Source organism: Bactrocera dorsalis, chromosome 6 (assembly GCF_023373825.1).
Source record: "Bactrocera dorsalis isolate Fly_Bdor chromosome 6, ASM2337382v1, whole genome shotgun sequence".
In the NCBI taxonomy this organism is placed as follows: domain Eukaryota; kingdom Metazoa; phylum Arthropoda; class Insecta; order Diptera; family Tephritidae; genus Bactrocera; species Bactrocera dorsalis.
This window is the reverse complement of record NC_064308.1, coordinates 8,286,648-8,358,736: the sequence shown is the minus strand read 5'-3', so window position 1 is coordinate 8,358,736 and position 72,089 is coordinate 8,286,648. Positions and strand designations below refer to the sequence as shown.

General features: G+C 37.0%; 1 protein-coding gene and 1 long non-coding RNA gene across 5 annotated transcripts; both read right to left on the bottom strand.

Annotated features, from left to right (window-relative positions):
* Nucleotides 1-14,499: 14,499 nt before the first annotated feature.
* On the bottom strand, nucleotides 14,500-32,308 carry LOC115065987 (uncharacterized). 4 transcript variants are annotated; one of them, XM_049459772.1, is made up of 6 exons: nucleotides 30,929-32,308; nucleotides 29,515-29,901; nucleotides 26,898-29,434; nucleotides 25,953-26,825; nucleotides 15,306-15,486; nucleotides 14,500-15,257 (listed from the first exon to the last, which is right to left on the bottom strand). In XM_049459772.1, the coding sequence occupies exons 4-6, from the start codon at nucleotides 26,622-26,624 to the stop codon at nucleotides 15,034-15,036; spliced, it is 1,077 nt and encodes a 358-aa protein (XP_049315729.1). In that variant the 5' UTR covers nucleotides 26,625-26,825; nucleotides 26,898-29,434; nucleotides 29,515-29,901; nucleotides 30,929-32,308; the 3' UTR covers nucleotides 14,500-15,033. The 4 variants fall into 4 exon arrangements, with proteins under 4 accessions (XP_049315729.1, XP_049315730.1, XP_049315728.1 ...); XM_049459773.1 differs by having other exon boundaries at nucleotides 30,984-32,308; XM_049459771.1 differs by having other exon boundaries at nucleotides 30,657-32,307.
* A 7,568-nt stretch (nucleotides 32,309-39,876) lies between these two features.
* LOC125779208 (uncharacterized) lies at nucleotides 39,877-41,265 on the bottom strand. The gene is made up of 3 exons (XR_007423175.1): nucleotides 41,160-41,265; nucleotides 40,963-41,097; nucleotides 39,877-40,559 (listed from the first exon to the last, which is right to left on the bottom strand). It is a non-coding gene; the product is annotated as an uncharacterized LOC125779208 (long non-coding RNA).
* Between the last annotated feature and the right edge of the window lie 30,824 nt (nucleotides 41,266-72,089).

The following is a 72,089-nucleotide window of genomic DNA, read 5'->3' as shown; positions in this document are numbered from 1 at the left end:
ATTGCTTGCGTAAGGAGTATAACGTATCCAAATACAAAGCGGATCATTGACAGATCTGCAATCGATCCCTTCACTTGCTTTTGCATCAGTATCCAGTTTCCTTCACCGCTGCACTTCATTCGCAACCATCTACCGCACATGCCATGCATATAGCAAGTATGCTGGATCGGGTAATGTTTGCAACAGCAGTGATTTTAGTGAAGACTAGCTGCGGAGATTGCCTGCCTGCGAGAGCTTTGTAGTACTTAGGCTCCCAGGTCAACTTTATGACGGAGGACTTGGCACAGAAGTTGCGGATTCGACGTCAGCGCAAAACATTAAGTGTAATAGGAATTGGAAATTCCAATATAAAAGTGGAGTCAAAACTAAGCGCGTTTGTTAAGTCGCGGTTACATAATTATGCATTTTCGGCGAAATTCTGGGTAATGCTAGTCAATGCTAGTGGCTGGAAAATCCCGCACAATATTGAATTGGCGGACCCAGAACTCCACAAATCTAAAAAAGTGGATATCCTTTTGGGTGCTGAAACATTTTTCGATCTTTTAGCTGTTGGCCAAATTAAAAATGGTCCTAACCAGTCAACTTTTCAGAAAACCCTTTTGGGATGGATTGTATCTGGCAAATACGCCAGTAATATAAGTTCTCCTCCCAGATTACATAGCACATTATGCCAAGCTGAAGAAGACTTCACGTCAATAGATTCAGTAGTCCAAAAATTTTGGGCTCTAGAAGAATTACCTTCAGATTCTAATGGCATTAAATTCACAAAAGGGCAACAAGAGTGTGAAAAATTTTTCGTAAATACAACTCTAGCATTGTCTTCAGGGCGGCTTCAAGTCAGAATACCTTTTAAAGCTGACCGTAAGTTACTCGGTCACTCATATGAAACCGCAGTTCGGCGGTTTCAGGCCCTGGAGAGAAGGACATTAAAAGAACCAGAGCTTCGCAAAATGTATCTGGACTTTATGAATGACAACCAAATTATGTGTTGTCTTTGATGCTTTGAGTCGATCTTCAACTCAAATAGCGTTGAATGAACTTTTGATGGTAGGTCCAACCACCCAAGAAGAATTATATTCAACTCTTCTTCGTTTGAGCTTACATAGGTATGCACCAGAGAGCTGCAACGATCACAATTTTTTCAATCATACCCGATCATTGACTCAGATTTTTTGTTACGGAAAACTTTGCTTCAACAAAAATGAATGATCGTAAGCGAGCATGTTCAAAGCGAACATTCAGTTCCAATCGCTGTTGCTTGTTTCGTCATGATTTTTCTCGATCGAAAGCCTTGTGTGAGCAGCAAAGAATATTCGAGAATGCTGCTTGCATTCCGATCGATCACAATCATACCGTTTGGTCATACCGGGTGGTTCCTGCCAGCAGCGCAGTCGCTGAGCGTTCTTTTTCTTTAGCTGGAAATATTATAACTGAAAAAAGAAATAGGCTCGGACCATGTTCAGTTCAAAGCTTATTTTTTTTAATTCATTTTATAAAAGTTTTAGCCTTTAAGATTGAAACCAGAAAATAAACCGTTTTTAATTTTAAGTTTTTGTGGATCTCAATGAAGAGTGATTCAAATTAGAAATGTGTGTTTCCTAAGCATTACCTTTGTTTATTAATTTTAAGCATTAATTGAATTTTAGTTTTAGGCGTTAAAAATGAAGAAATATATGCAGTAATGTTTTGGTTAATTTTATGCATCTCAATGAAGAAGTGATTCAAATTAGAAATTTGTGTTTCCTAAGCATTACCTTTGTTTATTAATTTTAAGCATTAATTGAATTTTAGTTTTAGGCCTTAAAAATGAAGAAATATATGCAGTAATGTTTTGGTTAATTTTATGCATCGCAACTTGTTTCCGTTAAAACACACAAATATGTACATACAAATTATGCACATACATGCATACATATTCGCAGGGCAATTCTCGATCTGATTGGTTCAATCACAATCAATTCAAACGCACAGTTGATCGATGTCTGAGTTTTCGTGCATCGTTGGACTAGATCCTCTTTTTCTGAACAATCATTTCCAATCATCATACCGGAACCAACCAATCAATTTCAATCAGTAAGCAGAGCAATCAAATCAACTGATCGAACTCCTTCGTTTTGAGCACGAAACTCGATCGAACAATTTTGTAGCGAACCGCTGTGCTGAGTTTGGCCGTTTTGAGCGTGACTGATCAAACCGAATCGATCATACTCAATGCAGGTCTCTGGTATGCACTAACAGAGGATATTCCAAAAATGTATCGCCTAATAATTATGCATGAAGAAGACAGAAATTGTCAACTTATTGTGTGGAGAAAGCTTTCTTTTGAGCAAATTCAAAATTTTTGTCTTAACACCGTAACTTACGGCACTGCACCTGCTCCATTTCTCGCAACACGGTGTTTGCAAATGCTCAGTGATGCCAATACAATGAAATATCCACTCGGTTCATGGGCCATCAAAACAGACTTTTATGTTGATGACTTAGTAACAGGATCCGAAAATTTCGAGTATCTAGATCTTTCGAGAATTGAGGTACGTCAAGTAATAAACTCGGCCGTATTCACCTTGACGAAATGGTCAATGGCCTAAATTTTTCGACAGTGGTTGCACTGTAAAGATATTATGCTTTAATGACAAAAATTCCACTAAAACTTTAGAAATCCATTGGTTGCCGAAAGAGGACTATTTTCAATTTGTTTTAGACGACAATTTTAATGATCTGCGAGCCACTAAACGAAGCATACTCTTGGATTACTAGCCCCTCTAGTTAACAAAGCAAAAATCCTATTGACGGAGCCATGGATCCAAAAACTAGATTGGGATGAGTCGATTCCATTGCACTTTAACCCCAGCTGGCAGAATTGGAAAGCCAACCTTATGCAGCTCTCATCTATTAGCATTCACGGTTACGTAAACATTGAGTCGAGTGCCATCTGCCAAATACATGGCTTCGCCGACGCCTCAATAAAAGCGTACGGATGCTGCATATATTTAAGAAGCCAATAAGCTAGTGGTATTAAATGTATGCTGCTTACTGCAAAGTCTAGTGTGGCTCCGCTGAAGACCAAATCTCTTCCGCGTCTTGAGCATTCTCTGCATTATGGCCAATTAATAACCACTTCCAGCTCTCACGAGAAGACGAGGCATTAGAGAAGAAGAAAAATACATTTACACTATTTTCGACCACTGAGGAAAATTCAATATTGGACCTTATTGAAAAACTCTCTTCTCATGAAAAATTGCTTCGTGTGGTTGCATATATATTATGATGGATCAGACGACCACCAAAATCCTCCATAGGAGAGGATCTGACATCAGAGGAGTTATATTTGAGTTTTCTAAAAATTGCATCGTGGTCCAACATTCAGAATGTTTGGATGTTATTCAAAAATTGCATAAAGACACCACCCTACCCGCAAACTTGCAAAAAGTCAACCCGTTTTTGCAGGAATACTCGGATATGTCGCTTTCGTTCAAATTAATCCGAGGAGGAGGTCGCCTATTAAATGCACCTCTCTCAAACGACAAATTTCAAATTTCCGCTTTTACTTAACAAAAGTTCGCTCTCCGTTATAACATTTTTACGGTTGATATTTTTTTTTACTTTTTGAGACACTTTTGTTATATTTGATGTTTAAGTGCGTATGCACTAATTTGACGTTTAGTACCGCGCTAGAAACTTGAGATTTTTTAAGCATAATTTTTGGATCATTATTGACGAAAGCCATCCTGCGCGGTCGAAAAATTACGAACATATATTTGTGTTTTTATATGAGTTTATCAGAGTGGATCTGACCTTGTTTTTTCTACCTTTATGTGGGGTATTAGAAAATTGTGGGTCTAGTGGTTGTCGTGCGACATACCGGCCATTATTTGATCGAGTAGTTGTAGCTTTAGAGAAGTGCCTTTGAGCAACATGGTGTCTTTTGGCTATTTTTAGAATTTTGGTTTTCGGGATTTGCTTTTGCAACTAAACCCGTGGTTCTTGATTTATAAGCGCTTTTATAGAGTGAGCTGAGAAATATGTTGTAATGAAGCATTGAATTGTGTCTTTTGTGACAATATAAGCAGTTAAATTTGCTTTTGCAGCTATTAAGATTGTGTGAGGGGGACAAGCAGTTTGTACAGAGTCTTTTTGACCTGATAAAGTTGCTCCTTTCATTGACAATCAATTTTTTAAACATCTCGCTAGTTTTAAGCTTGTGCCCGCTTGTGCATAGTGTTTTCTTTGTTCGGATGTGAATATTTATTGTTTATATTGTTGTTGCTTCTAGCTTGGGGTCTGTTGAAGCTTCTATTTTGGTCATGTTTCATGTTTTTAGTTTTAACTATTTTTTCTTCGACCCTTTCCGCAATTTCATATTGCGTGGTGAGAAAATCTTTCATTTGTTGCCACGTTGGGCACTTTTTTCGTGATGAGAGCGATTGCTCCCATAGAAGTAACGACAAATGTTTACCAGAATTGGGTCCCAGCTGTCTGTAGGAATATTTAGTGTCGATAGAACCGACAAACAATTTGAAACAGTGGATTCTAGTTTGATGAATTCTACACTTGTTTCTTTCTTGATTTTAGGCCAGTTTAATAGTGTCGTTACTTTTTTATCGACCAGTATTCTCTCGTCGTCATTGGGAGCGAACTGTTTGACTATTACGCCTGCTTGACCTTTTGTCTTGTATCTAAGGTGATACAATTTTTGGGGTATTGCCGAACAAATTTGCAAGTCTTGAATTAGTTTTTCTGATTGTTAAATTGTTGCGTTTGGATACACAAAGGTAATCATACAAGGCTATGACTTTTATGTATATATAGTATATTTGGAAATATATATGTTTATTTTATATTAGCATTTTGAACTTTTCTAGAAATCAAAACGTAAATTCTTACCGTTTGGTACCAGTTTCGTTATTTTAATCAAACGGATTTTTTATTACGAGTTTTCCGTATGATTATATAAATCTGTAATTTTAGTCATACATACATACATACGTGCATAATATACAATAATATTAAATGGAATAGATTCAACTCACTTTATCATCCCACAAGGGTTTTTTTTTTGGGGCGGGGGTACAATATATTTGTGTAAATGTACATAAGAGTTTTATCATCAATCGCTGTTTTCCTCTTCTTCTAATCTTCCAACTGGCAGGCTTCTTCGTTTCTCTCTTTTCTTTGTTTTTTTTTTTCTCTTTCGGTGCTCCAGCTCCTCCTCGTACTATTTTGTTTGTTTGTATATTTGTTTTAATTGCTCGCGCCCGTTTGATCCGTTTTTGTGTATGTTTTATTATTTTGGTGCATTTCGCGCCCGAATTATTTTTTGTGATTACATTTCGCGCTCGTATGCATGTATGTTTATTGTTTATATATATCTGTTTAGTTCGAACGTTTCACACCCGGTTTATGTGTTGTTTTTAGATTATTTCCACTGTTTTTATATAGTTTTTTATTTTATATATATAATATGTTAATGTTTTTATTTTTGTTTAATTCGAAATTTTATCCATATTTCATCCACTTGTCAATTTATTTTTGATATATACATATGTATATGTAGCGATTAGCATCTCTCCAAATTGTAATAGATCCAGTTATTAATTATTTTTAATATTGTAACTACTTAACTACTTTCATCTGGTAACACTGTATTCAGCAAACTAAAATATTTAATCCCATTATAATACTGATCACCTCATATTAACTTCTCTAATTCGTCCTATTCCTTTTGATCATCGGACGAGACCACACGCGTTCTATCGCACGCATCATAAAACATTTATATCCATATTAAAAATATATTTGTAAGTCGGATTTACTTGTAAGTGAACAAATATAATAAAATAAAGTGGCTGGTTAAATAGTGTTTTACTTATTATCACCTTAACCGCCACATTGGTGACCCCGACGACTGAAATTCATGCAATATACTGACGTTAAAATCACATTGGCGACGCTCACAACATACCCGACGTCCAACGCCTGGCGTACAAGCCAAAAATCGACGTGATTTATGGACTAACTGCTACCTTGGCAACACGTTATTCTGATGTTTGTATCAGAACCTCTACATATGTGAGCCACAACTGTCGAAGTAAATCTCGATAAAGGAGTTGTACGCGCAAACTCAACCATAATACGCCACGCGGTTTAAGCGATAGAATACTAAACCTGTCACATTACTCCAGTACCAACTCGGTACAAAGATGACCAACATAAAGCAGTCATCATCGGAAGACAATTCCGAAGACAGGAAACCACTACAACCAACATCTAACGTCATTCGACTAATACAACTTAATCCTGACGAAATCAAAGCACAGTTTAAGATTCTGGGAGTGGTAAGAGATATTGACAAATTTTACCACGCGGTTTCCATCCTCGACACGCAACATGCGGCAGAAGTGGAAGACATCATCGTTGATCGTCCAACATCAGCACCTTTCAATGCACTCAAAATGACACTAATTAGTCGTTTTTCTAAATTGAAAGAAGCGAAGCTACAACAACTTCTCGAAGGTGAGGAAATTGGCGGTCGTACGCCATCACAACTCCTGCGCCATCTTAAAGCCCTGGTTCCAGACGTCGACAAAGATGTACTTAAGGCTAAATGGTTGTCCGCTTTACTGAAAGACACTCGAGCCATGTTAGCATTGCAAACAAATACAACACTTTAGGAAAAAATTTAGCGGCTAGTGCAGACAGACTCCACGAAATCATACATGGTATGCACGTTTCATCAAAATACTAGCAACTCTAATGGTGCAGACTTCGCACAACAAATGTCAGACTTAACGAAACAGTTAGTAGCACTTTCAGCCGTTATTAACAAACGGGAATCCAGGTCGAACACACGACAGCACAACAAACCGAGGTCAGGTAGCCAGTCCCTACAACATAGGCTGAGCTTTAACGGGTTTTGTTACCACCACTCAAAATACGGTAAAAACGCTTTTCGGTGCAAACCAGGTTGCACATTTTCGGGAAACGTTGTAGAGAATCTCTAATGGCGGGTAGTGATTCTCTGCAAAATTCTCCCAAAAGAGTGGTCGAAAAATTCAACACCAACAATTGGTCATACGCTACAAGCAGCAAACGCATCCATCATCCAAACATACGGAAAACGGTTATTATCTCTTAATCTAGGTCTTCGCCGTGATTTTTTGTGGCAATTTATCATCGCCGACGCCACGAAACCAATCATCGGGGCTGACTTCTTGAGTCACTTTGACTTATTAGTCGACCTCAAGCGTAGATCTTTACTCGACGGACATACTGGATTAACATCGCCCGCTTTAATTGCTCCAATAACGAATACAATTTCCATCCGATCAATTAAAGAAGATACAATATACCACAAACTACTACGAAATTTTCCACAGATTACAAATCCAGACAGCGTAACAAGAGGGAAGAAACACAACATTTTCCACCACATACGTACTTCAAACGAACGCCCAGTGACCAGTAAAGCACGCCGTTTACCACCGGAGAAACTGCAAGCTGCACGTCACGTGTTTGATAATATGATCAAACTGGGAATCGCTCGACCTTCGAACAGTCTATGGTCATCGCCACTGCACCTAACTGCAAAAAGCACTGGAGGATGGCGACCATGTGGAGACTACCGTAGTCTAAATGCTCGTACAATTCCAGACAAATACCCCGTACGCTGCCTTGAGGACTTTACCGCAACATTACATGGTAAAAACATTTTTTCAACTATAGATTTGGTTAGTGCATTTAACCAAATCTCGGTCGCACCAGAAGACATTTCAAAAACGGCCATTATAACGCCTTTTGGACTATTTGAGTTTCCTTATATGACCTTTGGTCTAAGGAACGCGGCTCAAACGTTTCAAAGGTTCATCGACGAAGTAACACGAGATCTTCGATTCTTATTCGTATATATCAACGATATCGTGATAGCTTCAGCCAACGAGCGTGAACATTTTCAACATCTCGAAATTTTATTTAAACGCTTTCCAGATTATGGATTAGTGATTAATCCGACAAAATCTAATTTTGGTCTAAACGAGGTAAAATTTTTGGGCCACACCGTCAACAAAAATGACATGACGCCATTAAAAGATAAGGTTAACGCTATCCTAAGTATTGAATTTCCTACTACTATCAAAATTTTGAGAAGATTTCTTGGTACAATAAATTTTTACAGAAAATTCATCAAACAAGCGGCCGAAATCCTCGCTCCTCTCAACTCCCTGCTGGAAGGACCAAACGTCAAGAATACGCATAGAATAGAATGCACCAAACAGCTTCATTTATCGTTCAACAAAGCAAAACAGGCACTTGCTCAAACAACATTACTGGTACATCCAAATGCAAACATTCAATGGGCAAATTTTACAGACGCTTCCGAACATGGTATAGGCGCCGTCCTACAGCAACATGTCAACAACACTTGGCAACCATTAGCATTCTTCAGTAAAAAGCTTCCACCGTCAATACAGAAATTATCTACATATGATCGTGAACTACATGCAATATTCAAAGCCGTAAAATATTTTCGGCACATCTTCGAAGGACGTCACGTGATCGTCTTCACAGATCAGAAGCCGCTACAGCACGCTTTCCACCAACGCACAGAAATAGCCTCCCCTTGGCAGTTCCGTCGTTTGGATTTTATTGGTCAATTTACTTCGAAAATCAGTCACATTTCAGGAGACCACAACATCGTTGCAGATACGCTCTCCCGCGTCAACGCGATTTCTGAATCCGTCACTACACAAAGTTTAGCAACGGCACAGCAAAATGATACAGAATTGCAGCAATTACTCAGCAATTCGTCAACATCACTATCACTACAGAAAATATTGGCATCTGCCTGCCAGCTCTGTACTGTGATATAACTACTGGATCTATACGACCATACGTCCCAGTTTCACTCAGAAAACATATATTCGATTCTTTACATTCCTTGGCACATCCCGGATTTGTGTGGCCGTCAATAAATAAAGACTGTCGCACATGGGCAAAAGCTTGCATCGACTGTCAACGTAACAAAATTCAACGACTCGTATCAACACCTATCGGTACTTTTCAGGCACCCTCACAACGATTCGAACACATACATATAGACTTGGTTTCTCTGCCAACTTCTAAAGGGTTTAATCATTGTTTGACTATAATCGATTGTTTTAGGAGTTTTCCAGAAGCCATACCTTTGGAAAACGGTACAGCAGACACTGTAGCACGAGCACTACTCGCCCACCGGATCGCTCGGTACGGTGTACTAAAACGAATAACATCCGATCAAGGACGACAATTTGAGTCAAAACTTTTTAAATCACTGTCGCAGATCCTTGGCATCAAACATCTAAGAACTCCTCCATATCATCCGCAATCAAATGGCTAAGTCGAACGTTTCCATCGCCAACTGAAATCTGCACTCTTTGCCATCGAGAAACTTGGTTAGATGCTCTACCAATTGTACTACTTGGCCTTCGAACAGCATGGAAAGAAGACATGGGCACAACGCCAGCCGAACTCGTTTATGGGGAATCAATACGTTTGCCTGGAGAATTCATTGCTCCTTCAAACAATCAAACAACCACTGCTGAACTATTACAGAATATAAACCAACATTTCAAAACGTCAAGACACGGAAAGAGATCAAATTTTTTATTTTAAAGACCTAAACACCTGTTCTCATGTTTTGGATCATGATCATATAGAAATTTCATTATCATCGCCTTACGAAGGACCGTTCAAAGTTATTGCTCGTCACGACAAATATTTCGTCATAAACTACCGATGCAACCCAACCTCTATTTCAGTGGATTGACTTAAACCAGTATACGTAGCCGACAGCGACGTAAACGAACTAGAACTCTTCACATCAGCTGAGAAAATTCAATGCACTTCTTTTGGAGTTAAATTTAGTGATAAGAACACTATTATTCCAAATTAATGTATACAATTTAAATTACTTCTTAAAAAGCTTAAATTTTTTAAGAAGGGGAGTATTGTAGCGATTAGCATCTCTCCAAATTGTAATAGATCCACTTATTAACTATTTCTAATATTGTAACTACTTAACTACTTTCATCTGGTAACACTGTATTCAGCAAACTAAAATATTGATCACCTCATATTAGCTTCTCTAATTCGTCCTATTCCTTTTGATCATCGGACGAGACTACACGTGTTCTATCGCACGCAACATAAAACATTTATATCCATATTAAAAATATATTTGTAAGTCGGATTTACTTGTAAGTAAATAAATAAAATAAAATTAAGTAGCTGATTAAATAGTGTTTTACTTATTAACACCTTAACCGCCACATATACATACAATGTATATTGATATATGTATTTAGTGTGTCACTGCATTATTTTTCTTCTGTTTTCTTGTTTTTGTCTCCCCACAATGAAGAAGAAAACAGATTTTTGCTTTTACATTAAAATTAGCTTTAAAAACTGAAAATACAAAAAATTTATGTAATTTCATTTAAATTTGTGAAACTTTTTTTTTCGATTTATCAATAAAGTTCAACATTTACGAAGTTCAACATTACGAATTTGTTCATCCTAACGTTTATGTGACTTAATTTTGTGAGCACAAGTTTATGTACATATGTATGTACATACTCGTGTGTGTATCACCGCGTTAAATAATTTATATAGGCATGTCTTTATTTTTTTTTTTGTTAGTGTCACTGCACTGCTCTTTTTTTGGTTTTTGTTCACCACACAATTTTTTTCTTGTTTTAATTTTTCTGTTTTTTTTTATATTTGTGTCAATAATCCAAAGTGCCTCTCACTATGGCTCGAAGGGCCATGAATAAAGTGTTGACCCAATTTATGGGGGAATACAAACCACTGTATCTTGAAGTTTAAATTTTCACTCACACTCGGCCGAGTCTTTAAAAAGGAAAAGATGTATTTGTGAATTTAAAATATATAATTTATTTAAAATAGGGGTATTCTCTTGCTCTTGCAAGATTGCAGATTGCAAAAATACTACACCGAAATATACAAGGGCACGAGAGCACCCATTGCAGAATCTAGTGATATATGAGCGAGTGATTCAGTCAATTTATTGTAAACTAGAGGACCCGTCCACGCTTCACTGTGGCTGATACATAGATAATACTACTACCATCTATATGATTTCTATTAGTTGGATTATAACTATTAGTTAATGAGATATAATATTTTGTGAAGCAACTTGTGTTAGTTTACAAAAAAAAGGATTATAAGTCATTTCGTGTGTTAATAAAGCATTTGGCTTTTTGGGGAAAATACTGTTGAATTTGGGCTCAGGGAAATCCACCGTTGAAAAGATATTTGCTAACCTGGAAACAGGCGAAATGAGCAAAGTAGGTGCCTCGCAAGTTCATAATCCAACAAAAACGACGAATAACTGATTCTGAGAAGTGTTTAAGTGCTCTCTAAAGAATAAAGCCGAAATTTTTCGTCAGTGATAGAAACATAGCTCCATCATTTCCCACTGGAGTCCAATCGACAGTCATTGTAGTGGACTGCACATGATGAACCGGTTCTCAAGCGAGCAAAAACAAAAAAGACGGCGGGAAAGGTTATGACATCAGCCTTTTGGGAAGCACGTGCTATAATACATACTCAACGACTAATTACTGAGCCAGTTATAATCTATAATACTGCGTATTTGGTTGCAGTTCTTTTCTTCTATTCCAAATATTTAGCAATTGTACTATTTTTGAGAAGACTGTTTAAAATTGTACGCATATATTTAAATGATTCCTACAAACATAAATTTTGAACAAATGCTTATGATTTAAAATATAATTTTTGTATTTATGAGTTGTATTAAATTTTGACATAAAGAGATAAAAGGTATCCTATGTCCTTACCCTGATTCTAAGTTACCTCTCCACCAATTTTGAGCCAAATCGGTTCAGCCGTTCTTGAGTTATAAATGGTGTAACTAACATCAACTTTCTTTTATATATATAGATGACTATTATGCATGGCTATTGTGAATTGGCGCACTTTCTGCATACATTTTTAACAAAAAAAACTGTAACAAAACTTTATAATTTAAATAGACATTATAAAATCTAATTAAAATTTACATTTCTTAACAATTTAACGACGTAATATGTCTTTATGTAAAATGGCAACTACAACAGGGTCGCAATTTTATTTTTGCGTGACATTGCACGCTAATATACACGGGTTTTGGTCTGACATATTTCACAGCCCTTGCAAATATTTTTCTGAGTGTGTTTGTTGTTGTGCCGTTGTAAATTTGCAATGCTTGCACCGTGTACCGGGTTTTGCAAGAGCAAGAGAATACCCCTAATGAGCTTCTGTTTACAGAACAATGGTTTAATTAGTTTATCGCGTCGAACTGTGTGGGATCGCTGTAAGTCGGCGCGGTTGGGACGATGTCGATCGTATGTAATCGAATGTCCAAAATGGATGTTTATGTGCGAAATTGAACAAACGAACGTATATATAAATAACGAATGCAGCCCGGTTGCTGCTGATGTATCGAGGACTTGAAATATCGTGGACGACTCGAATTAACATAGCACACAGGATTGGTAAATAATCGAAACGTATGTTGACGCGGCGCAGTGCTGAAACGAATGTGTACGTATATGTATAAACAAATGTTGATATGCGAAAAAGGTTAGCGCGTAGGAACCGTGTGGTCAACGTTTCTATTCGAAAGTATTAAACGAATGTGAGAAAAAAGCGATGATCAAATCCTTTTGTTAGGTATTAGATAGTGGCTATTTGCTGTGGTGAAATCCAATTTGCCCCCAGGTGTGATATATTGGTGCATGTTATTTTCAGCTGTTGAGTTTGGTGTTTCTATTGGGTGAGGTGAGTAGTGCTAGGGTGTGCTAGCATTTCACGGATAGAGTGAGGGAGGCTTAACTCGTTTAAACAGCTAGTTTCACCGAGATATCCCAATTTTTACTCAAGTTACAGCTTGCAAGGACGGACGGACAGACAGTCAATCGAATTTCAACTTTTCTCGTCATGCTGATCATTTGTATACATATATATAACCCTATATCTATCTCGCTTAGTTTCAAGTGATAAGTGAAAAATATTGTTTTTAAACAAAATTGTCGCACAAATTGGAAATTATACCGAAAAAAAGTAAAGAAAAATTAACTGACGCTTTAATTGATGAAGCTGCTGAAGAAATTATGGACATTGAAGGTAAGAAATATTTTTATGCAGAATTTCAGTTAATAACAATTTTCTTCTAGAAATCGAAAGTGATGATGACGCAGTGGATGCAGTGTTAGATGAATTGGCTGACAATATATCTGTTATTATGGAATGTCGGCGAGGAGTTTATAGCACAATACCTTAGTCAGACATTTGGCGCAATAATATTTTGACAACACTGGACGAAGACCGATTCCGCCAAATGTTAAGAGTAGATAGATACCAATATAATATGCTGGTTGATTTAATAAAAAACGATGAGGAATTCAACAAAGCGCATTCATGTAAGTAATTTTCCGTCGAATTGCAATTAGCAATCACACTGTTTCGATTGGGTTCGTCGGGAGAAAGCGCAGCATATAGAAAAATAGCGACAATTTTTGGAGTGGGAGATGGCGAAACTATACCGATAATAACAAAAAGAATCTTTAGAGTGTTCTTGCGTCACCAATCTAAGTATATATATTGGCCCGATGAGGTTGAACGATCGAAAATAGTATCGGATACCTTTGATGAGTTACCGTTTAGTATTGGATATATTGATGGAACTGAGATTAAATTGGCAGAATCGCCAATTGAAGACCATACATCATACTTCTCCAGAAATGACATATATTCAATAAAAGCGCAAATAGTTTGTGACTATAAACGAGTAATTCGACATGTTGTGGTTGATCACCCTGGCAGCTGGCATGATGCCCGTATACATATATCGAAATAGCTCACTCTTTCAACAAAATGATCAGTATTTTTCTTCGCAGCAATGGATTGCTGGGGACTCGGTATACCCTTTATCTGCAACGTTAATATCCCCTTACAAAAGCAACGCAAGACAGTTGGATAGAAATGCCCGAATTGCATTTAATTTACGACACAGTAAATACCGTGTTAGAGTAGAGCATTGTTTTGGGCTTTTAAAAGAAAGATTTGGAAGCCTTAAGCAGCTAAGGATGCGTTTATCTAACAAAAAAAAACCATAGATTATGCTGCGAATGGTTTCTTGTCTGCTGTATTCTCCACAACATTTTAATTAATAATGGTTCCACTTCGTTCGACGATGGTTCAGATCCATCAACTACTACCGAAGATTCTATTGAGCCTGATGAGCATATACCCAACAATGTTGGAGAAACTAAAAGACAAGCCACATACGCATTAATGTTTTCTTAAATGTATTTTAATTCATTTTTCAGTTTTTAATTATATATATAATAATTATAATTACATATATTTATACATTTAGTATAAGACAAACATGAAAAAGATTTATACATTAAACTATTGTATACAAAATAAATGGTTATTTTAATTTAAGTATTTAGTACAAGACAAACACGAAAAAGATAACGCTTTGAATTATAGAAGATAGTAAAACATCAAAAACCGTATTAAATAAGTATTCATCTCAACAGTAATTGGAACTACATATTTTAAAATACAAAGATAAATAAAGTACAGAAATAAATAAATAGAGATAAATAAAGTACAGAAAAATTACTGGTGAGGGGAATACTTATATTTCATTTCAATTTCGAACCTTTGCGAGCGTTCCTCCTTTTCAATTTGAAGTTTTTTCAATCGTTCATTCCTTTCCAATTTTTAAGTCCAATCCACGGTTCTTGAATATTTTTTCAGCTTTACCTCTTTCAATTTTTGCTTGCAATCTTCTTTCATTCAAAGCGTGATATTTTTCATGTTTCTTTTTTCCCATTCCATTTTCATTTTAAACATTTGCCTATGCTCGACTTGAAAAGCAACAAGATTTGCAGCAGATGATTTTGGGACATGTTTTTTCATTTTTTTCCGCGAAATCTTTTGCTTTTTCAGAAACAGTCACTTCACTTACATTGCCTGGTGGTAGATTTTCAATATTGGCAATGTCAATTGGAGACGCAATTTCTTCGCCGACATCAGGAAAAGTGATTTCAGTGTTTGGCTGGCCGCGCTTTCATTCATTATGGACGTACTGCCACTATCAACCACTTCAAATGGTAATTCACTTGTGGCTTTTTTCCCAAAAATATGTTTAAGCTGATTAAAGTGTGGGCACATCTGCAACACTTTGCCTGAAATATAAACATTAGACAAAATTTTGTCGCATTCATTACGCTTACCTTCAACACTCGACGTCCCGTCATCAGACTCAAGAGGGCCTGCTCCTGTTGACATTCGCCAATCGCTTGGTTTTTTGTATGAAGCCTTCAGGTGCCGCACTTTCCACCGTATTAAATCCCACGTTGCGTCTATTTTTGTGCTTTCAATGAGCTTTTTATAAAAGATTTGAGCTGTGGGTGCCTATTAAAATTAAAATTATTGTTACATAAATTGTTGAAATTAATCACTTCTGGAGCTTCCTACAAGAAATCCAGTATACTCTGGATTTCTTTTTCACTCCACTTTTTGTTTGGTTTTTCACGTTTAATTCTTTTTTTGTTTAAACCTGTTTGCTCCATCTCTTTTCTGTGTTTGATTTTATTTTCGACAACAGCTGATAATTTGCAAACCAGTGTTTCAAATAATACAATGGCGTTTTAGTGTTGCTCTTTGCAAGGGTGTAGCAGGTGCATCGCTGTACATTTTGTTAGTGTAAAAGCAAAAACATGCTCGCTCGTTTGCAATTTCAAATATGCGAGACCATTTGCACCAGATTCTGAATAGCCCTATTATATACATATGTATGTATGCAACAAGTGGATCCGACCACGCGTTGCTGTGGTACACACTATTATTCATATGGTCAACTATTCAATACAGTGCAAATTTCATTTACGAATAAAGGCGAACACGTTTTTTTTAGGATAAGAATCCAGGGAATAGTACTTGAGGTTTAATTTTGAATATGTTCATACAAATAAATTTCATTGGAAAAAATAAAATATTTCAGGCTGCCTTCTCACGCTTGCAATACTTTACTTTTACACATTCATACAAACTAAATACTCATATACTCGACCATATGTGGACTAAACTAAAAGTGTGAGGCGAAACCGACGACGGCGAGGTGTATCGCAGTGCAGCAAATAAATGGCGAGGGAGACAGTCACTCGGTGCAGAGACCGACTGTCGTCAGGTGATATGGAAAGGCAGAGCGCCAAAACGCCAGTTTTTCAGTCCAGATTTGAGAAATAAATTCACAAAGAAAGTCTTTTTTTACCTTGAAAACCCTACCCCCCCTTAAATAAAGAATATATGATTGCTTTTTTGCAAAATTAAAGAAATTCTAGTTTAGCAACCTTAAGTGTTACACAATTTGATATTGTTACTTTTTGATAATATAATTTTTTTTAATCACTACTTATACATAGGCTGCTATATATATTTCTGGACTAGGCAATACTAAGTGTTGCCAGGTGCAATCTGACATTTCCATTGGAAAATTTAACATTTTTAGCATAACATCACTCAGAACGTTATGTCATTTAATCGTGAATTGTTTTATTTACAGGGAATTAAAAAATTCATCTCGGCCAAAAAATGGAATTAACTCGTGAATATTTTCGTGCGATCATTTTTCACAACTTTCGACGTGGATTATCGCGACAAGAGTGCATCGATGAACTAAAATCTTTGTATGGCTATGAAGCACCATCCTATAGCACTGTGAAAAACTGATACAACGAATTCAATCGTGGCCGACGCTAGCTCAAAGATGAATTCCGTGAAGGTCGTCCAAAAACAGCCGTTGTGCCAGAAAACATCGATGCCGTACGTGAACTGATAATGCAAGAACGTCATGTAACAGTCGGTTATAAGATCGTCACAGGTGACGAATCATGGATCTATGCGTATGAGCCCGAAACAAAACAGCAATCATTGACCGTGTGGGCCTTCCAAGACGAGCCAAATCCAACGAAAAAAAAACATTTTCGTTGATAAATATGCCTATTTTCATTATAAGCCAGAAATATATATAGCAGCCCTCGTAGCTAATTTGCGTTTACAAATCCTACTAATCGGCGTGTCCTCTTATAGTTGTCTGTACAAGGTGCTAACAATTTTCCGAATTATGGCAAGCAAAAAAGTACCAAATAATGGCTAAAATCCAACTTTTTGCTTTTGTATTTTTTTATTGTTGGTCATCTTGGGGGACAATACATGCAAAGGAGAGCTGCATTTAGGTTTAATCCATGCAGAAGGTTTGACTCACAGAAATAGTGGAGGACTTTTTTCTGGCACCATCAGATTTAGCGTGTAACTGAAAAAATATTTATTTTATTTTTCCTCAAAGACTTTTTCCTGTGTGTGCATTTCAGAGGATGAAGTCATGTGTACACAAGTGAGGAAGGTTCTCTGATCGCCATTCACTTGGGAGTGGCCAGAAACGATTCTTTTACATATGGCTCAAGTGGGTCACAACTTCCGGTCTTTGACCAAGTATCCTCTGGGTAGCATGAGAACATCCGTTTGAAGGCGAGCTAAAGTAAGGAGGCGAAGCATCCCCTCCACAGGCATTTTTACTACTGTGGCCATATAAAGGAGCGCAAATTTGGTGGGAAAGAGACTCCGGGCGCGCCTATAAGAGCTGCCCCCGAAAAGATATCAAAATCGTGCTTGACGCCATTAACGCCAGGGTGGGCAAAGAAGGCATCTTTGGCACTACGGTCGGTAAATTCCGCCTCCACGACGAAACATTCCCAAATGGATCGCGGCTGACCGACTCCACCGAGGCCCGAAATATGGATATTATCCATAGTACTAGATTCCATAAGAAAGTTCATCGAGCCACCTGAATGTCCCCGGATCGAAAAACCACCAACCAGATCGATCATGTTGGGATAAACGGAAGCGAAGCGTACAGTACATTTCAAACTCCTTACGTACAGCTGCAACCGAAATCATTGGTTTTCGGAAAATGCAAAAGAACAGCTGATACGACAAGAAGTATCGTAGCGGAGAGAAAGCAGATTGCCCACCTCGCAACATTACAATCGACCACAACACGTGCGGGACGATATAGATACCTAAAGTTGAAGAAGGAAGTGAGAAGCATGTGAAGGCAGAATAAGAGAGAGGCCGAAATGCGTGAGTATGAAGAGCTTGACAACCTTGCCGACAGGGATAATCATAAAATGTGGCGACTAACAGAGTACTAAAATTATGGAGACAACACTTCTCCAGCCCACTGAATGGCAGTGAAAATATAACGCGAGGAGAAAGTGAACCCACTCCCCAATCGATGACAATGGAGCAGACGATCTCTTACCCGCCCATGGCGAAGTTTGAATGGCAATTACCTGCCTGAAGAACAACAAAGCGGTGGGGGCCGATGGATTGCCGGCCGAGCTATTCAAACACGGCGGCGAAGAACTGATAAGGCACTTGCATCAGCTTCTTTGCGGAAGATAGCATGACTATCGATTGGAAATTAAGAATACTCTGCCCAATCCTCAAAAAGGATAACCCCACAATCTGCGCCGTGCAAGTACCGTTTATAAGCCTCCTCAACATCGCGTATAAGATATATCGAGTGTATTATGTGAAAGATTAAAGCCCACGATTAACAAACTGATTGGACTTTATCAGTGTGGCCTTAGACCTGGAAAATCAACAACCGACCAGATTTTCACCACGCGTCAAATCTTGTGTACGACCCGTGAAAAGAGGATCGGCACACTCCTCTTCATCATTGATTTCAAAGCTGCTTTCGACAGCACGAAAAGGAACTGTCTTTATGCAGCAATGTCTGAATCTGGTATCTCCACAAAACTAATACGGATGTGTAAACTGACGTTGAGCAACACCAAAAGCTATATCAGGATCGGGAAGGACCTCTCCCACGAGTACAAGACGAAATATCACCTGTCATCAAACAAACAGTCGTCGTGCTCGCGACTTAGCTGTCACGTCACTGTTTACAGTCATAACTTTGAAGGTGTAGATAATTTCGTCTATTTAGGAACCAGTATAAACACCACCAACTCTTTCCAACAGGTACTACTTCGGACTGAGTAGGCAATTGAGAAGTAAAGTCCTCTCTCGACAAACAAAAACCAAGCTCTATAAGTCACTCATTATACCCGTCCTGCTATCCTGCTATGTATGAGATATACGACGGCATTGACATAGTTCAGCAAATTAGGAGACAGCGGCTACGCTGGCTAGGTCATGTACCCGCCGGGGGAAGCGGAGGCAGAGGAAGACCTGGCTTCACTTGAAATATCCAATTGGCGCCACGTAGCGAAAAAAGAAAACGACTTTCGCGCTGTTGTTAACTCGGCTGTAATCGCGTAAGTGGTGTCTACGCCAGTACAAGTTGCCAAAATATAAATATAACGCTCATATTCCACACCTCTTATTACAACAACAAAACAAAAGTAATAATATTATTAATAAGTATCCAAACCTGTTCGCCGATCCTGACGAAAATCTCACCTACACCATTCTCGCCAAGCCGAAGAACTTCTTGCTAATAAATAATAAGGAAATCGAAATCTCCGTATAACTAAGCAATATATGTATATGGTTAACAAAAAATCAAAAGCCTCTGGTAAGAAAATGGATCGAATTGTCGTAGATTATCGCAAGCTTAAGTCAATTACGATCAACGACAAATATCCTATACCAGAAATTAACGAAGTTCTCTCAAATCTCAGAAATAAAAAATTATTTACTGTCATCGATTTAAAGATGGCTTGCACCTGCATACTGGCGGCCATACCGTCCAACGAGGTGAAACATTCATTTTGGACCGTGCAAAAAAAAATTGATTTTGCCGAAAAAACCATTTGTTATGTTTTTTTTTTTAAGTCCTGTTTACTGTGGAACGCTTCTTGTAGAATTGATATTTCTAACTTTAGGAAATGCAATTTAACTAGACAAATATACATTTGTAAAGGAAGAAGTAGGATTTTTATGATACGTAACCAACTCAAAAGGGATTAAAACCAATCCCGAAAAGCAGAAGTGAAAATCCCAGTCCCACAAACTCTCAAGGAATTAAGATCCTTCCTAAGTATGTCAGGTTACTACCGATGATTTATCAAGGATTATTAGAAAATAGCTAAACCATTAACAGCACTACAGGTAAAACAAATGTAGTTGCAGTCCCGCTTTCCAGAATACTGATACAAATAAATTCACTCACACCTACGACTCAAAGTGATGAAAGCTCAAGTCATAATCTAATTCCTTATACAGTAGACTCCTAATAGAGTTCGAATAGATGTTTACACTACTCCTCCATACAAAAACCAAGCAAACGGACAAGTGGAAAAGATCCACTATGCATTAATTAAAATAATACGTTGCATAAAAGCAAACGGTGAACACAGATTTAAAGAACTTTTATAAATAGCAGTGTCTGAGTATAATCATTCAGTTCATTCGACAACATTTAAATTACCCGTATACCATTTCATAGAAATGTTACATTTACCCCCGAGGACACTGGACAAAGTAACCTAAAAAATTTCTCAGAAACAAATCCTTGCTTTGTTTCGAATACCGTAATAACAATAATCAAGAAATAAAAGCATATCTGCTAGGATAAATAATATTTGTATGAGGTTAGAAACTAAGCTAAGTAAACCCTACAGGAAGGAAATAGTTAAAAAGGCAGAAATAGTACCGTGTTAACTTAAAAAAGACAAATAATTCACGTTCAAACAATGACACCCTTTCCAGAATATTACTACCGCTATAACTATCGGAGGTACAGATACTTGACGAAACGACGACGTAAATTAAGGCTCCAATTTGCAAAAATATATAATATAAAACCTACACCCAAAATGACTGGATACGAGTCATATGGTCCGACGAAAAATAAACAAACCGTCTGGGAAAAGATGGGCGGCAATGGATTTGGAGGAAACCCCGAGAACCTTTGACTAGCCATATTGTTTAACCAATGTTGAAGTTTGCATGCGGTGATGTAGTTATGTGGGGGTGTTTGAGGATGGAAGGGGTGGGAGAGTGCGTAATAGTAGTAATAAATGCCGTTCAATAAGGTTTGTGCAAAAGTCTAGAAGTGTGGGAAAAGAATGTGACGGACGCTATCTTCCAGCAAGATAGTGATCCGAAACACACTTCGCGTGTAGCTAAAACAACGGTTTTGAAGTACTCGACTGGCCCCCTTAATCGCCAAGCCTTCACCCAATCGAACATGCTTGGGTTGAGGTCAAGCGTCCGATTTCTGATGCTCAATGTGAGTTTTAAAAACTTAACGATTTATGACAGAAGGCTAAATATTAGGGAAGATTTCTGTAGGAAGGTGGTCAAGTCCATGCCCAAACGAATTGAGGCAGTAATCAAAGCAAAAGGGAGTCATATTAAATATTGAGTAAAATGTCGTTTAATTCTATCAAATCTAGTAAGTGTTTGAAAAACAAACATGTTAATTTTAATTTATTACCTTTAATTATTTTGTATATAAAATAAAATTGGATTGCCATTACAAATAAAAAAGCAAACACGAATCTCAACTCAAAACTCAGGAGTGATCAAATAGTTGACATACCGTATATATACTTTGAATAAGCGAACATAAAAACGCATACGCATAACCCTTATCTATCTCGATTAGTTTTAGGTGATACGTACAACCGTACAAACAATAACGAGTGCTTCGCAGCCTCACCAGCAAAGCCTTAGGCATTCCTTAAATGCCTATTTCAGTTTTGTCGAGCTAACAAACGCACCTCCTTGCCGAAACAAATGTTTCGCTGATGAGTCATCAATATAAATGAAACAAAAATTCAGTCCTACACTGAAAAAAGTTTTATGGAAATATTTAAATTTTTGTCGAATAAAAACAAGAACTATTATTCTTATCAACTAAAGAATTCTAAGAGCCTACCCTTAATTGTATAGAGTCCATATTATACTCTAGTTAAGTCAAAGAAGCATTGGAAGAATGATGTTTTGGTATTAAAACTTTTGTAAATATGTTTAATAGAAACAATCCACATCCGTTGTTTAAAATAGAATTGTTGCCGGACTCTAATCAATTTAAAAAAAAATGAAACACACCCTATATATATTCTGAATTATTTGCTGCATCGTAGAGTAACTGTTGAAGAACCACATAAAAGAAACGGTCCGGAAAAATGTACTAATGCCAAGAATATGGGCATACAAAATCATATTGCACTCTACACAGTGTTGTCATGTCATAACTAAGCACTAAATTAAGATATAAAACTCTAATTTGTTACAGGGGGTTCGCAGTGGAAAAGGGCATATGTAGGCAAAATTTTTTGAAAAAGAGGCTTGGCCACGCCCTCTAATAAGTTTAGTGTACATAACTCCTAGGCCAATTAAGCAACACCAAGCAAGTATAGTAAGAGCAACTATTATAAGAATTGCTACCAACAGTGTGAAAATGGATGAAATGGATGCTGCTCAAGTCCCTAGGTACCGAATATTTGGACCCCAGTATCTATAGTTAGCTTTTGACCGAAAATATCGGTCAAAGTGTGAGATATACAATTGTAAAGTCAGAGACAAACCTGTCCTGACAATAGTTATTCTGTGTATCAAAAATGGGTTAAATCGGGTCAATACTTCCTTGAGCATGAACATATCTAATAAAAAGATTTTCGAACTTCCAGGTGACTTTATGCTGGATTTATCGGGCAATAATTGAGTTATCTCAATGAAAATTTGGGAACATTCTAAGTCAGAACAGTTTATCCTTATGCCAAAAATAGATACAATTGGCAAAAGCTTGACATATTAGTTGGATTTTCGAACAATCGGCAGGCTTTGCTCCATGCATGTGAGGCATCTTAATGAAACCCAGGGAACATATTTATACTCTTGCAAACAGTTGCAAAGTATTATAGTTTTGCTCACCTAACGGCTATACGTATCACCTAAAACTAAGCGAGATAGATATAGGGTTATACTTGTTCAGGTTGACGAGAAAAGTTGAAATCCGGTTGACTGTTTGTCTGTTCGTCCGTCCGTCAGTGATGTAATTAGAGTAAAAATTAAGATATCTCGATGAAACTTCGTATGTAGGTTCCTTAGTAGAAAAAAAAATTTAGCTCGTAGATGGGCGTAATTGGACCACTGGCACGCCTAGAAATCGCCACTAACCGAAACCATATAAAGTGCCATAACTAAGCATTAAATTAAGACAAAAAGATGTTATTTGATACAGTGGACCGCGGTAGCTAGGGGCACCAGCGTGTAATAACTTTTGAAAATGTGGGCGTGGCCACGCCCTCTAAATAGTTTAATGTACTTTTAAACCACTACAGCCAAAACACCTACATTTGCTGATTATAAATTTTATAAGAACTTCTACCGACAGTGTGAAAATTGATGAAATCGGAGAGTAACCTCGTCCACTCCCCATATAACGGTACTGTTGAAAAATACTAAAAGCGCAATAAATGCTTAACTAATTACGTCAGAGACATTCAATTTTACCTCTAAGATGGTATGAGAAGCCTTTATGAGAGCCGGTGAAAAAATTGGACAATGGGCGTAGCACCGCCCACTTTTTAGTGAAATCCCATATGTTGGGACCCGACCAGCCGATTTCAACAATATTTAGTAAGCGCCATGTGTGATGTATTTAATTGAAATTCAGGGATAATCCTTCCCTGACAATAGTGTGTCCGTATTTAAAAAAATGGTCGAATCCGGCCAATACTTTCCTGAGCCTCCATATAGGGTAGAAGGGGGAGCATTCGCCTCTTTTTTTTTGAGGTGCTCTCATAAAAAAACTGTTAATGGTTTTTCAAAACTTTTTTTTTTGTTTAAGAGCTTACATTTGTTGGCTTTAAATTTTACCCGTTTTATTCTGATTACCTCGCATATTTATATACAAATTTTACGAATTTCCCAAGATGCCCAAAAGGGTGAAACTGCCCCATCCATGGGGTAAATTCGCCAGTGGGATGGGGCGCAATCGTCAAAGGGAAAATGCAATTTTAATTTATGGCACAACTATTTTTTTTTTTATTTATTAAACAATGTTTAGCATAAATTGAACTTAAATTTTATTAATTCATGTAAAAGTAACAAAAAAAGTGTAATATTATATTGGTAGAGATCAACAAGGCAGTTCATTGTAAAAACAACTAAAGGCAGGTACCTGAGTTATTCATTAAAGGTACAAATGACAATTCGAAATACCTATGTACATACTATGTTAGTATTTATATTGTATACCGGTAAGAACTAATTTATGAAAATAAATGCGATATAGTGACGAGTTTTACATTACATTGTACTGCGACATATCTACATCAAATATGTATGTTGCAGCTGATCGGGACGTTCCTGCGGGATGGCTTGGGTTCGGCAACTTAAGGGCAATGTCATCTTTTGGAATATAGTAGGACATGTCGTTAACACATGGTTCATAAAATGTCCATGAACCTGGCTTTTTTCTTAAAAAATCAACAGTTACCGAATTCGGACATTCAGACAATATAGAACTTATCTACCTGGCGACCAAATCGAACAAGTACGAATTTGGTCTCACCAAGGCTCTCTGGTTCTACAAACGAACCAACAGATCTGTCGGATTCAGCGAAGCTTAAGGCATCTGCTAAATCAGATAATGTGTCGACGTAGGTTTTACGTTTTTTCGGAACTCCTTTTCGTACCAATGGTTTCTTTGTTTGTTTTTATACTCTCGCAACAAAGTTGCTAAAGAGAGTATTATAGTTTTGTTCACATAACGGTTGTTTGTAAGTCCTAAAACTAAAAGAGTCAGATATAGGGTTACATATACCAAAGTGATCAGGGTGACGAGTAGAGTTGAAATCCGGATGTCTGTCTGTCCGTCCGTCCGTCCGTCCGTCCGTCCGTCCGTGCAAGCTGTAACTTGAGTAAAAATTGAGATATCATGATGAAACTTGGTGTACGTATTTCTTGGCTTTATAAGAAGGTTAAGTTCGAAGATGGGCAAAATCGGCCCACTGCCACGCCCACAAAATGGCGGAAACCGAAATCCTATAAAGTGCCATAACTAAGCCATAAATAAAGATATTAAAGTGAAATTTGGCACAAAGGATCGCATTAGGGAGTGGCATATTCGGACGTAATTTTTTTGGAAAAGTGGGCGTGGTCCCGCCCCCTACTAAGTTTTTTGTATATATCTCAGAAACTACTATAGCTATGTCAACCAAACTCTATAGAGTCGTTTCCTTCAGGCATTTCCATATACAGTTCAAAAATGGAAGAAATCGGATAATAACCACGCCCACCTCCCATACAAAGGTTATGTTGAAAATCACTAAAAGTGCGTTAACCGACTAATAAAAAACGTCAGAAACACTAAATTTTACGGAAGAAATGGCAGAAGGAAGCTGCACCCAGACTTTTTTTAAAAATTGAAAATGGGCGTGGCGTCGCCCACTTATGGACCAAAAACCATATCTCAGGAAATACTCGACCGATTTCAATAAAATTCGGCATATAATATTTTCTTAACACCCTGATGCCATGTACGAAATATGGGTGAAATCGGTTCACAACGATGCCTTTTTCCAATATAACGCTATTTTGAATTCCATATGATGCCTTCTCTGTATGATATATACATTAGGAACCAATGATGATAGCGGAATGAAACTTTATACCAATACTGCATTTGAGCAGAGGTATCCCTTGTGGAAAAATTGTCGTGATCGGAGTATAACTTTTCAAGGTCCCTGATATCGAACTCGAAGAACTCAGTGCCTAACCTAATTTTTGACCGAAAATATCGGTAAATCTCCCAGATAATGAAATCTCGATTATCACTTTATCATGCGAGAGTATAAAATGTTCGGTGATACCCGAACTTAGCCCTTCCTTACTTGTTTCTTTTGCTGCTGTGTTCGTTCCTTTTCTTCTTTTAATGGAGTAGATGTCAAGATTGTGGATTTTCCCTTTCTTTTGTTAGATTTAGATTGTTGAATTCTAGGGAGTGGACGAACTTGCTCCGGAGTTTTAGGAAGAGGTGGTGGTGTCACTGGAGGCTCAAACAGGACATCAGGTTCATTTGAAATCGCATCTTGTTGAAGTATAGGTTCATTATCATTGTCAGCGGTTGGATGTTCTTCATTTGGTTCGTTTATGAAGTCTGTTTCAGGAAATATTTGTCTGTTAAATGGGCTGATACCTGTCATTTCAAATCCTTTGCAAATGTTTTCAGCAGCAAATGCCTTCCGAAATGGGATATTAGTTAGCGATGGTACATCGTAAATTGTAATTATTCTACCAGGGTTGGAAACAAGGAAATCATTGAACGAAGTCGCTAAGTACTTTTTAAACGGACCAAATACAGATACATCCAATGGTTGGAGCTTATGTGACGTATGTGGCGGAAAAGTAATCATATGAATACCATTTTCTCTGCAAAATATGATTGCTGTTAGACTGCAGTGGGAGACGTGATTGTCTAGGAAAAGGATTATTGGTTTCTCCTTGGAACACCGAGTGTTATTTTTGATGTGCTTTAGGACTTCTATAAAGCCTTGAGCTGTCATCCATCCGCTCTTATCTGTTATCCCCAGACAACCGTTGGGACCCCCATTCACGAAATGTTATTTATACTTTATACGAGGGAACACATAGACAGGTGGCAGAGCGTTACCAGAAGCATTTACAATGTCTACCATTGTCACAAGCGATCCTCTTTCTGCAGACGCCACTTGAGAAACTGTTCGTCTTCCTTTTGTAGAAATAACCTATGAAATACAAAATAGGTACATATTATTATATGTAATGTAGGTATTTCGGTTAGAATGCTATTAAATTACCTTGGGTGATTGCAACACAGTAGTAATACCCGTTTCGTCTAAATTATAAATATCACACGGAGAAAATGAATTTTTTTTGAGCAAATGCTGCATATTATCGAAAAACTCCATTACTGCGGTTTTCTTAATTGTATTTTCCGGTTTTCGCAAACTCAAGTCTTGATTTCGTTTCATAAACGCTTGAATCCAGTCAATTCCAGCTTTTTGATTATCCACCCATGATAAAGGAATGGCAATATCATTTATTGTGGCATATTCAAATACAAACTTCCGTGCCATTGTATAGGTGAAGCCGTGCTGTAGGTTAGAGCATGCTTTAAAATACTTGCATATCTCTTTTTCTTGATGTTTTGTGAAAACTTGATTTGAGGTATATTTCGATGAATACATATATTCACCTTCAGATGACTGGCCGGAGTCATCTAATGCCTCCAATTTACTTTTCTTAATTTTTTTATACGATCTCGCAAAGTAGTTCGTTTTAAATCATAAAAGTCAGCAGCTTGACTTGTGTTATATTTTTTTGAGATGACATCTTTTATTGCAAGTTTCATCTTCGTCTCATCTAAGTTACATCGGTTAGTTTTTCTTTTGTAGTTTCGAACCATCGCTAAATGATCTTTGTACGTACAGGTATAAATAAATATTTTCGAAATTTGTCCTGAGTTCATGGTACTAGAAGCACTTCAAGATTAGACATTAAAAGCAAATCCCTAATTACGCTAGTGGCGAATCTATAGCTTGGAGGTCATTGGCCTGTGGTGAATTCACCCCATGGGGTACATTTGGCAGTGGCGAATCATACCCATGGGGCAGAATCGCCGGCGAAACCACCCCACCAACAGCCTGGCGAATGAGCCCCAGGAGGAACCTCTTGAACTAATTTAAACAGTTTTGGCACTTTTATTAAATTAACTAAAACAAGCACTGGCAAGATTTTGTCACTAATTTCAATAGCACACATCTGTGAAATATCTTTTTTAAATCACAAAAACTGAAAAAGTTATTACACAAAATACTTACAACCAAATATTTTCGCGGTAGTCCGTAAAACATAAAACCTCGTCCGTCCTCGAGCACATATATAATGAAACTACCAAAGAGTGAGAGGTGGAAGATCATCGATAAATGCACAAAATATCGTTTTTCGATTATCAATAGCTTATTTAATTTTGAAGATAATTGGTGGTGGCATATGTGCCCCACTGGCGAATGCTCCCCCTTCTACCCTACCCAATATAAAGATTTTCGAACTTCCAGGTGTCTTTATGCTGGATATATCAACCAATATTATCTCGATGAAATTGGTAGAGCGTATTCTAATCATGGCAGTTTATCTTTGTGCCTAAAATGAATAAATTTGATCGAAAACTTGACCCAGCCCCCTTATAACCATTACCAAAATTTTCGAACATCCGGCTGACTTTGCTCCATATGATTGGTGATTGTATGTGAGGTATTTTCGCTTTCTAACAAATTTTATGCCGAATTTGTCGGCCATTGTATGAGTTATATAGAGTACTAGCGGATCCGAAAGATGATGTCCTGGATACGAGTACACGTCTTTAATCCGAAAATTTGTTTCCATAAGCTGCAACAATCTGGACCGTTTTGATGAAAATTATTATTAAAAAATTATTACAATATCATCACAGGTACATTTATCACAATTCAACCAATCCATAGCGTGTGAGTATGTGTATACTGTATGAGTGAAATGAAATTTAGATGCTGTGTTTGGTGAAAATTTTAAGTAGTTTTAATTAAAGGTGAAAAAACTTAGACTCAAACTATTTTATTTTATAGCAAAAAATATTTTTTTGTAATTTACAAAAAAAAAGTTTATCGTAATGACATAAACAAACAAATTCGATAGTTTTCCAACTCTGTAACATGCAGCATATAATTCGTGAGAGAAACACGGATTTTGTAAATCCAAGCCACAAATTGATATGGTTATGGAACACGTTTTGAATATTTTACATTGCCCATACATGTTAACATCATAATGTATTTAGATTACCGCATGGACCATGGATCATATTAGTAGTAACAATGTCAAACAATTCTTAATTAACATTCGGATCTGGAATATTCGCTGAAATTATATTGTCAATTTCTTCTGAGCTTAGTTTATCCACCAACCAAATCAAATTTGCGTTTTTGCCATTCAACAGAGTAAAGCCAACATCGTGTTTCACCAAACACCGAGTGATGTGTAATTAAATTTATCAAAGATTTCAATTTTGATTTGAATGTATTCTTGCATGATGAGAAGATATGTGCAGTACCGATGTTGTTGATGTCATTTGTTGCATCTACGTTACCGATTGTGGCATCTCGTAAATTAATGTACTCCTCAGTATTCGATTAAATTATATATATCGTAATCCCTCACTTTCAACTTTTACGTACATATCCACAATTTACTGATGAAATAGTTGTATGTAGTAGAATGTTGTAGTCTTCATTAGCACGAATCATCAACCGATATGAGTAAAAGTTCATAGCACTAACTGCCTTCATCAGTTCTTCTCCTGCAAATGAATATATTATATTTATAAGATAAAAAAAATTATTGACTTAAAAAAATTTTAAGATAATCTATAAGTTGTACCTGTAGTTAGATTCCTTTCTTTAATATTTAAATGATATCCATCCAATATCAACGGATACTGCAAAGCATCGTAAGAACTATTATTTTCTTGAATTATTTGCATCGTATTATCTCCGTGTTGTATGCGTATGTCTCGACGTTCACATGGGTCATCAGCCATAACAACTGCAACATCATTAACAGTTGTGCCTGCGTGCTCTTCATAGGACACTTTGTCTGCTTTAATGACAATGACGTACAGTAGTTGTCGTTTTGCAGTCTGTTAAAAAGGGTCTTGAACAATTGTACCAATTGGTTATGGTTTTTCAAAAACGTTTCCAAAATGCCCACAATTTCTCGTTCTTCCATCTGCTCTATATGGTTGTAAGCGCAGCGTTTTGGCATTTTCTGTAAGGATAAGAAACTGTTAAATAATACACACCGAATATGAGTCAATTATTGAACATGAAATTTTAATTTAATAAACTAAAAAGATTTATTGTAACAATATTTATGTAAAAAAGTGTTATTTTATTTCTTTACTTTTTTTATTTAATATTTCCAAAAATTAATTATTTTTAATAAAAACAAGAGAAAACGTCAACTTTGGCTGCAGCGAAGCCTATCATTCAGTTTGTATGGCAGCTATATACTTTAGTTAACCGATCTGAAAAATTAGAAAATAATCTGTACCAAATTTCGTCAATATATCTTGTTAAATGCAAAAGTTTTCCATACAAGAACTTGATATCGATTGTTCAGTTTGTATGGCAGCTATATTTTATAATGGTCCGATATCGGCAGTTCCGACAAATGAGCAGCTTCTTGAAGAGAAAATGACGTTTGCATAATTTCAAAACTATATCTTAAAAACTGTGGGACTGGTTTATGTACAATTTCAGGGTATACAAACTCGTTATGAAATCAATGAGCTATACAAATTAATTTGTAGGTTATAAACGAACGTGCAAATTAAAAAAAAAGTTTATAAGAAACTTCACTTAATTTCGATTCCGTGCTGAATTCGCAAAATGTATAGTTTTTTCTGCACACTTCAAAACTTTTCGAACACTATTAATTAGCGTACCCCGTTATTAGACAGATGTGTAGCAACAATAACCAAATAAAACTTCTGCTTTCCAATATTTCAACACTTATCTTACCTATATTTTTTATATATGTACGAATATTTGGTATAAAAGTACACTTGTCACAACACAACTATTTAAAGAAAACAGAACTTATTCGCTCTGCGGCTCACGCTATAATGAAGCTAAATCATTTTTCTACACCAGCGATCGTCATACCGTTGAGTCACTTTGGCTCCCAACAACTCACTTACAGACAATTCTTCAAGGACAATACCAAAAAAAACCGAAACAATAACCGGTTGGCATAATTTTTTCTGCTATGTATCATTTCAAAATAGTGTTACCAATATGGGCTTTAAACATTTATACAGGGTTTGTCCGGAAAGTAATAGGACTGACTTTTTACGCCGCGACTGTACTTTGGAGCGTGCACGCACCGACTGGAGCGGCTGGTCAGTCAGAACGCGCGAGTTAAATAATAATAATAATGTGTTTATTATTTTATTATTTGTTGATTTTAATATCTTCACTTTCACGTTTGATGGCAATACTAAGACTAAAGGGCATTAGGTTTGCTTACAACTATTTTTACTATCGACAGAACATTCATGTTGTTCTGTTGTGTTCTTATTTTAAGCTGATAAATATAAGTTATTTGGATAAGTTCTATTCAGTTACTGATAAATACATTACATTATTATGTGTATATGTCATGATACATATTTTTATGTTTACAGCTGATAAGGATTTGTTGATATATTTGGGCTCGGGAGTATGATAAGGAATGTTATCTTTCTTTACTCTTCCCTCTGTTCAAATGAGATGTCCTCATTTCAAAGACGCTGTGTTTGGAGTCGCTGTACTCATTTCATATACCTGCTCGAAAGCTCGGCGTTATTTGACTTCTTGTTTAATCTGGTAACATTTACATGCCATAAAATAATCCTAATATTTTGAATAAAAGAATAGCATAGCTCAAAAATTGTAAAGGGCGTTCCTGAACAGGATTTAGGTATTTGTACAATTCTTTTATATTTGAAAATATATATTTCTATTTTGATTCTAATATTTTCATAATTTTGATTTGTTCATTTTGATGACCATGTATTATATTTTTTATTTCTTGATCATGGTTAAAATATGTCTTATTATCTCAAATAGTGCTCATACGAGTAATAAACTGAATTAATTTTGTGTCTGTAATATTTTGGCCGTTCCATATATGTACATATGTACACATGGTTTCCGTTATTATATTATAATATTTCCGTGATCTAATATTAATACTGGCAAATATACAATACTCGTATTACAATAAGCTTTGTCCTAAATAAGGATGACACAATTATCTTGTTTACAAATATTTATTCCTACATTATTTTTACACTTAGATACTCTTAAAAATTAATTTTCACATTTTGCTATATTTCTTTCAATTTGTACTTTTCCATGTTTGTAGGATAACGGAATTAAATTACATTTATTATAAATAACAGGGTATTTATATATTGTGATTATCGCATTCCTGTACATACAAACGTGGATATCCGAATATTCTAATATATTTGGAAGTTTAATGCTTTATTTACTGTTTATTTAGAAATACTTAAATATAATTTAGCAAGGTGAAAGGTGGTCCGTCCACACGTACGTTCAGTATGACGCTTTGTAGAAAAAGGGAAGAATGATAGGATTCTGGGAAACGGGTTGCTTACAACTAGAATGAAAAAATGTAGTACAGCGTTGCTAAAGATAGTGTTGTAAACGCCGCAAAGGGTTGCTTATAAGCGGTGAATAAGGCGTTGCCACATTCATATATTTATGATAGAAACATCAAAAATTTCTTTTTAAATCAATTCGTTAATATTGTTCAAGTTTAAAAATCCTGAGTAAAAATTTCAATTTCTAGCAAAATTAATTGTATTTGTACCTCCCTCTATCCTTCTGTAAACTTCTCTGATTAAAAATTCTCCTTCAACAGATTTCGGATCTACTTTTTCTAATAATTTTGAATAAAAGAGTACAAAATTTCTGTAGAGCACACGCTCTTAAATAAAAATGAATTTTATTTGTATTTTAAGAACTTGACGAAATTATAAATTTTAATGTTATAAATTTTGATGTAAATGAATTTTGGAAATCGGGAGGCGAGTATAAAGTGTTTTAGATGAGCCTGCGCTCCGAGGTCCAAACATCGACTAGGACCACTATCTTGTTGCAGCCAAGGTTCGCACCCGCCTCTGTGCAGCAAAAAACGCACGTCAACAAACACAAAGACGGTTCGACGTCGAAAAGCTGCAATCACAACAGACAGCAGAGTACCTGATATTGATATCATCGGCCTCAACACCCGCGCCGTTAGTTCTGCTTTCTCCAGACTGGACAAGAAAGCAAAGCAAATGGGTCTGGCAGTGAACGAGGGCAAGACGAAATATCTCCTGTCTTCAAAGAAACAGTCGTCGCACTGGCGACTTGACTCTCACGACACTGTGGACATTTTTTTTTATAGTAGGGGGAAGCATCGAAAGCCGGAGTGCGGAACTTTAATCCGCTAAATTTAACCTACTCCCAACTCAAGGCTCTATCACGGAACCACCGATTAGGTATTACTTCGTGGGAGGGACAGAACATTTAAGTCTCCTCTATTGTGCAGACTGACGGACGCCTCTCAGTTTTGTTATGGATGCTGACGCTTTGCTGACAGCTTTCCAATCATCAGTCGATTGACACATAAGTGTCGTTAAATTATCTACCACCGAGTGTGGTTTTTAGTTTTTCCCTTGTATATGAAAATTGAGGGCAATAAAATAATACATGCTCAGAGTCTTCAATGTGCTCGGACAGTTCGGACTAATGACATTGTGGAATCTGAAAAGGTAGCTTCTAAAGCACCCATGGGTCAGATAAAAATCTAGGTCCCCATGTCGTCTGTCTATCCACGAGTGGATGTCCGGTATCATTCGGTGGGTCCAACGCCCTTTGGATGAGGATTTCCACCGCTCCTGCCACATTTTAACGCTCTTGTTCCTCTCCTCGATCTTTGTTTTAGGCGCCGCTAGATGATATAAGCGCTCGAGTTCATCACCCTGGATGTCAATGGGCGGTATGCTGGCTAATACTTCAGCAGCGTCGGTTGATGTAGTCCGGAAAGCTCTTATTACTCGAATTGCAGAGAGCCTATGCACTGAAATTATTTGTTAAGCATACTCTTTTATATCCATTGCCATATCCATACTGGTGCTGCGTACAGTATTACGGAACTCATTGCTTTCGCTATTAAGAATCGCCGGCTGGAACGCACACAGCCTGTATTGGTCATCATTCTCGATAAAGCATTGTAGTTTTTGTGTGCTTAACTGGAGGAATACTCCAGGTGTTCTTTAAATTTTAATTTGGAATCTAATATTACTCCCAGGTATTTCAGCTGCGGCTATGAAGTAATATCGCACTCCCCTATGGTGAGCTCTGTTTGTTCTTCTACCTTCCTGGTGCTTATGAGCAAAACTTCAGTTTTTTGCTCCGCCAGTTCCAGACTCACGTCTATTGGTTGCTGTCTTTTTAGCACCCCGTCATACACGAGGTTCCATAACAGTGGGCCTAACACTGACACTTAGGGTACTCCACTCGAGATAGAGTAGCTCTTGGTACCTTCGTCTGTATCAAAAAGCAGCCTTCTGTTTTCAAAATAGCTCAATAAAATGTTTTTGAGGTATTCAGGGGCACGTATTTCATCCAGGGCTTTGATTATGTGTGGCCATTTTGCCGAGTTGAATGCATTTTTGACATCCAGGGTAATCAGCGGGCAGTACTTTTTTGTGCCAACTTTCCATCTTTCCCCACTTACTGCACATTTAACAGTATCAACGACTTCTCGTAGTGCGTCAATAGTAGATCTCTTTTTTAGAAAGCCGTATTGTCTCTCTGATAATCCGCAGACTTTCTGGATTGCGAACTCCAAGCGGTTTCGTATTATATTTTCGTACACTTTACCCATTGTGTCGAGCATACACAGTGGTCGGTGCGATGGGAGTTCTTCAGGTGGTTTCTTTGGTTTTGGCAGCTGAACCAATCGCTGTATTTTCCACGCGTCGGGGAACACCTCTTCCTTTATGCACGCTTTGTACATTTTAGCGAATAGTTGAGGTTTTGAGCTTATAGCTTCCTTCAGGGCCCTGTTTGGTATCCCATCCAACCCAGGCGCTTTGGTGGTTTTGATTTTCTGTGCTATGGCCAATAGCTCTTCTTCCGTGACTAACGGGGGTGAAACTGCATATTCGCTTCGTCGCTTAGCATAGGAAATCCGGTCGTGTCTCGGGAACAATGTTTCGGCGACTTTTCCCATAAAATAGGCATCTTTAGGTTGCTGCTGCTTATTTACACAGGCCGCCGCTTATTGTGATGGGATGTTCTACGCATTGTTGCATCACATGCTGCGACCAGTTCCTTTCGCACTGTCGATACCAAGTGGACGGAGTTGCCACCTGATGCTTTTGATGCACCCTAGACTAGCTCAAACAGGTCTGAGTCGAACTCCTGGTGCTTCCAGCTTCGCTTTCGGAAAGTGTTTCTGCTAAGAAGTTCGGGCTCTCGGGAGTACGAGATTTGTGCTATAATCGCCATATGATCGCTGTTTGTGTATACATATGTTTGACACCGCCCACTTAATGTGCCTACTGAGCGAAACATTTGCAAACATAATGTCAATAATAGATCCTTTATTCTCTGTTTGGTACGTATTTTGTGTTCCGGTGTTCAATATTTTTGGGTGCGTTTGACTCAGGTATTCTTGGATTAGCCGCCCCCGAAGGTTTGTACATCCGCTGCCCCATGCAGTTGACCAAGCATTAAAATCACCCGCTATTATATTCGGTGTTTTGCCTCTGGTTTCTAATGAAAGTCTTAAAAGGCAATCTTCGAATTCGGTGATTGCTGCGCTGGGACGAGCATAGCAACTTACAAAATATATCCCATGTATATTCGCCCATGTGAAGCAGTTATGAACTTCTCTGGAGCAGGTCTTAAAAGGTTGACCTTTGCAGGACCATATTGCTGCTTTGCCAGACTTGTCTGCAATCCATGAGCTTTCCGGTCGCTGGGAGTATTGTTCAGTATGTCGACATCAATGGTCTCTTGTATGACTGTTCTGTTCTTGCAAATCCTGAGCCGCTGCACAATGGTTATGGTTTAGCTGTAGTATCCCCATTTACTTAGAGGCTTCATCATCTCGAAATACTTTGGGCAAGTCGTGCTCAGTACTGAGTGCTCCCCTTTGCAGAGCATGCAGCTCGGAACGTTTGTGCATACCTTTGCTAAATGTCCCGCTGTTCCACAACGTGTACAATGGGAAGATCTGTCTGTCGGGCTGCAGCAATTTCGCGCCATGTGAACCAGATGGAAACACTTATAGCATCTGGGAACAGGCGAATATTCTCGAAGGCGACAGATCGACCACCCTATTTTTATTTTCCCTATTTTAAGTGCGGCCTTGGCATCTTGAGCACGCATGCATACAAGTGCTATTTGCGTGCCACTACGCGTTTTTCGCAGCCTTTTTACATTCGATATCTCTCGATTTTCGATTCCGCACTCTATTTTTAGTGCTGCGCAGATTTCTTCGGGAGTTTTCATCGAGGCCTTTGCACGTAATCGTGACGCTGTGGGTCTTGGGCTGCATCTTAGCCATTTCGCCAAGCACCCCCTCCAGGGCGCTTTGGAAAGATATGGCTTTCATCCCAAACTTTACTACCTAAATTAAATAGAAAAATTTAAAAAACAAAAAGATGGTTGGCAATGCCAAAACCAAAAGAAAGAACAGCTAGATTATTGTATTTTCGGTGGTTGGCAATTTGCAAATCAAAAGAAAAACGAAAACACGAGGAGGAGAACAACTGATCGATCAAAACAAAAAACGACAGAACAAAAAATTATTAAGTGCGCGTTATTAGGAGGCTATATTTGCTAAAATTGCCCAAAAGGTAAGTGCAAATGAAATTTATATTATTAAAAAAAAAAAAACAAAGTGTACTTATCTTTCCCTCTAGATTTGGTATCCACACATGTGGTCACTATTTGGGGTGTTTTACTTGCACAACCACTATTTTTCACAACAAAAAACTGTAAGTATACACAAAGTTTTAGGATCGCAAAAACACGTCTGCCTCACACGGTATATTAAGCTATCAAGTGACAATAATAACTTTGAATTATAATTTCGTCTATCTTGGAACCAGCGTAAACACCACCAACAATGTAGGCCTGGAAATCCAACGCTGGATAACTCTGTGGTGCTAGTTTCGACACTTCTGTATTTTGCCTTTTCATCTCAATTTCTCGGAAAAACGCTCAACACAATATTCTGCTTCTTTTTCTCTTCTTTTCTTTTCTATTCTTTTCTTTTTTATCGTTAAATTAGTTCAGTTCGACAGTGTTACATTTCTTTTTTTATAGGTTCGCAGTGGTGTATTTAGTAACTCGTCACTTCTGGTAAAGAATGCTGGTTTTAATCTCTCCACAGATATGTTGTGTATTGCGTTGTTAATTTTAATTGCATAGAGTCTGTCTGAAATGCGTTCCACAACTTCGAACGGACCCGTGTAAGGAGGCTCTAGTGGTTTTTTCACATGATCGGAGCGGATGAACACATGACTACAATCGTGTAGATTATTTTTTGATGAAAAATCGTGTTGAATTGTGGTGTACCGGTGAACTTGGTTTTAGCTGCTGTATGTACTCACGAAACTTGGATATGAACTCCTACGGATTATATGATCCATCCCCGCTATCAAAGAATTCGCCGGGTAAACGAAGATTGGTGCCATACAGCATTTCTGCTGGGGATGCTCCAATGTCTTCTTTATGGGAACAGCGAAGTCCTAACATCACTGTTGGAAGGAGAAGTGACCATGGAGTTTGTCCATTGCACATGAGTGAAGCGGCAGGGTGCAATAGCGCCTTGTGAAATAAGGCCTTATTTCACTATTGAAAGTGAAAGTCTAATTCTAACTCACAAGTCTAATTCTAACTCACACATAATTCCTCCCACAAGTCTAATTCTAACTCACACATAATTATACTTAATACCTCTTAACTGCAAAAAAGAAAAAACTCGTAATAAACCGTAACCACCTAACTTAAGTATAATCCCAGCTAAAATTATTGACCCTGAAACCGGAGCTTCAACATGAGCCTTAGGAAGTCACAAATGAACTAAAAATATAGGTATTTTAGCTTTTTTAGTTATTTCAAAAAAGGCTTTATTACACTTCGAAAGAGAAATAAAGCCTTAAAGGCCTTATTGCACTTTCATTTTTTTTTTAATGAAACAATAATATTCTAATTCTTTTTGTATTTTATTGAATAGTTACACGCAAATTTCACGTTAACCAAAGTTAATAGAACATAAATAATTCAGAAAAAGAATTTCATATTAACAAAAATTAATAGAACATTAATAATTCAACAAAAAATTTTCGTATTAAGAAAAATTAATGGAATATTAATAATTCAAAAAGAGAACCCCAAATCAAAATAAACGAAAGAAAATTAGACAAAAATGTTTTTGGCTTCTTGAACAATGGTCCGACACACTGGACATAAAGTTGACACAGAATTCCTTTTTTTTCCGCGTCCAATTTTTCATAACAATCACTGCAAATATTAAAATGACTACATGGCAATAACAATACTCGTATATTTCTTTGTTTTTCATAACAAATAATACATGTCAAAGTATTTTCAATGGTGCAAGGCAGAAATTGGTTCATGTATGCTGATGTACGTATCTTGTGTGCGCCAACCATTTTTGTCAACGCTTAGAATATTGCGGACTCAAACAGGGAGCCCTGGGCCCTATTCCACAAAACAACTTATCAACTTTTCACTTTGTACTTTGCAAATTTTTCGTCAATTTGCAAAGCTTTCTGTTCCACAGAACTATCAAATTTGATAAACGATAAGTTGAAATTGATAAGTGTAATTTGCAAAGTCTTTGCAATTTTTATGTTCTCTGTGTAATTTCTGTTCCTCGTACGTTCTCTTGTGCAAAGTGCAAAGCTTATATTGAAAAGTGTAATTCGCAAAGACTTTGCATATAATTATGCTGTTCCGTTCCACAAAAACTGTAAACTCTATTTTTGCAAAGCAAAATTTGATAAGTGTGTCAAAAATTTGCAAGGTAAATGATCGCTTTGCAAATTCGTATTATCATAACTAGTCAAGCTTTCAAAATGTTAAGACATGAGTTTTTGTTCGACAATAGTAAAGACGCGGTTAAAGCTAGAAATTATAGAGACCGAATTAATTTTTCGGGACTACAAAATTTCAATTTTAAAGAGTGCTTCCGTTTAAATCCAATCCAGGTAGATTTTCTTTTAAATAATGTTGGACAAAAATTAGAGCACAATATACAGCGCAGTCATACTTTGTCGGCTGAAAATCAACTGCTACTGTGCCTGCATTGGCTCGGAAATGGTTGCCAGTACCATGGAGTTGCAGCTTTGCATGGTGTTGCAAAATCCACAGTTTGCAGAACCATCCATAGAGTTGTCGACATTATAATAGACGTTTTATTTCAAAAAACAGTGCGATGGCCCGATGATGTCAGTGGTATTGCCGAAAAGTTTTTTCTGATGGGTGGATTCCCTTCTGTGTGTGGTTGCGTTGATGGCACAATCATTAAAATTGATGCGCCTCCATTACACGAGGAAGGATATGTTGACCGGCATGGAAACCACTCATTAACTGTGATGATGATATGTGGGCTAGACTACACATTTTACAGTGTAAATGCAAGTTGGCCGGGCAGCGTTCATGACTCAAGGGTGCTACGGAATTCGGCTGTAAGTCGAAGATTTGACAATGGATGGAGACCATTTCCGGATGCTGTTGTTTTGGGTGATAGTGGTTATGGATTGAAAAACTGGTTGATACCACCATTACGCCGAAATCCCAATAATCCTGCTGAAGAAGTTTTCAATCGTTGCCACAAAAAAACACGCCGCATAATTGAAAATAGTTTTGGCATTCTTAAAGAAAGATTCCAGTGTCTAAATTATTTGCGACTGAGGCCTTAGTTTGCAGGAAAGACAGTCATAGTTTGTGCCATCTTACACAATATTGCCTGTAGCATCGGAAGGAGTAGTGAAAATATGCAACCCACTGAAAACACTGACAATGAAAGCGAGGAATTGGATGAAAATGCTGAAGAATAAAGTGATGCTCTTAATAATATAGATCAAGAGAGTGGAATGGAAAGGGTTACTTCCCTGCTACAATACTTTACCTAATGCCAACTATTACAGTATTGTTTTAAAATACATAAAAGTGGTGTTTTGGCCATGACTTTTTTCCACTGCAAAAGCGTTGTATCTTATTGGGTTTGAGATTAAGGTCTCAGGGAATAAATAAAAAAGGAAGTATTTTTGTATTTATTTACATCATTTTATTAATTTCAGAGCTTTTTTGTTTTTATCACAAATTATTTCAAAATAAAATGTTTAGAAATCAAATATACACAAATGAAAAATTGGCCTTCGGTAATCAAACCTCCTCAAATAACAGACGCGATACATTTTCTGTTTCTGCCGTTGCAATTCCCTGTGTGATAGCAGAGGGTGGAAGTAGGAGCTCCCTCTCCAGTTTTAGGCATTGAAGTTTCCGGTAGTAAACCTCAACCTCAAGGAGCTCCATCCGGCATTTTTTCTCTCTATCCAAAGTTTCACTTGGAAACTTGGTAGAGCGCTTCCTCTTTCTTGGGTTTAGAGGTGGATTGGCAATTGTTTCTTCTGAAATAGATATTCTGGAATCATTCTCAGCTGACGGTAGATTTTCTGAGTTGCCATAACTTTCTGGCAAATTCAAACCATCTACCACAGCTGAGTCTGATTCCAGAATATCGAGTATGGCCAAGTCAGCTTCATCCATTACCTTCTCCTTCCCACCTCCGGATCCAGTATTTCGGGCGTTATCCCTTTTACTCTGCAAATTAATAAAATTAAATTCGCAAAAATACAAAAAGTTTCTCGTCAAAAACCGGAAGCTCGATTTTGATTTTAAAGCCATGGTTTCTTGGGCAAATTTTCTTAGAACTCATCGTAGCTTACGATTTTGATAACCGCTTCGTCGAAAAAAAATAGATCCACTCTAGTACACATAGCAATTAGTAATATTTTGGTTAAACCGGTTGTTATCAGCAAGAGTTGTTGTACAGTGTACTCAACTGTTAACTCACAACAACAATGTCTATGATGACGTTTTGTTTTGTTGTTGTCAACAACATGCTTGTTAGTTATTAGCAATGCACAATAAAATAATTCCAACAACAACAAATGATGCAAATATAATTATTTGATATGTGTAGGCATAAAATTGTTGTACTTACCATTGTCCGGCTCTTCCAGAGCCCAAACAAACTGTCCCTTGCATAGGTCCATGTTTTTTGTGCTGACGCCAGTTGTAGGGATTGGGCTTTTTATAACACATCCTCCCATGCTGCCTGTTTATCTAATTTGTTAACCTTCACAAAGAAATGTATACTTAAATATGCTTGAAATTTACAATTATTTATTTAAAAAATACTTATTCTGTTGTTTTTAAAACTAGCAAATAAAATGCTTTTTTTTTCTTTTATCACATTTAAAACAGCAAGTTTTTTTTTAATTTGCATTTTGCAGCTCATTTTAACAACACATATAAAGCAATGCGAAGTGAAAAGTGATGAGACAGAAATGCAAAGTTGATAAAACGCTTTGTGGAACACTTTGCACACTCACTTTGCAAGAGAGTGCAAAGACTTTGCCAATAAAGCGCAAAGACTTTGCACTGAGCGGAAAGAGCGTAAAGTCTTTGCCAAAATATGCTCAATGCAAAGTGAGATTCGCAAAGAATATTGTGGAACAGAAACGCTTTTCACTTTGCAGTACAATATCAATTGATAAGTGCAAAGTGAAAAGTTGATAAGTTGTTTTGTGGAATAGGGCCCTGATCTGTTGTTATGGTCTTCGGGGAACCGAAACGTGAGATCCATGCCAATTAAAACCTTGTCGTTATCGTGTTGGCGAAATATCTTTTAACGGAACCAGTTCAGGCCAACGTGTGTATATGCCTATCATGGTTAAACAATATCCGTATCTCTCATGTTCTGGAAGAATGATAATATCAAGGTGGACATGGTCGAAACGTTGATCAGTTTGTTTGAACGGCTTAGGCGCTAGATGATTGTGCTTTTGTATTTTTGATCGTTGGTGACTGATACAAGAACGAACCATTTCAATTACGTAATTGTTCATTGACAACCCAATGTATTTGCTTCTAATTTGTTTTAAAGTTGATCTTGTACCAGGGTGTGAGAAATTGTGAATGTGTTGAAATATTTTGTTACGAAGCTTAACTGGAACGTACGGTCGAACCATTGCATTTGATGTATCGCAGTATATTGTATTGCCAGATGGAAGTTTTAGCGTCTGTAAATTTAAACTAGTGTTATTGTTTATGACTATTTGCTGTAACTCTGAATCTCTCTGCTGTTCTTCTTCTATTTCATCCATTGTTACTACTATGGGCATATCAATTTGGCATACTCTGGAGAGTGCGTCTGTTACGAAGAAAGACGATTTCCGCTGAAATAATTAAATAATATAATTTAAATGCCTTACCTGCCGTGGTGACGCTCTGTCTGCTTTTTGACGGAATGCATACGTTAAAGGCTTATGATCGGTGCGAATGACGAATTTGCGACCATCATGTGTTGGACGAAAATGTTTAATGGCTAAGTATGTATATTGCCAAAAGCTCACGGTCATACGGGTTATAATTATATTAATTGATCAAACACGAAATTTATAATATTAATTTATTTATAATATAGAATTTACAAAATTTGGTTGATGCCGTTTACAATATAAGTCCACTTGCTTTCAAGAACGAAATAAGAATAACAATGTGTGAGAATATGATGTGCTGAATAAGTACGAAAGTAATGCCCATGAATAATAGGGTGAATAGTACAATATGTAAGTTATGAGTAGTGAATAAGTACAAAAAGTGATGACCATAAATAATACTGTGAATAATACAATATGTAACTTCTCCAATGAATTTTAGAATTTCAGTTTTCTCTTAATATTAGAGCTATGAATATTTTCTAAATTAGAATATTTATATTTCGGCTGTTCTTTATGTCTTAAAGATTTATAATTTTTTATGTATCCATTACACCTTTGTTCTTTGTAAAATTTTCTCTTTTCATTTCTTTTATTTATACATTTATTTTTTCATATTAAATATATTCATAAATTTTTCTTTTATTACAATTTCTTTGTTTAATATTTATTGGTTTTTCTTTTGTAACTGAATGGTAGGAATTTTTATAATATTCTATTGCTTTACTAATTTTTTCTTTTATACTAAGAGATTTTTGTTCAATCATTAAAACTCGAATTTTTTCAGAAATAGTGTTATGCAATCTCTCAATATCGGCATTGCCAGTGTGGTTATTAGGCTTCACTAGATGAAGACTTCAAAAGAGGGGTCACTCATCCGAGGCTTGTTGTTCCTTTTCATTGGGGGTGTTTTTTTACGTGGCGGGTCCCAAACCCAGCGCACAACCCTATGCAGGGGATGTTTCGCCTTCTGACGTTAGCTCGCCTTCAGACGGATGTTCTTAGGCTACCCAGAGGATACTTGGTCAAAGACCGGAAGTCGTGAGCTGCTTGAGTCATATGCAAAAGAATCGTTTCTGGCCACTCCCAAGTGAATGGCGATCAGAGAACTTTCCTCACTTGCGTGAACTTCTACACATGACTCCATCCTCCAAGACCCAGCTGGCCGACAGGGGTAATGCTCGAAAATTCTACGAAAAGATGCGGCGACTTACAGAAGGTTTCAAGACCGGAGCATACTCTTGTAGAACCCCCAAATGTGATCTAGTTACCGATGCCCAGAGCATACTTAGATATAGCAATCACCCGCCTGAAGAACAACAAAGCGGCAGGGGCCGATGGATTGCCGGCCGAGCTATTCAAACACGGCGGCGAAGAACTGATAAGGAGCATGCATCAGCTTCTTTGTAAAATATGGTCGGACGAAAGCATGCCAACGACTGGAATTTAAGTGTGCTATGCCCAATCCATAAAAAAGGAGACCCCACAATCTGCGCCAACTACCGTGGGATTAGCATCCTCAATATCGCATATAAGGTTCTGTCGAACGTATTGTGTGAAAAATTAAAGCCCACCGTCAACAAACTGATTGGACCTTATCAGTGTGGCTTCAGACCTGGTAAATCAACAACCGACCAGATATTCACCATGCGCCAAATCTTGGAAAAGACCCGTGAAAGGAGAATCGACACTCACCACCTATTCGTCGATTTCAAAGCTGCTTTCGACAGCACGAAAAAGAGCTGTCTTTATGCCGCGATGTCTGAATTTGGTATCCCCACAAAACTAATACGGCTGTGTAAACTGACGTTGAGCAACACGAAAAGCTCCGTCAGGATCGGGAAGGACCTCTCCGAGCCGTTCGATACCAAACGAGGTTTCAGACAAGGCGACTCCCTATCGTGCGACCTTTCCAATCTGCTGCTGGAGAAAATAGGTCGAGCTGCAGAACTTAATCGAGCAGGTACAATCTTTTATAAGAGCGTACAGCTGCTGGCGTATGCCAATGATATTGATATCGTTGGCCTCAATACCCGCGCCGTTAGTTCTGCTTTCCCCAGACTGAACAGGAAAGCAAAGCAAATGGGTCTGGCAGTGAACGAGGGCAAGACGAAATATCTCCTGTCATCAAACAAACAGTCGTCGCACTCGCGACTTGGCTCTCACGTCACTGTTGACAGTCATAACTTTGAAGTTGTAGATAATTTCGTATATCTAGGAACCAGCGTAAACATCACCAACAATGTCAGCCTAGAAATCCAACGCAGGATAACTCTTGCCAACAGGTGCTACTTCGGACTGATTAGGCAATTAAGAAGCAAAGTCCTCTCTCGACGAACAAAAACCAAACTCTATAAGTTGCTCATAATACCCGTCCTGCTATATGGTGCAGAGGCTTGGACGATGTCAACAGCGGATGAGTCGACGTTGCGAGTTTTCGAGAGAAAAATTCTGCGAATGATTTATGGTCCTTTGCGCGTTGGCCACGGCGAATATCGCATTCGATGGAACGATGAGCTGTACGAGATATACGACGACATTGACATAGTTCAGCGAATTAAAAGACAGCGGCTACGATGGCTAGGTCATGTTGTCCGGATGGATGAAAACACTCCAGCTCTGAAAGTATTCGACGCAGTACCCGCCGGGGGAAGCAGAGGAAGAGGAAGACCTCCACTCCGTTGGAAGGACCAAGTGGAGAAGGACCTGGCCTCGCTTGGAATATCCAATTGGCGCCACGTAGCGAAAAGAAGAAACGACTGGCGCGCGGTTGTTAACTCGGCTATAATCGCGTAAGCGGTGTCTACGCCAATTAAGAAGAAGAAGAGGATGAAGACTTATATTTTCGGTTTTTAAATAATCTTTAATGCTTACACTTTTGAATTCATTATCGCAAATTAATTCATAAAAATGTCCCTTTTGAGATTTATAAAGTCTAAGTTTTTCTATTATTGTTTGATTGGTTCTGTCTTCAAGATAATAAGCAACAGCAAATTTTGAAAAACGATCAATAAATGTCAGAAAATTTGATTTTGTATTTGTGTATGCATCCATATGTATTATTTGTTTTATGTCTGTTGGAGTTTCAGTTAAATGAAATTTGGCTTTAATTGGATTTCTATCAAATTTAGATTTGGTACAAGTGGAGCACTTATTAATGTATTTTTAGATTAAAATTTTCAAATTAGGAATATAAATAATCTTTTTTAGACCAAAGTAATTTTCGTCAATACCGGTATGACCAGTTTCATTTTTATGGTAATTATTGATTAGTTTAAAAGCTTCTTCTTCTGTTTCAACATCTTTTGCATGATATGAACAAAGAACGAATCTGATATTTCTAAATCCTGAAAATAATTCTATTAACTTATTTTGTAAAATATTATAATGATTGTCATCTAACTCTGTATATATTTTCTAAATCGAAAAGGTTAATATAAATCGTTTTACTTTTATGTTTTAATTCCATATCCTTAGTTTTATGTTGTGTTAAAATAATTTGAGTTTTAAATCTATTTACGACGGTTTCCAAAATTGGAATGTGGTCGTGAAAATCTTCAGACTGTGAGTGAACGGTACCTAAGTCGTCAGATACATTATTATATAGAGAACCAGTAGATGCATTTATCATGTTAATTTCGTTAGTGTCTGCATTAATTCTACTAAGAAAGTCCGCTACTTAGTTGTCTTTACCTTTAATGTAGGAAATATTTACGTTGAATTCACTTAACTTGATTAACCAACGATGTAACCTTGGACTAATTTTCCCCTGCAATTTAATGAAAAGCCATTTTAAGGGCTGATGATCTGATAGAATATCAAATTTGACACCATACAAGTATGGTCTAAAATAATTAGTAGTCCAAACAATAGCAAGCAGTTCTCGTTCAGTAGCTGAATAATTTTTTTCGTGATCGTTTAACGTTCTGCTCGCATAACATAATGGATGATTATCCTGTTGTAAAACAGCACCAAGAGCATCTGAACTTGCATCTGTGACGAGCTGAAACTGTTTTTCAAAATTTGGGTACTTAAGTACCGGGGACTCCGTTATTACTCTCTTAAGCTTTTCAAATGAATTAATATAATTTGGGTCATTTACATCTAATTTAACGCTTTTTTTCAAGTATCTAATCATTGGGTAAGCTACTTTTGAAAAATCTTTTATAAATTTTCGGTAATAACCAGTAACACTAAGAAACGACTTAATCTGTTTCACAGATTTTGGCAATCCCAATTTCAAAATTTGATCGATTTTACTAGGATTTGGTCTAACTCCTTCAGGGGTTAATATATGACCTAAGTACAAAGTTTCTTTTGAAAAGAACTTGCATTTATTAATTTGGATCTTTAAATTTGCCTCACGAAGTTTCGTTAGAACTCGGTTTATATCATTGAAGTGCTCTTGAAGACTTGTGGAGAATATCAAAATATCGTCTAAATAGACTACACATATTTTATTAATAAAATCCTTCAGTAGTTTGTTGATGAATCTTTGAAATGTGGCAGGCGCATTTTTTAGTCCAAATGGCATTCGGTTGAACTCGAAATGTCCATATGGAGTGGAAGAGGCAGTTTTCGACCGGTCTTCTTTGGTGAAACCCTTTTAGCAAATCAATTGTAGTGAAATATTGCGCTCGACCCAATTTATCCAAAATATTTTCAATATTTGGTATGGGGAATTTATCGTCGATTGTAATAGTGTTTAAGGCCCTATAGTCGACAACAAGCCTCCATTTCTTTTCACTGAGTTGTCTAATTTCTTCGGAACAACCCATAAGGGATTGGTCTCGGATTATACCTTGTTTAAGCATGTCGTCGATTTGCCTACATATTTCTTGTTCGTGTATCTGGGGATAACGATATAACGTAAGTGTGCCCAATTACGGCCTAATACCTAATCCCGTGCTATTTCGTTTACAAGTTTTTTAAATAAACAAAATAAGTCAATGCTACCCATCATTCAAAAGACAGTTATTTTAAATTGTCAAAAATATATTCAACTTTACATTTGAAAAATGTCAAACCATAAATCATTTTATTTCATATTAAATTCACATATGTTAGTTGGCTGGAAGCAGTTGCCTAGCGCGGTGGTGATAATTAACAAGTTTTGTTGTGAAAAGTGCTAAGAGTTGTGTAAAAATTGTTTAAGACTGATATTATAATTGGGTAAGTGCATATATATATATATACTAAAATATTTGTACATTTTACCTTTTTTCCCGAAATATATGTTTTAATATGAATTTTATATAATAAACTCATAAAAATGTTAAATGCAAAGTTAGAACGGAATTTGGTACATTGAAATTTCACCTGTACCGATCTACGTGCTATGAAACGGAATTAGGAACATATATCATATTTCGTTTTACTTTGTTTTGGGGTTGAGTTTTAATATATATTTAAATTCTTACCTTAAAGTAAACTCAATAAATTGTTTAAAGGTCAATTTCCGTCCTATCGATTTTTGGGGAAAAAGCTTATTTTTTGCGTATGAAATTTCATAAATGAGCTTAAAATAAGTAAACACAATTCAGAGGCTTACTTTTTCTAAAGCTATGTTATTGGATTAACAAGACTTTATTTGCGATGATTCTTCATTGGTGGAATTTAAATTAGTTACAAAACAGTTTACATCAAATATTTCGGGAACTCCCTGCTTAATATTTATAAAAACATGTAGCACGAAAATAGGCTTCAGTTTTTAATTTTGTGCCTAATTCCGATCTATAGGCCGCAGTTGGGAACGGTGTGTTTCTAATTACGTTTCATTTCATTTTAACAGAAATTTGAGTGCCGCCATCATGCCAAAATATACACACGAATCATTAAATTTAGCTCTTGAAGCAATAAAAAGCAATCGGATGACATGTTACAGGGCTTCAAAGGTATATCGTGTTCCGAAGCAAACTCTGATGGACAAAATTAAATACAAGTATTCAAAAGGCTGCCCAGGATCTCCAGCTGTGTTAACGACAGAAGAAGAAAGTTTTATTGTCAAATGGGTTTGTTATCTGGCGGAAATAGGCTTTCCAGTAACAAAATATCAACTTGTAAACTGCGTTACTAACTTGGTTAAGGAACTAAATCGGCCGAATTCTTTTAAAAATAATATACCAGGCAGAAAGTGGTTGCAAGGGTTTTTGAAAAGAAATCCCACAGTGAGTCAACGTGTTTCGCAATCCTTAACAGTTTCTCGTGCATCGATAACAGAATCTTCCATAAGAAGTTGGTTTAAAAGAGTATATCAATACTTGGAAAATAACAATTGTCTCGATGTTTTAGAAGATTCAACACGAATCTTCAACTGTGATGAGTCCGCGTTTTTTCTTAGTCCAAAAGGTCAAGCAGTTTTGACAAAACGGGGTTCAAAGCATGTATACTTCAGATCTGGCAATGATGATAAAGAATGTCTTACATTATGCATAGGAGCTTCCGGTAAAATGATGCCAACTTTTGCTCCCTCCGTACAAAAGACCTCCAACCAACATACTTTCCAAATTTCCTTCTGATTGGGCTATTGAAAAGTCGGATTCAGGCTGGATGACCTGCGAAACATTTTATGAATATATATATATTTTTTGAGTGCAGCGGAACTTGGAAGGGTGCTGTTAAAGACGAAAACTTATTTTACTTTTGGAGAAGTGTTAAGAATGAGCAAACAAGCAGCTGCATTGCAAGTATTTTTATTTCCGATCTTAATATTACGAGTATTTTAGCTAACAACGACTGTTTATTGGATATCGAAAACATGAGTATTGATTTCATAGATTTCAATGAAGAATTAGTTAACAAACATAATTTGAGCAGCTCAACTCCATCTTGTGCCGTGAAGTCCAAGCAGCGTGAAGTAGTACATATATTGTACAGTATACCTTGCCCAGTAGCTCAAGCCATTAACTTCGAAGATATCCCAACAACTGTCAACCATCCACCCAGACCTCAGTGTTAATTTACTTTAAATTCACGTAGGTACTTTTTGTTTAAAGACTGCGCCAGTTATAATTGTATTAATTGATCAAACACGAAATTTATAATATTAATTTATTTATAACTAGCTGTTACCCTGTGCACTTCGCTACACCTAAATCGATTAAAACTCTTAAGGGTTTTTACTTTGTGTTTTATTTATTGTTGTAAAACTGTTACTTATTTATAAAACATATTGGTTAGGGTGGTCCTTATTTTTCGACTTTTTAAAACTTAACCGGGCACCCCGTAATATGATTCTCTACCCTAAAATAAGAAATAAGAATTTTTAAAATTTATTTTTTGAATTGTTTTAGAGGTCGCTACCTTAAGTCGAACTTAGAAAAAAGCAGTTTTATAGACATTATAACTATGAAGTTATATAATTAGTTTCAGATTTTTTTTGTAACGCATTTTAAATTTTTCGCCATTATTTTTACATGGTTGTACATTGCATTTCATTTGAAACTTTCAAACCTTTTAACCTTTCTTTTTCAGTACTCTCAGTTCGAATTTAGTAAATATACAGAACACACGTGCTTTTCCTTTTCCAAACCATACGTTCTGTTTCAACTTGTTATGGCGCCAACAAGTAGTGGCGGTAGTTTATTAACTAGAAATAAAACCAACGTTTGGTTAATCGGTCAGTCAATACCAAATCTAAATCAATCGAAATTACCTTCTATTGGTGAGGTGTTACGTTTATTTTTTTACTACAAAAGTGAAGAAAAAAGAACCGATCGAGATTCTGCTACTGTGGCTGCTGGTGAAGTCATGAATTTATGGGAAAAAGCTAATATACCAACAAGATTGAAAAAACATGTTATCAGTAAAATAGAAAAATACTTCATAGAGTGGAAGAATCTAAAAAAAATAAGGAGAACAAGAAAAAACGTTCGAAAGCAATAGAGAAAAAAAGCGAGATTGGCAACAAAAATTAGAAGATTTGTTTGATATTGCTCATTCTGAAGCTTTAAATATTTTGACTGTAGAAGAGGATAAGCAGTTTTTATCAGCACAACGACAGAAAGATCGCCCTGGTTTAATAGGTTCAATAGACAAAAAAAGTTTGAGAAAAAGTGAGGAACTAAAAAAGAAAGAAGAACGCCTCAAAAAGTTACGTAAAAGAGAAAACAGATGTATTTCAGCTTTGACAGAAAAATGTGTACTTTCTTCCTCAACTACCAGCGAAGAAACTAGTGCATCTGATTTCGAAGTTTCATTAGGACCTTCAAAAGTGCAACCGCCAAAAAAACGAGCTCGAAAAGAAGTAATAAATAGCCACTTAGCTGCTAGCCTTGATGTCACAAAATTAAGTGACAGAAAAGCTGCTGTGGTTATAGCATCTACATTGAAAAGTGCTGGATGTCACCCGTCAGAGTTTAATGTTAATCGATCTTCAATACGTCGAAATCGTTTAAAAAATCGAAAAGCAATTGCACAATCTCTTAAAAACGAGTTTCAACCTGATGTGCCATTAACGATTCATTGGGATGGCAAGTTAATTGAAGACATAAGTGGTCACGAAACTGTAGATCGTCTACCAATTTTAGTGTCGGGACTTGGAGTAGATCAGCTTTTAGCGGTTCCAAAATTGAATTGTGGAACAGGGAAAGCTTTTGCATCAGCTGTTTACGAATCAATAACTTCATGGGGTTTAAGCGATAAAATAAAATTAGGCTGTTCACGGTAAGGTGGTTATCGGGTTATGTGATTATTAGATTAAAAATAACCTCTATGCTCCGTGAGCACCCTATGTTGTATGGTTATTTGCTTATTTTTACACAAACAGCTGTTCATTGTTTACAATTTTAGTTCAATGAAATTCCAACTTATAAAATGCCTAAACAAAGTTTAAAAGGCAAACTAATCGAATTTAAAATAAGTTCTGCAATTCAGGAAATGGACTTTATTGAAGGTATGTGCTTATTAAATAATCCGAATTTTAAGGGTTCAAAAAATTCTTTGTATAAAATTTGCAGACATCTTGCATAATTTGCTGATTGTAAACAAAAAACAGCTGTTAATAGCAGATTTTCCAATAAGAAAATCTAAATGGAAATGCCATTCGCTTAGTTTTATTTATTTTTTGTGCTGCCATTTAGTAAAATTCCAACCGGTCTGATAAATGGAGCTTGTGTTCTTCTGGAACAGAAAATGAAGAAAGATATGCTTTGGCTGGCCTGTCGCCACCATGTAGGGGAAATTATGTTACAAGCTGCCTTTGGTCAAGCTCTAGGTCCATCTAGTGGGCCTGATATTCTATTGTTTAAAAGGTTTAAAAAAAAATTGGGAAAAAATTGACCAAAATGATTATAAAACAGTAATTTTCATGATACCACGTCCTTCAAGATCATAGAAAATATTGCTGAAGACAGGATTTCTTTTGCACAAAACCAACTCCAAATATATCAACCTCGACATGACTATAAAGAGTTGCTGAATCTTACGATCATTTACTTGGGAGGAGTTCCTGAAAAAGGAGTATCATTTAGGAGGCCTGCTGGCCTTCATCGCGCTAGGTGGATAGCTAAAGCCATGTACTGCTTGAAAATTTTCCTTTTTCCACATCAGTTTAAGCTTTCAAAGAAAGAAGAAGAGGCAATCAAAGATATATGTATTTTTACAATCATAATATATGTAAAATACTGGTTTCAAGCTGCTATCGGATATTCAGCACCAAGAAACGACTTACAATTATTAAAAGACCTTGACTCTTTTAAAAATATAAACCCAGTAATAACCAAAATTACTATGAAAAAAATACTGGGCCATTTATGGTACTTATCAGAAGAGTTGGTGTCTTTTGCATTTTTCGACGACGAACTATTAGCTCAAGATAAGAAAAAGATGGTAAATGCACTAAAAAACAAAGGTGTAGCGAATTGTCCAAAAAGAAAAAGCATTGATGTCGAACACATCAGTGAAAAAAGCATAGAATATTTTGTGACCAGCAACTCTTTACGATTTTTTCATATACTGGGCATCTCATCACAGTTTTTGAGTAAAGACGTTGAAACTTGGAAAGATGATTCTGATTTTAAGGCTGCAAAAGCAATCGTCCATTCTATGCGGGTAGTGAATGATATTGCTGAGCGTGGTGTTGCCTTAATGGAGGAATATAATAAATTGATAACAAATGGTGAAGAGCAAAAGCAGTATTTGCTTTTGTTAATAAAAGACTACAGACAGAAATATCCTGATTCAAAAAAATCAACACTTCTATCCTGATTTTACACAATTTCAGTATTAAAACATTCTCTTATTTGTATTGTTTACTTAAATTTTGCATGTAAATGTTTTATATCAATAAATAAAAGTTAGTGATTAATATAGTGATTTTATTGTTTTAAATTAAAATTAAAACATTGGTAGCGACCTCTAAATATTATTTTAAAAATTAAATAAAAATACTGAGAGTGTTTCTTAGCATAGAAAAGCAGTTGAGATGGTGCCCGGACAAAAATTCCAAAAAAAAATTTTTTGACACATATAAGGACCACCCTAATATTGGTATACAACATTTTTAGTTTGTCCACCTGGCGCGTAAATGAATAAGCACCTTGGTGTTCCTACTCTCGAGCATGCGACGAACAATTGGTCGTGGGGGAAGCACGGTTCTTCCAAATTGACGTCGCACACTTGAAACGTTTGCCCTTGCGATTTGTTGATATTCATCGCAAAGGCAAGACGTACTGGGAACTGCAAGCGCTAAATTCAAACGGCATGTCCGTTGGAATCATGGGAATGCGTGGTAAGAGTTCAACTTCACCTGCTCCTTGCCATTTAGTATTGTTGCTTCAACCAAATTTGCCACAATTTTTTGACTGAAAGTCTTGTGCCATTACACAAAGTCGGTGGCTTCAGATTTCGTAAAAGTATAATGGGTGAACCGACTTTCAGGCCCAAACGATGCGGTGGCAGACCGGGGGGATCCAAAGAATTCAGTTGGATAATTGACTACTTCATCTTGATTCAAAACGCTATTCAATCGATGTATATGTTGTAGCTTCTCCTGGCAGTTTTTCTTGAATGGCAAAATTGATTTCGTTGACGTGTACAACAATATTCGGAAATACACTTTCAATCAATTCTTGTAAAAGTGTACCTAAGTTGTTCGGCAATGTGATCAAACTGGTATCATCGATTGGTATTTTGCCTTCGCCAATGTCCAACAACTGCTTCGAAAACGCCGCTACGGATCGATCATTTTGCAATTGGACTCGCATGTTAATGGCAAGAGTCAGCCTTTGAACATGTCTCCACAAAACTGACGATTTTAAACATGCGTTTATTTCGTCGGCAGGAGTTGATCGAGGAATGACTGGCAAAGTTTGCCGAAAATCGGCGGATAATAAGACTAATGCTCCACCAAAAAGTTGTTGCTTTTGTCGTAAATCTTGCATTGTTCTATTGAATGCTTGTAATGACTTTTTGTTAGCCATTGGGCACTCATCCCATAGAACTATTCCAGCTCCTCGCAAAACTTTTGCCATTGCTGAATTCCTCGATATGTTGCACGTTGGTGTTTCAACGACTTGGATGTTCAACGGTAATTTCAATGCAGAATGTGCTGTTCGGCCGCCATCAAGTAGAGTAGCAGCGATGCCTGACGAAGCAATTGCCAGCGCAATTTTCTGCTGTGACCGTATAGTTGCAAGAATCAAAGAGATCACAAACGTTTTCCCTGTACCACCGGGCGCATCCGGAAAGTAGAATCCACCGGCGTTATTGTCAACCGCTCGTGCAATCTTATCATAAGCATTTTTCTGCTGAATATTCAATTTGGTAATGATAGCTTGTATGAAAGCACGCAATTCATTGCAATCGTATTGTTGTTCACGTTGAAGCTCATGGTCAAGCATATCCATCACTGAACGATTGGGCGCAGTTATGCCAAGTTGCGCTAATGCCTTATTCGCAATTGTAAGGCACAGATCTTCAACCAATATCAAAGCATCATTATACATTTGTAATGTATGTATATAGTAAGTCTGCTCGATTACGCGCCATAATTAATGAGTCCTCGATCATGCAGGCTTTGTACTTATTCCCCAGTTCTTGCGGATTTGACGGAAGGCATGTAGATATTATTATGGCGAATAGTACGCGTATTTGTTTTGGATGAGATGTGAGTGATGCGTCATGAAGTGCGGTGTCCCAATGCATATCATCTTCTAACAAATGCAATCGCTGACATGCTTCACGATACGTCGCACACAACTGACCGTTAACAGTTTTCAAATCATCAAATGAGCTTGGTCCGCGCACGTTGACTAATAGTAGACGCAAATAGAAACATTCGGCGTTGTTCGGATGGATGGTGTAAATGCGTCCTATGGCATCGGTTTTACGGACATTTGGATAACCGTCAACACGCTCCCCTTGCTTTCGTCGTTGAAATGTTTTCGATGATGAATTCCAAGTGAAATATTGTGGTATTTCGGAATATAGCGATGTTCTTGCAAATTCATCGTTTTCACACAACTCGAAAAAGGTAGTTAGTGTTGTCCGCGGTGCTCGTGCTGCGCTCTGTTGTACATTGTCTGCAGTGAAGTAAACGCGTTGACCATTTTCGAGATGAACTGCCAAATGAAGAACAACGGGATGCCGGTCATGTATTGGGAACGATAAAATGCGCCATACCGCTTCATTGCTGCTTATATAACGGCCCATTTGGTATTGCTGAATTTCATCTATTCTCTGATAACCACTCCGAAAACTGCTATATCACTGCCTTTATTTACGTATTTGCAGATGTATTTGATCGATTTGACAGAGTTGCAATATTCTACATTGATGTGCATCAACGTCTTGATTCCGAACTTTTATGACCGTTGAATTACCGCCATCTTCAGCGGATCGACGCCGATATAATGGATATCCGTCATTTCCAGTGATTGTATCATCAACTAAAGCTCTAGGATAGCGCTTTGAACACTTATTGTCAATCATGCATGGTGACGTTGGATTAATAGCGCCGCAAGGGCCGTGGATCATGTTTTTTGTTACAACGTTGAACAATTGTGGGTCGATTGCTTCATCTGGAATTTCCGCTGAGATGACTTTATCAATCTGATCTGGTCGTATTTTTTCGAACTAACCAAATCAAGATGTGTGCATGCGGTAATCCTCTTTTCTGCCATTTGATCGAGTACATCCAGCATCGAACTTCTCCAAAAACACGAAGTTTCACAATTAAATCCATCATTGCTTTTTGCTTTTTCCTGAATACACGTGCTGTTAAGTCGTGACGATCAGTTGTTGATTGACCGGGGAACAAATGGCATTTGATGTCATTCCACTTGGGATTGCACGTGAACGTTATGAACAGATCCGGACTGCCGTAATGGCGCACATACGACATCGGATCTTGCGTATACTCGTGCATATGGCGCGGACTGCCGATGTATGTGGCTGGCAATATTGTCAGACGTCCAATGCTATTCACATTTGCATCATTCATCACGGCATCTCTCAAATGGATGTACTCTTCAAAACGCAATTTCGCTTGGTTGAATCGAATAAAGTGGACACGTTCGGTCTCGATCTTCGCATACATATCAACTAAATACTGATGGAAAAGCTTGCGACATTTCAGGATGTAGTTGTCTTCTTGCACTGAGTTTTTTTGGTGTTTCTTTGGCTATAAATGAACAATACACAAAATATTGAATCGGTAGTAACATTTCTTCGATTTATCAATCGCATATTGATGTGATAGCCGTCATCACCTCTCCAGAATAATATCGGATACTGTAATGCATTATAACTACGGTGTAGCTCGGAAACACGCTGAAGTTGTTCGTTTCTACGGTGCAGCACAATATCTCGCGATTCAAACTGTTCACCAACAATGACGATTACCAACTCATCGATTGTTGGTGCGTTGAATCGTCTGGCATGCTGCCCCATCGGCATTTTGTCTGCTCTGATGACGATTCGATGGTTATCAGACGGCATGCGGCCCAATGCGATTTTGAACAATCGACTCAATTCAGGAAAAAACGATCAACATGCGATGTCAGTGTTTTTTTTTATTAATTGTACTGGCAGCAGTTGTTTCTGTTTATTAGTAAAAGACATTTGACAGGACTGCCAATCTATCGGCAAAACATTATTTCAGGAGAATTTGTATAGGCGGCATGTATCATTTTTTTTTTTTTGCAAAACGTGCAATGATACACCCATTAAATTTCTTATGTGCACCCTCCAAACGGACCCCAATCACCCCTGAAAATTTCATTGAAATCGGGCAAGCCGTCTAGGAGGAGTATGCGAACAGGAAGTTTTGCCATTTAATTTTATATATATAGATATAGAATTTACAAAATTTGGTTGGTACCGTTTACAATATAAGTCCACTTGCTTTCAAGAACGAAATAAGAATAATTATGCGTGAGAATATGATGTGCTGAATAAGTACGAAAGTAATGCCCATGAATAATAGGGTGAATAAGTACAAAAAGTAATGACCATAAATAATACTGTGAATAATACAATATGTAACTTACGCAGATTAATTCTTTTGCACATTTTTTAGCTTGGTTGAGAAGAATGCGATTGGCTTTCATTCCCCATTCACTTGTTGTTCCAGATGTGCTCCAGCTGCAGTCTCCGACGCATCTGTTGTTAACGCAAACGGCGCATTTCGTACCGGAAAATTTAACAATGTTTGTGTAGCCAAACTGGCTCTGCAGTCGCTAAATGCTTTTTCAAGCTCTGCATCCCAATCGATTTTTCGAGTCTTTAAAAAGCCAAATGGCATAACGACAAACTCAAAAAGTCCAATTGGCGCTCGCACTGCTGTTTTCGCTATGTCTTTTTCGCATATGCGTATATTGTAATAAGCTTTTTTTATATCTATTTTGGAAAAAACTACTTTACTATGTAAGCAGTCAACTATGCTATCGAGGTGCGGTATCAGATAGCTATCTGGTTGCGTGTGGGCGTTTAGGGAGCGATAGTCACCACAGGCTCGCCATCCACCAGTTTTCTTTTTCACTAGGTGAACTGGGCTTGCCCAAGGACTGCTTGATGTACGAATTATACCTATTTGCAACAGTTCATTGAATTCGCTTTTGATGACATTTAGTTTTTATCCGCAGTAACGGCGAGGTGGCTCTGCAATAGGTCGGCAATCTGTTACAATTTGGTGATTGACGTCCACTGATGTTGGTAAGGTGTAAATATTAGGCGTTGTCAACTCAACATGCTGCTTAATGAGGCCTTGAAATTTAGATGAGGGGCTTATTGTTGATATGCTGTGCATTTCAGCCTGCCGAACTGTTCCTTTTGTGGTAAGGGTTGTTTGTGAATCAACCAGACACTTTGCTCTGAGGTCTATCAGAAAGCCAAAGTGTACCAGAAAGTCTGCTCCTATGATAGGTGATTTTACGTTCACTATTACAAAGTTCCATGTGAAACTCCTCCGTAAGCCCAAACTTAGTGACAGATTTCTAGTACCAAAAGTTTAAATGGTTGAGCCATTTGCTGCAAAAAGCTGAAGGCTATCAGGAGTAGGTGTTGAGTGTTTATGAATGATGTTCAGTGGTACAATTGAGATGACAGAACCGGAGTCAATTAAAAAGTTAAGATTGTTTTTGCTATCAAAAATGTGCAGTCTTCATTCTTTGATGCTGATGTCTTGTTCTACGCTGCCATTAGTTGAATCGGTAGACGGCAGCGGGATTAGTTTCCCTGCGTGCCGTCCGTAGGTTTGTTGAATTCGCATGGAGCTTGACATTTCCTCGATGCTGCACCAAATCGAATATGGTAGTAATATACATTACTTTTGCGTCTTCACGTAGTCGACTTCTGCTTCGTTCGCCGACGCGTTCGGCGCTGGAACCACGGCGTGGGTTCATTGTTGCAGCCATATTGACTAATATTTCGCTTAGTTTTTGAATAATTTGGTTGAAGGAGGTCTCCAATGCCAATAGTCGTGCTTCAAAGGTGTTTTGCTTGGATATGTTTAGAGCTGAGCAATTGGCTTCGTTGTCTTGCGGAATGGTTGTAGATACGGCTATGTATGAGGGCGAATTATCCACAATTTGATTGGCTACCTCGGCGAGATTTTCCAAGTCTGTAGACTTGCACGCCGACAATATGCAACGAACGTTATTAGGCATTCGCTGCAACCACAATGTTGACAGAGCTTCATTAGAGACGTTATTGCCGGCCAGATCACGCATTTCCCTCAACAATTGACTGGGTTTCTTATTGAACAGTTCTATTCCTGTTAGAAGTTTCATCAGCTGCTTTTCCTTGGACTCACTAAAACGAGCAATTAGTTCTTTTTTTCAATGACAAATTGTCCGTGTCCGGTGGGTTTCTTGCGACAGCTGAAACTTGGCGTAGAGTTTTGCATCAAGTGCTGTAATTACGGTGTAATATTTAGAGACATCAGATGTGATACGATCTAACGGGTGATTTTTTTGAGGTTAGGATTTTCATGCATTAGTATTTGACAGATCACGTGGGATTTCAGACATGGTGTCAAAGAGAAAGATGCTCAGTATGCTTTGACATTTCATCATGAATAGACTTACTAACGAGCAACGCTTGCAAATCATTGAATTTTATTACCAAAATCAGTGTTCGGTTCGAAATGTGTTTCGCGCGCGTGTTTTGTTCAGCGATGAGGCTCATTTCTGGTTGAATGGCTACGTAAATAAGCAAAATTGCCGCATTTGGGGTGAAGAGCAACCAGAAGCCGTTCAAGAACTGCCCATGCATCCCGAAAAATGCACTGTTTGGTGTGGTTTGTACGCTGGTGGAATCATTGGACCGTATTTTTTCAAAGATGCTGTTGGACGCAACGTTACGGTGAATGGCGATCGCTATCGTTCGATGCTAACAAACTTTTTGTTGCCAAAAATGGAAGAACTGAACTTGGTTGACATGTGGTTTCAACAAGATGGCGCTACATGCCACACAGCTCGCGATTCTATGGCCATTTTGAGGGAAAACTTCGGACAACAATTCATCTCAAGAAATGGACCCGTAAGTTGGCCACCAAGATCATGCGATTTAACGCCTTTAGACTATTTTTTGTGGGGCTACGTCAAGTCTAAAGTCTACAGAAATAAGCCAGCAACTATTCCAGCTTTGGAAGACAACATTTCCGAAGAAATTCGGGCTATTCCGGCCGAAATGCTCGAAAAAGTTGCCCAAAATTGGACTTTCCGAATGGACCACCTAAGACGCAGCCGCGGTCAACATTTAAATGAAATTATCTTCAAAAAGTAAATGTCATGAACCAATCTAACGTTTCAAATAAAGAACCGATGAGATTTTGCAAATTTTATGCGTTTTTTTTTTTTAAAAAGTTATCAAGCTCTTAAAAAATCACCCTTTATATGCAACAAGCCGTCTATTTGTGTGAACCACAGGTCTGTGTCCGACGGCAAAAACTGGGGTAGTCTAATGACACCAACTGCTTCTATTGCGTTGTGTTGGCCCCCTTCTCTTGTACCCGCTTCAGCCCGGGTTTGCTGTGCTGACCAGGTTGCGTCCGATTTCGATGTGCCTTCATCTTTGTTAGGTGAATTCAGTAGTGGCATCGCGATGTAAGGATATGCAGTTGATGTATACAAGTTGTAACTGCCAACAAAGTCAATTGCGTAGCAGCTTTGAATTGGCGCTTGTTTGTCGTCACGCCGGCGCTTGTGTGTTGGTTGATTATTGTGGAAGGCGTTCACTTAAGTTTCCTTTTTACAGGTGCGCTTATTCTTTGCGGGGTCACCAATTATGTGGTGCTAGTTTCCACAGTTGCCTTTTTATCTCAATTTCTCAGAAAAACGTTGAACACAAGATTTTGCTAATTTTTCTCTTCTTTTCTTTTCGTTTTTATTGTTAAATTAGTTCAGTTCGACTTTCCACATAACAAAAAGGTTGCCAGACGGCTCGAAAAACTTAACTAAAAATAGTATATTTAAATTAGGTTGCCACAACTCTTGCCATCAGGTGCTACTTCGGACTGAGTAGGCAATTGAGAAGTAAAGTCCTCTCTCGTCTAACAAAAACCAAACTCTATAAGTCACTCATAATTCTCGTCCTGTTATGTGGTGCAAAGGCTTGGACGATGACAAAAACTGATGAGTCAACGTTGCGAGTTTTCGAGAGAAAAGTTCTGCAAAAGATTTATGGTCCTTTGCGCATTGGCCACGGCGAACATCGCATTCGATGGAACGATTAGCTGTATGAGATATATGACGACATTGACATAGTTCAGCGAATTAAAAGACAGCGGTTACGCTAGTTAGGTCATGTTGTCTAAAAGTATTCGATTGTGTACCCGCCGGGGAGAGCAGAAGAAGAGGAAGATTTCCACTCCGTTGGAAGGACCAGGTTGGGAAAGACCTGGCTACGCTTGGAATATCCAATTGGCGCCACGTAGCGAAAAGAAGAAACGGCTGCCGCGCTGTAGTTAACTCGGCTATAATCGCGTAAGCCGTGTCTGCGCCAATTAAGAAGGAGTGCATCCAGTGCTGCGTCGTCTAATTTTATGTATACTTTGGCGCTCTGATCTTTTATTATCATTTCTTGATCTCCTCTTAAATGAATAGTTGAGGGTTTAGTGATATATGCAAAATTTCTAATAAATTTTCTATAATAACTAGCTAATCCTAAAAATGACCTTAGTTCTTTAAGAGTTTTTGGATCTGAGAAATTTTGTATTGTTTCAATCTTGTTTGGATCCACAGTAAACCTATTATGCTTAATGATGTGGCCAAGATACTCGACTGAGTCTTGAAAAAAATGTGACTTTTATGTAGTGCATAGTTGAAACATGTTCAATGTGTGATTCCTTATTAAAATTTGATGCAATCCTGATTCTAAATCTATAGTTGAAAATACTTTTTGCTTTTCCTAAATTTTGGATAGTCATATTTACATCAGGTATTGGATATCTATCTGTGATTGTCTGAGCATTATTTTTTTTTTGGAAATCAACTACCATTCTCCTTTTTGTTCGTCAGTACCTTTTTTTGAAACAGTCCATATGGGTGAATTATATGGGCTTTTACTTGGTCAAATAATTCCAATTTTTAATAATTCGCTAATTTCTTTATTCGCAAAGTCGTCCTCAATGAGATATGGATATTGTTTTGTCCATATTGGATCCTCTGTCTGGGTCCTAATTGTGGTATGAATAGTTAGAGTGAAAGGAAGAGTTTCACTTATTTGAACGTTTTTTAGCATTCGTTTTCTAATGTCTTCTTCGTATTGAGGGTTATTGATAGTAAAATTAATTTTTTGCTCTACGTTATAGGTCACTTTCTTCTGGTAATTTAAACTATAATCAAATAAATTCACTTCCGCTTTAAGAGTTCTAAGTCCCTGTTCTCCTAATATCATATCGAATTCATTTATATCGGTATTCTGCTTGTCACGATTGTCTCATGTCTCTAATTGTCGCAATCGTAATTAATTAATTACTTCGCCAGCAAGGATAAGGACACTTTTAAATTGTTTTTTGGTTGATTCGGGATAACCATTGGAGCCATGGCTTTTTACACCGGTGACAAATCCTAAATTACGATTGTGACAATTAGAGACATGAGACAATCGTGACAAGCAGAATACCGATATTAGCTTATCTATTTCATAACATACTAAATCATATCCATATGTCCCAATCACTTTTTTTGAATTAATGACTGAAAAGCCGCGAGAAGTTTTTGCTTCAAAAGGAATAATTTGTACTAACTTAACGAATTCACATGCTAATATAATTATTCGTTGATCCTGTGTCCACTAAAATTGTAACGGGTGTGCCGATTAATCTACATTTTGTTTCGATACAAGGCAACCCGTTCGCTCGCCTAAAAAAGCACTCGGTGTCTCAAAATGTCAATCGTAGTCGATTTTTGGTTGATTGAGGTTCTGCAACGAGACGTTCGAGGCAGATTCCTTTATTGGTTGAAATAATGTGTTGGTCTCTGGTACTGCTGCGAATTGTCCACTTCCATTGGTTCTGGTGCAAGTTGTTGTTCGTTCCCCCTTGGGAGGTTAGAATCTACCTCGAATTGGCGATTCACATTGTCGTGGTAAATAGTACTAGCTGCTGCGTAAGTTGTTTCTAAATCTTTAGGGTTGTGACTATACAATGGCCCACTTGTACAGTGACTCACAAAATTGATCACGGTATCAATACCTACCTAAGCGATGATAAAAAACTTGTAAATGATTTGATATTTTCGAAATTTTTTATGTTGTTTTTTAAGATATAATATGAAAGAATAAAACACAAGTAATATTTCATTAAACAACAACAAATAAAAGCAATAAAGAAACTAAATATAGAATATTTCAGTGTGATCAATTTTGTGACTTAATATTAACGGGGTTAAAAATTAATATTAATACTTCGTATAACCACCTTTGGCATCTATAACGGCTTTGATTCTCCTTGGCATACTTAAACACAAATTTGCGCATGTTTCTGACGAAATAGAATCCCACGCCTGCTGCACCTTAGGCCATAATTCGCTCAATGAGCCGACTTCGCCGGCGACCGATTTTTTTAATATACCCCACAGGTGCTCGATGGGGTTAAGGTCCGGAGATTGCGGAGGCCAATCTAGTGTACTAATACTATTGTCCTGGAGCCATTTGCGAGTCGCTCTTGCTGTGTGCTTCGGATCATTGTCCTGTTGGAAGACAATGTCCGACCCATTTCCACCTAAGTCTCCTATAGTGCCAAGCAAATGACTGCGCAGAATTTCAATATAAGACTCTGCCGTCATTCGTCCTTCGATTTTGGCCAACCTACCAACACCATTGACCGTCATGCATCCCCATACCATAATGGAGCCTCCTCCAAACTTCAGCGTAGGCTTAACGTGGTGTGCCTGTAATTTCGCACCCTTGCTTCTCCAGGTCCATTCGCGCCCATCCGATCCTAAACGATTTATTTTGGTCTCATCCGACCACAAGACCTTCTCCCAGTCACTTGCATTCCAGGTCTTGTATTTTTTGGCAAAATTTAGCCGCAACTTCTTGTGTCTCTCAGTGAGAAGAGGCTTTTTGACTTTTGCACGGCCTTTTAAACCAGCATTTCGTAATGTTCTGCGTATTGTCTCTGCAGAAACCTTTAAATTACTATTCTTTTCCAGGCTATGGCATATTTCCACGGCATTTTCGCATTTGCCACTTCTTATACTCCTAACAACGTCCCGTTCCTGAACTGAGCTAAGAATTCTTTTACGGCCTGCTTTATTTTTAATGAATAAATCTGCAAATTTGCTGCGAATTTTACTCACAATGCCAACGGAGATTTTCAGCCTTCGAGAAATTTCGCGATGAGTCACACCATCAATCAACAATTTTTTCACCTCGCCTTTAACTCCATTGGAGATAACCATATTCTTTTTTCCCATGTCTGCCAAAGATATAAGCAACTATAGCGGCGGAAAAACGTATGCATATTTTCTCTTACCTTTTATATCTATATTTTTCAAATAATTCAAACTATTCTATTTTATGAATTCACTTTTTTGCGCACGTCCGAACACTTCGAGCGAAAGTCTCAAAATTGATCACGCTTGCCTTCTGCGCATTGTTCAAATTTTACTTTACCGCTAATTTTGGTGGCGACGTAAAACATATAGATAACGGTACATCAAACACCAAGCAACATAAGTATTCAGTCGGATTTGTGTTTGACTGCATATGCAAGACGGAATGAAAAAAGAAATCAATATTCAACTGAAGCGTGATCAATTTTGTGAGTCACTGTATATTTGCTATTTAACCCTAGAATGAACATCCTTACTGCTTCCTGATTCGGATAGTCTTTTATAGAACCTCTGTTTCTGTTTTCGTCGATAATCCTTTAAACGATTGACTTGATTCAATCGCTGATAGTTGATTCTGCATCTCACTGCTTTGCTGCTGCAAAGTTTGAGTTAGTGTGTCGATGTGTGAGCGTAGTTGTGCCATTTCTGATGATTTTTGCCCGTTTTTCCTTCCAGAAGTTCTAGATGTGCTCCAGTTTTTAGTGGTTCCTCAGAATTCTGTTTTTGTTCTAATTTTTCAGGAACTTGATGTGTCTTTCTTTAAGATCGTGGATTTTGGTTTTTTAAGTCTTATATTATATTTCAAAGACTGGCTGGAAAGCAAGTTGATTTGCGATCCGGGTTAAGCCACCAGTTAAATAATAATAATATTGTTTTTATTTTTTTATTTATTTGTTGAGTTTAATATCTCCACCTTCACGTTTGATGGCAATACTAAGACTAATGGATATTAGGTTTGCTTACAACTATTTTTACTATCGACAGAGCATTCATGTTGTTCTGTTGTGTTCATATTTTAAGCTGATATATATATTTGGATAAGTTCTAATCTGTTACTGATAATTACAATAAATTATTATGTGTATATGTCATGATACATATTTTTATGCTAACAGCTGATAAGGATTTGTTGATATATTTGGCTCGGGAGTATGATAAGGAATGTTATCTTCCTTAACTCGCGCGACGTGTTTCTGTAAGTGGTGCATGCCGAAAATGCAGTGTTCATTATAGCAGATGTACGCGCTTAAATTCTGTGCGCAACTTGGTAAATTTGCGACAGAGCACATACGAGTACGAGTATATATGTATGTAAGTGACATATGCAAGTATGTACTAATTATTTATACATACTGTTTATGTACCTTCTCTGCTTAGAGCTAAGATTTCGACTCGCTGTCCTGAGCGAAGCTCAAGTCAGTCGTTAGTCAATAGCCGAAATTATAAGACATTAATAAATTGGTTACTAAATAAAAATAAATGTGTAAAATATTACTGGCGCAGTCCCCTTAAAGAACCTACGTACTGCTTTCTAAATAAGTATACATAAGCTGTTTGAAATTAAAAAATAAAGTTATACTAGTATAAAAGAACAATAAAACCAAAAACTATTCAACTGTTTAAAAATTTTGTGTGGATATAAAATTTACATTAACTGTAGGTACGTGAAGTACAAAAGTTAACATTAAATGACCTCTATATAGAGAGTACATATATAAATCAACATATACGCAAAATTCGTTATAGAATAAAAGAACACTAAAACCAAAAACTATTCAACTGTTGCAAATTAATAAATAAAATACATATTAATAACTGCAAATAATTTGCACAAGTTCACCTTTAATGACCTCTATTGGTATAGAGAGTACATCAATCAACCTCTGGGCGATATTCGTAAATTTCGATCTCACGAGTGAGTTAATATACTTACGTATGTATTACGAGGAAGTTAATGAGCTTTGTCAGCAATTAGTGTGTATGAACGTCAAAGCTACAGCAACTACTTCACAGACAACAATAGTTAGCCTAGGAGAGGTAACACAGGTGAGTGCAACAGCAGCACAGTCGATAGCTGAATTAGCAACAACTTCAACAAGCTTATAGACAACAACATCACTAACAATGGCTGAAGCTAGAGCGCGTACCGTACAAAGCATTAAGTTGGTCGCTCCATTTGATGGGGATAGAAATTATTTAGCGATGTTTATTGATTGCCTAAATGCGCTGATTCCAGCATCGCATACTCTTAGTGAGGAAGAGAAACCATTTTATTTTCAATGCATAGTAAGTACTCTTCGTGGCCCGGCATTGGACGTAGTAAGAAGAGAGCAACCTGCATCATGGGAAACGTTGAGAGCTCTTTTAATTGATGAGTTTGCAGATCCTACACCAGTCACAACTGCAATATTATTAATTAGTAACTTAAGGTATAAAGGTAGTGTAAGGCTACTTTGCGAAGAAATAACTACAGAGGTTTGTGAAATAAAAGATAACATAAAATTAAAAGAGTCAAATACTTCAACCATAAATTTTCTTAGTTCTGAGTTAAAACAAATTAGTTTAAAAACTCTTAAGAGAGAATTGCCATTTCATTTAGTAGCGTTAATGCTAATATGGTTACGGATCTTAATTCCGCCATTCGCGTTTTAAAAGAAAATCTAGTTTACGATAGTGTAACTGAAAAAAATTTAAAAAGCAAACAAACAAAACAGCATTTTAGTAATCATCGAAACTCAAATGCGCTTTCAGCTTCAGCTAGCAATACTTTTGTGAATGCTCAACAATATACTCCTAATAATAATAGTTTTACCGATATGCAGCGGTATTATCCAACTAGTCATGATTTTACTAATGTTCAACAAACGCCGTACTACAATGCCCGTTTTAGTAATAATGCACAAAATCAAACATATCACCCACAATTTAATATTCCTAACAATTTTAGTAACCCGCAGTCCTCACATAATAACCCAGTAGTGAATCCACAACAAATGTACAATAATCGGATAAGTAATTCAAATCAGTCTAGAATTAAGCGTTTCGAAAATCCTGAAGCTATGGAGCAGGATAGAGAAAATTTTCGGCTAGAGGCCTTGGATACTTACCAAAAGTTGAATTAAAATTCGAAAACCGCCCTTTAAAGTTTCTAATTGATACAGGCTCCTCAGTAAGCTTAATTAGACCTAACCTTTTCAAATCAAAAGTTTTAGAAACGAAATCAATTACTCTCACAAAAGTTACAGGGGAGATAACATTAAATAAAATTCAAAAATTGCATAATAAGAGCAGAAAAATGGATTTAATATTTTACGTTTTCGATTTTTCGTCAAAATATGATGGTTTGTTAGGGTTCGATGTACTCCAAAAACCAAACGCTAAAATTGATATTGTTGGCAAATGATAATATTGGTAAAACAAATTTAAGTATAATTAAGATTTTGGATTATTATAAAACAACTTTTAAATAAATACAATAGTATATTTTATAGGGAAGGTGACACGCTAACGTTCACAAATAAGATTAAACATAAAATTAAGACGATTCATGAAGATCCTATATACGTCAGATCCTATAGGTATCCTCAAATACACAATTTAGAAGTAGACAAACAAATAAAAGAAATGTTGCAACAGGGTATAATTTTCCACAGGAAGTCACCTTATTCTGCACCAATCTGGGTTGTGCCGAAGAAGCTTGATGCTTCTAATGTTCAGAAATGGCGAATAGTAGTAGATTATGGTAAGTTGAACGATATCACTGTAAGTGACAAGTATCCAATTCCGATCATGGATGAAGTACTTGATAAGCTTGGTAAATGCATGTATTTTAGCACTATCGATCTAACAAAGGGATTCCATCAGATTAAAATGGAACCAGATAATAGAATAAAAACAGCTTTTACCACTCAGAGCGGCCATTTTGAATTTTTGCGTATGCCGTTCGGGCTTAAAAATGCACCGTCGACCTTCCAAAGATAGTCATAAACGAAGAGTATACAAATGCTGTAGATACGCTAAAACTTCTAATTACAAAAGCTCCAGTTTTGGCATACCCAGACTATGAAAAACAGTTTACGTTAACAACGGATGCATCGAATGTAGCTCTTGAGGCTATTTTAAGTCAGCAAGGTCACCCTGTATGGTTTGCAAGCCGCATTCTCAATGAACATGAGTTACACTATTCAACAACAGAGAAAGAATTGTTGGCTATTGTGTGGGCAACTAAATATTTTCGGCCATATTTATATGGAAGAAAATTTGTCATAAATAGCGACCATCGACCTCTTCAACAATTTGAAGGAGCCGAACTCAAAACTACAACGGTGGAAATGGAAACTTAACGATTTCGATTTTGATGTTAAGTACATACCAGGAAACGAGAACTTTGTAGCTGATGCATTGTCACGTATTGAGCTTAAAGAATGCTGTTATAATGACACTTCATCCAACATGGCTACTGTTCACTCTGTAACAGAAGACTCTGAATCCTATATTCCAATTTGCAGAAAGACCCGTCAATGTTTTTAAACGACAATTGAAACTGCTAAAAAGTAATGAAAATAGTTCACAAATAGAACAAATATTCAAAAACACTGTTACAACCATTAAATATATCGACCTAAACACTGCTCAAATAAAAGAAATATTAAAAACATTTTTAATTGGCAAAAGCGTAACTATTATTATGCCTGTTGATAAAGATTTTTTGCAATTTCAAAATGTTTTTAAAACTCTTATTAACAACAGGCGACATAAAATATTGCGAGCAACAAAAGAGCTCTAAAATATTAGCGACTTTCACGAATTTAAAACTAAAATTATCGAAATCCATTTAGAAGGTCTTCATCAAGGTATTGAAAAAATTGCGAATCGTTTCAAAAGGGAATATTACTATCCGAATTACTTAAAAGAAATTACTAAAATTGTTAATGAATGTGAGCTTTGTAATAAGTGCAAATATGACCACATAAGCAACAAAATTCCATTTAAAATAACACCACCGGTGTACGAAACTAGGGAAAAATTTATAATAGACTTTTGGGTATGGGATAAAAAACATTTTCTTACTTGTATCGATTTGTATTCGAAATTTGGAACTGCCGAAGCAGTTGGTTAGAGACCAAACGGGCTCTTACAAAAGTTTTTAATACTATGGGACCTCCAAAGGTGTTAAAAATCGATCAGGACCAAGGTATTAATAACGTTAACATGAAACAGTGGTGTGATCAACGCAATATTCAGGTAGAAGTTACTACGGGAAAAACGGGCATTGCAGATATTGAACGTTTTCACAAGACTCTGAATGAAAAACTTCGCATAATTAAAAGTTCAGACGACAAAGAGCTGAAATACATTCAAATTGAACAAACTCTGTTTACGTACAATCATAGTATAATACATGCTACTACCGATGAAACTCCATCCAACATATTTTTCAATCGTTTAGCCCCAACTTATAAAAGAAAAAAGAATAAATAATGCAAATAAAACGCGTAGAGAAAACATTATAGATACTTCTTTAATCAATGCAGAAAATTCTAGAAAACGTCTAGACAGGACGAAAAATCCTTTTAGAAATGTAGCGTTAGTTAAAGCTGAAACGGATTTTATTGTAAAATTTAAGAATCGTAAGGTAAGAAAATACAAAACTCAATTTAAAAGAAAGAAAAAATTGAAAGAAAATTAAAATATTCTACACCATATAAATCATGTACATATCGTTTCAATTACTTTCTAACTTTATTTACAGTTGTTTAATCTCTCACTTTAATTGAAGTCCTAATAAGCTAAGTAGAAATTTAAGTTCATATCATACTCTCGAACTTCAACCTATACGGACGTGTTTTTCAAGCGCTCCGTAGAAACTTTCGAAAAAAACTAAAATAAAACAAAATAAACAAATATTAAAAAAGTGCATTCAGTGCAAACGTTAGGCAATAACGCCGAAAGTGCAAATCAAAACATAAAAAACCACAAACTGTTTGCAAACAAAAAAACATAACAAAATAACAAATAATAAGTGGAAATAAAACAAAAAAAAAATACAAAGGCATGAGCGCAGCGCAGCCCCACCAACAAGGCCGTAGGCATTCTCTGAATGCCTACTTCAGCTTTGTCGAGCCTGCGAGTTCAGCTCCTACCAACAAACAAGGCAACGGTGAGAAGGATGAGTCATCGCAGCGACCAACTGAGCAGCAAAATAAGCAGAGCTTACAAAAAACTAAAGCAGGAGAGAACGGCAGTCAACAACGGCCAGCAGCAAGCATGATCACACCAACTAAACAGGTACCAGCAAGTACGCAGGCAGCGAAGAACAACATAAAGCAAGGTGAGAATGTTCCAATAAAAAAAGGCCAGTCTGTACAAACTGGCATTGACCGCTACATTAACATAAAAAGGAAATTAAGTCCTTCAAAGTCAGCGGTCAATCCCAAGAAATTCCAAGGCGGTACACCAATTAAGAATAAAACGGAAGTTTTAAATGGCAATAGGTTTGCCTTACTAAGCAATGGAACAGACGACGATGCCAAGGGTACCACCACAGTCGTTAATGCCAAACCACCTCCAATATATTTGCGCGAACGTAGCAGTAATGCTCTCGTTGCTGAAATAACTAAAATTGTAGGTACTAACAATTTCCATATAGTGCCTTTGAAAAAAGGCAATATAGATGAAACAAAAATTCAGTCCTACACTGAAAAAAGTTTTATGGACATAGTTAAATTTTTGTCAAATAAAAACAAAAATTATTATTCGTATCAACTGAAGAGCTCTAAGGGCCTAGTTGTTGTAATCAAGGGTATAGAGTCCGCCGTAGACTCTAGTGAAGTCAAAGAAGCATTGGAAGAATGTGATTTTGGAATTAAAACAGTTGTAAATATATTTAATAGAAACAAAATACCACAGCCAATGTTTAAAATTGAATTGTTGCCGAATTCGAATAAACTTAAAAAAAATGAAACCCATCCCATTTATAATTTGAAATATTTGCTGCATCGTAGAGTAACTGTGGAAGAACCACATAAAAGAAACGGTCCGGTACAATGTACTAACTGCCAAGAATATGGGCATACTAAATCATACTGCACTCTACGCAGTGTTTGTGTGGTATGTGGTGATTTACATCCCACTTCTAAATGCACCCTTAAGAAGGAAGAGTTAAATAAAAAATGCAGCAATTGCGGAGGGAATCACACTGCTAACTACAGAGGTTGCCCTGTATATAAAGACCTGAAATCTAAGTTGTCACAGGGAATTCAAGCACGTCGTAACCAAATGTTACAAACGCCCCGTAATGAAATTATAGCAACCTCAGAAAAAAGTACAAATCCTATTACTTCTAACAATAATAATATGCAAGGAAGCTATGCAAATGTAGTAAAAGGCAACACTGTGCAAATGCAATTCCCGCAAAATCCTCCAAATGGAGGTATTGAGACTATGATTATAAATCTTACACAGTGTATGACACAATTTATGTCTACCATGCAAAACATGATCCAAGATTTAATAAAATCACAAAATCAGATGCTGCAAAATTTATTAAGTGAAAAATGAGCTTACTAAATATCTGTATATGGAATGCTAACGGTGTTAACCAACATAAATTAGAGATTATCAGATTTCTGTCTGAAAAGAATATAGATGTAATGCTTATTTCAGAAACTCATCTAACAAATAAAAATAATTTCAACATACCGGTATTTAGACTATATGTTACAAATCATCCGGATGGAAAAGCGCATGGTGGCACGGCAGTGTTGATTAGTAATCGTTTAACCCACTATGCTCTAGAATCTTATGCTACACCACAGTTACAAGCTACAACAATATCACTAAAAAATCAGGGTTGTGACTTAAACCTTACGGCTATATACTGTCCACCTCGTTTTAAAATTACAGAAATCGAGTTTAAAGACTTTTTTGGAACTCTAGGCCAAAGATTTCTAGCAGGTGGAGATTACAACGCAAAACACACGTACTGGGGCTCACGTCTTATTAATTCGAAAAGACGACAGCTGTACCAAACTGTTATAAATAGGCACAATAACCTTGAAATAATATCTCCTGGTAAGCCGACATATTGGCCTAGTGATCGGAAGAAAATACCAGATTTAATTGATTTTGCTGTTATCAAAAATATAGATAAATCGCACATAACAGCAGATACATGTACTGTTCTATCTTCTGATCACTCTCCGGTACTAATAAAATTATGTGAACAACCCATATTCGTTAATCCAAAAGTGGGTCTAACTTCTTATAAAACAAATTGGCTAAAATATAGAAAATACGTCAGTAGCCACATTAATATTGAGTACAAAATAAATACAGGAAGAGATATTGACGAAAGTATAAGAGAAGTCAATGATATAATAACCAGCGCAGCTGTCTTAGCAACACCAAACAAAAGCTATAAGCCGCTTGGTTTCAGAAAAATCTCTGATAGAGAAATAGAAATGCTTGTAAATGTAAAAAGGCGTGCAAGACGTGAATGGCAGATAAATCGTTCCCCTTCCACTCAGCTTCAATTAAAATCTGCTGTACGTAAATTAAAAAACGCG

Coding starts and splice junctions, on each gene's coding strand:
- LOC115065987 (XM_049459772.1), bottom strand. CDS start 26,624: ATGACAGCTCAAGGCTTTATAGAAGTCCTAAAGCACATCAAAAATAAC. Junction 15,487..25,952: donor CACAGCAGCAAAAGAAACAA/GTAAGGAAGGGC, acceptor TAATTTTAATAG/GCACCCACAGCTCAAATCTT. Junction 15,258..15,305: donor CGGGACGTCGAGTGTTGAAG/GTAAGCGTAATG, acceptor TTTATATTTCAG/GCAAAGTGTTGCAGATGTGC.